The following is a 72,089-nucleotide window of genomic DNA, read 5'->3' as shown; positions in this document are numbered from 1 at the left end:
TCTTTCAGAACGGGTATAAACTTGGCTTTATTGTTGTTCAATTTGAATTTCTTTAAAATATAATCAAGGTATCTTTCTTGACTTAGGCAAAACAATCTAGACTAACTATCTTTTATGATTTAAATTTCAAGTACATATGATCTTCACCCAAGTCTACGGACTCGCGACGGATCATGACATTCGCTAATTTGTCGCGAATTAGCGATGGAAGTAGCGACAGATCAGTTATGTCGCTAATTAGCGACCAAGAAATTGCGATGGATGTTATTCATTGGTAACATTGCAAGAAAATTGCCAATTAGTGACGGATATTTGCGACGAATTTTTTCCATTGCAATGTTACGGCGGATTAACGAGAGAAACTATATCGTCACTAAGATTTGTAATATTTACGAAACTAGCGACGAAAAAACTTCCGTCGCTACCTCGGTCGCTAGTTAGCGATGGCAGGTTTTTGTCGCAACACATGCGAGGGTTAGCGACGGATTTGGCGACGGACATTTTTTTCGTCGCTATGTAGCGATGATGTTAGCGACAAAAATATTCTGTCGCTAACTGGTCATCTAAATTTATGATGGTGTTGCGACGGAATTAGGTTGTCGCTAAATCCGTCGCTAATTTTCCCGTAAATCCCTAATCAGAGCACTTTTTTCTCTTTCTTGTTTCGTCTCTCCCCCCCTCCGACGCACTCCTCCTCCACCCAATGCACTCCTAAGCCCGTCACCCATCGCTCGTCGCTCCCCGGTCCGCCGCCTAACCCGTTGCCCTCCGGTCTGCCGCACGCCTTCTGACGTCTCTCAGGTAAATCCCTCTATTTTTTTCTGATAAAAGGGGCACCTACCCCTTTTATTTTTTCCGGCAGGGGGTCGCCCCCCTGCCTCGTTTGTATTTTTTGGCAGAGGGGCGACCCCCTGCCGCATTTTGTGTTTTCTAGCAGGGGGGCGACCCCCCTGCCTCGTTGTTTTATTCAAGCAGGGGGTCGCCCCCTGCTTTTCCGGCAGGGGGGCTCCCCCCTGCCTCATTCTTTTATTCGGGCAGGGGGTCGCCCCCCTGCTTTTTCGGCAAGGGGTCACCCCCTTGCCACTTTTTTCTGGCAGGGGGGCGACCCCCTGCCTCATTTTTTTTTTCGACAGCGGGTCGCCGCTCTGCCTCATTTTTTTTATTCGGCAAGGGGGTCGCCCCCGTGCCTCTTTTTTCTTCGGCAGGGGGTCAACCCCTGCCTCGTTTGTTTTTTCCGGCAGGGGATCGCCCCCTGCCTCATTTTTTTATTCAAGCAGGGGGTTGCCCCCCTGCTTTTTCGGCAACAAGGGAGGGGTGACCTTGCCTCATTTTTTTTCGGTAGGGGGTCGCCCCTTCTGCCTTGTTTTTTTTTTTGGCAGGGGGGCGACGAGTCAGGTGGCGCCCGGCGATCACCGGGTTCCTGAACCACGGCATCACCCCATGCTTGCCACTCTGGGGACGATCACTGCCTTTGGAGACCTCATGCTGTTGTCGTACATCGCTGGCCTACTAACTGGTCGGCCAAACTCGAGGGCGGTCGGGCCAAACTGAGAGGTGGTCAACGCCCGGGAGGCGTTCTGCCTCGCCGGAATTCCGTCCGACTTCGATATTTATTCTAATTTTTTTCTTTCGGCAGAGGGTGACTTCATTTTAACACAATGTCTTTTGTAGATTTCTCAATGGATCCCGCTTGTGCCCCGCCACCCGTGGTAAGTAAGTGACAAAAACAATGCAAATCGGGTAAATACCTGTGGTGAGTAAGTGATGCAAGCGCATCACATTTTATTTAATTTATTGGATGCAACACTTTATTGTTCACACACTCACTTAGTTGTTGATATCTAGGACTGCTTTGTTGGAGTTTGGAGATCATGCTGAGCATGATTTTAATTTATGAGAATAAAAGTGTTCTTGTTTTTGGAGTACGGATTTCATGCTAGGCATGGTAGTAGTTAGCGGGATATTAGAGTGTGTTTATTGCAGGTACATGTTTGACATATTTTTTATATGAATGTTTGATGTGATTGTATCCATGCTTAGATGTAGTTACTTTCAATTTGATTATGACTTACATGTGAAATTGTATAATGAAAGCATGCTTCAAATGAATGTATCGTGTTATGAATAGTTTGTACATGAAAATATTAAGTTATCAATGCATGCATCATAATTCTTGTGATTATATGACATAATATATTGCATGATAACTTTGATATTTTCTTTATCATAGTATTCTGATGATTCTCTTTTAACTGGTTAGGATACTATTTGTAACATCATACGACAAAATGACTGCAAACCATGAATGAATGTACCGTAGGATAATTGACAATGAGTTATCGCATGAATATATGGATGATGTTGAAAGTTTTATTGAATTTGCAACTGCAAGTGTCAGAACATCTGATCATACAGGTCAGATTAAGTGTCCCTACAAGATTTATAAGAACAATTGATTTGTAAAACCTCATGACATTAGACATCACCTATACAGGAAGGGTTTTGTGAGCGATTATCAGAATTAAACATTTCATGGTGAAGAATTTAGAAACAATTTTGATGCATGGGTGAATGTGGTGCACGATAATCCATATATGGATTTGATATTTGATGTATCAGGAACAGAACTGGGTTCTACTATGGGTCCTAGTGATGTAACAATTGCAGTAGATGAAGAATCATCAAACGATGCAGCTAGTAGATTTTATGATTTACTTAGAGATACTTATGAGCCACTTTGGAACGGTTGTGAGAGTCGCACTATCTTGTCTGCAGTTCTTCAACTAATAAATTTGAAGTCTGAGTATAATTTGAGTCAATCATGTTTTGACAGCTTAGAGTATAATTTGGAACAGATGCGAAAGCTGCACAAAATCGAGCAAAAATGCCTAAAGCCCATCTACACACAGGTGAATCTAGGACTTTTGGGAGCCACCTGAAGAAAATGGTAACTCATCAATATATATATTGTCAATTTTATAAGTATTGTTGCAAACCTGTTAACTAAATCTTTTATTATTTCACTTCGCAGAAAGCAGAGAAAGGAGGCATTCTGTCATACAAAGATGTGTTTGTTGAAACACATAAACGTAAGACCACAGGAGAGTTTGTATCAGAGAATGCAAGAACGACAACAGTATGTATTTATTGTATTAATAATCATTGTAATATATAAGTTATCATAAACATTGTAATTATTAATTATTAATGCATATTGTAAACATTATTTTGTAGGAGGCATATGAGCAATAGATGGTAGAGCGATATGGCGATGACTCTACTCAGCATTCATCATTTGATCCTGCAGCATGGGTGACTGCAACAGGTGAACCCAAAAGGGTCGTGTGTTCGGGTTTGGGAGTAATATGAACACCTCACCAGTCGTTGCTTCCTCCAGTCACGGCTCACAGACTTCTCCCATCAACATCAGCTCCAAGCATCCTATTTTTTTCGGTGATGATGTATGCCAGATCGTTAAGGACACAATGCGTGACTACTTCCATGAAACAATTGTCGACGTTCTCTGAAATGAGTTCAACAGTTTTTTGCAGAACAGGGGAACTTCGATTGCAAGTGTCACTCAGGTATGAAAGTTTCATGTGATATATTGCATGTCGTTAGATTTCATACAACTTTGATTGCCTTAACTTAGGTGCATTGGATATAATTTATTTCACTATATTTTGTTTATCAATACTGACCTTTTATATAATATTTCAGTATAATATTTTTACTGCCCTTGAACATATTTGAGCATGATAGAATTACATATACAGTTTTTTTACTGTCTTAGAACACATATGAGCATGATAGAATCACATATACAGTTTTTGACTACCTTAGAGCACATATGAGCATGATAGAATCACATATACAGTTTTTTTGACTGCCTTAGAACACATATGAGCATGATATAATCACATATACAATTTTTTGCCTGCCTTAAAACACATATGAGCATGATAGTACATATATAAAGTTTTTTTACTGCCTTAGAGCACATATGAGCATGATAAAATCACATATAAAATTTTTTTGACTGCCTTAGAACACATATGAGCATGATATAATCACATATACAGTTTTTTGCCTGCCTTAAAACACATATGAGCATGATAGAATCACACATACAGTTTTTTGACTGCCTTAGAGCACATATGAGCATGGTAGAATCACATATAGAGTTTTTTTAACAGCCTTAGAACACATATGAGTATGATATAATCACATATATAGTTTTTTGTCTGCCTTAGAACACATATGAGCATGATAGAATCACATATATAGTTTTTTTGACAGTCTTACAACACATATGAGCATGATAGAATTACATATACAGTTTTTTGCCTGCTTTAGAACACATATGAGCATGATAGAATCACATATGAAGTTTTTTTACTGTCTTAGAACACATATGAGCATGGTAGAATCACATATAGAGTTTTTTTTACTGCCTTAGAACACATATGAGCATGATATAGTCACATATATAGTTTTTTGTCTATCTTACAACACATATGAGCATGATATAATCACATATACAATTTTTTATTGCCTTAGAACACATATGAGCATGATAGAATCACATTTAAAGTTTTTTTACTGCCTTAGAACACATATGAGCATGAATCACATATATGGTTTTTTGTCTGCCTTAGAACACATATGAGCATGATAGAATCACATATAAAGTTTTTTTACTGCCTTAGAGCACATATGAGCATGATAGAATCACATATACACTTTTTTTTACTACCTTAGAGCACATATGAGCATGATTGAATCACATATAAGTTTTTTTACTACCTTAAGAACACATATGAGCATGATAGAATCACATATACAGTTTTTTTACTGCCTTAGAACACATATGAGCATGATTGAATCACATATAAAGTTTTTTTACTGCCTTAGAACATATATGAGCATGGTAGAATCACATATAAGTTTTTTTTACTACCTTAAGAACACATATGAGCATGATAGAATCACATATACAACTTTTTGACTACCTTAGAACATTTATGAGCATGATAGAATCACATATACAGTTTTTTTACTGCCTTAGAACACATATGAGGATGATAGAATCACATATAGAGTATAATTTATTTCAATATATTTTGTTTATCAATATTGACCTTTCTTTTCTTGTATAGGTTGCTAGCGATAATCAACGTAGTGGAGCTGAAGGGACAAATCAAGACAATGAACAAGAGAACGCACAAAATCTTGGCGATGATTAGATTCATGTGTTGAATTTGTTCTACCTTCTTTTTGTTTCAAAAATGTAAATGTTGAATTGTAAATAATTAGAACTTGCGAATTTTACAGTGGATCGATTAATTATTTTAGTTTCCTTTTATATGTATTTTGATATGTACTTTGTTTTTTATTCACGGGAAATATAAATTGTACAGGAAATATAAATTGTATCACGAGAATTTTTTTCTCGATATTTAATTTTCAAATATTTTTTTTAAAATTTTTTTCTTTATTTGCGACGGATATATCCATCGCTAATTACTATTAACGTTGAATGTAGCGAAGGATTAGCGATGACTATAAATCCGTCGCAAAACCGAAGTCGTCGTATAGTAACGACAACCTTGCGACAGATGTTGTTATTCGTTATTCCGTCGCAACTTAGCGATGGAACTGGCGACAGATACATTCTGTCGCTACTTAGCGACGGAATGGGCGACAGATATATTTCGTCGCTAATTAGCGTCAAAAAAATCGTGATGGAAGTTATTAGTCTCTAATCTAACGCTAATTCATCGCTAAGCTGTTTAGCGACGAATTAGCGATGGATTTAGGTCATCGTTAATCCACAGGTTTCTTGTAGTGTAAGACGTCGTCAATCCATCGCTAAACAGATTTATGATGGATTAGCGTCGGATAGCACCTGTCTCTAATCCGCAGAATTTTTGTAGTGTTATGAACCGGTATAAAAAATAAACAAAAAATCATAAAACCCTATAATCGTAAAACAAAATCCTTGTATCTTCATATATTTATGAAAACAGGGTGTTAACATCTCGAAACCAGTAAAAAATTAGAATGAACCAGTCAAAATAACTCTAAACCAGTCTCAAAAATGGTTGTATCGATGTTTGATCCGGTTCAGTTTCAAATAGTGTCTTGACCCTGCAGAAGCATGGGTTCAACCCGGTTTGAAATGGACCCGGGACTGACCCGGTCCGAAATGGACTCAGTTTGGACCCGGGTTAGACCTGATCTGAACTTGATCTAGGTTGGACCCTGTACAAAATATACTCGGGTTGGACCCGGTCCAAAATGGACTCGGTCCAAAATGGACTCGGGTTAGACCTGGTCTGAACTGGACCTGAGACCGGCCTGGATCAGACCTAGACCCGAAACCATTATGGGTCCGAGTCCGATCCAATGAAAAATAGCATACCCGATCCACTTGAAAAAGGTTTGGATCAGGTCTGTTATCGGGTCATAAAGTCAGACCAAATCCAGCTATCCAGCGTTACAATGCGCTTAGACCTTAGGTCGATGGTGAGCAGGACCTTGAAACCACTGAACCCAAAGTGAACAATTCATTGCCCTCCACTATCATGCCCACTAACCCACTAAGCTTTTAATGTCAAACCTGGTCACTCAATGGGTCGGACCCAATCCATATGTCCAACAAGAGGATCATGGAGCCCTGTACAACATCTTCTTTCTCTGGTAGCAACGTCGGCCACCTCGGGCAGATCTCTGTCAACACGGGTTGATACTTACCTACGTTGGCCGGATCTATCCTCTGATCAGTAGATCTGTGACTTAGATGGTTGGATCTGGCTTGTGATCGAAGATCCCCTCCCTTACATGCTAGATCTGTTTTCTGATCAACAAATATGTGTCTTAGACGGCTGCATCTGTCCTTCGATAAACATATTTGCACCCTAGATGGCTGGATCTGTTTGTGATTGATCCGATATCTGCTGAACCTTTTCATGTTCAAAGAATGGGATATCTCACAGCAGTTGGTTTGATCCCCATATTTGTTTTAAACATCTTGTTGTGTACCTGCGTCAGAGACTAACGCAGACACGCGAGTACAAGGATCATTGAAGGAGCGATAGGTAGCAGCGGCAACCCAGAGCTCTGATACTAATGTTGGGTTCTTCCAAATCGTAGACATGAAAGAGGATGATGAATCAGGGGTAGAGCACATTGTGACGCTTGTGATCTCCAAGAATGGGAGTAGTCACCACCTCTACAGGAATGGTAATGTTTGTCTCTCTATTTTGTATTTCTCTATTTTTGTATATGTTTATCTAGAGAACGAGAGAGACCCTTTTTATCAACCCTGGGGCTGTATTAGTTTTCCTTTCTTGGTACTGATCATGATCTCATTCCTACTGTCATGCATGTAATTGATTTATTTAATTTCTAAACTTACTGTCATGTGTTTCAGTTTCCATATGTGCATGAGAGATGGGCCGACCTCTCATGGGAACATAAGATTCCAATCCCTTGAGATGGCTCCTTCTCAACGGTCCTAGATCTCCTTATTAAGGAGAATTTAATCCTTCGTTAGTAAAGGATCATGTCCTTAATGGCCATATATCCTTAGGTATATGATGTAGATCCAACTCAAGTATTATGATATGAATCCAACAGGTTTCGATGGAATAGATCTGAATTTGACCCGAGAAGATCTGTTTATTGGGTCCAGGTAGAAAATGTTTTCCTAGGTCGAGTTTGAACGGATCGGTAACTGATACAAATAACTTGGAGCTGATAAAAAGAAGAAATCTCCGTTGTGGAGATGTGGCTACATAAGAATGCAGGAAACTTCTTTCCAACCTGATTTGGAGTCGGTCAGCCATTTTCGTTGAAGCGAATCTCGCTTTTTTTTTCCCATTGGATTTGAGACCAAACAAAGGATATAAATAGGTTGGATTTGCTTTACATTCAGGCATTAGTGAATCAATCGTATAGGACTTGGATACTGATGAAACCGAGGTTGCCGAAAAAGTAAACGAAAATGGAAAAACGTCTTTGGGAAACGGAAGCGGGAAACCATGTTTTCAGGCACATGTGAACCGAGGAACGAAAAACGATTTGGGAAACGCATGAAAACGTTTAGAAAAATAATATAATAAAAAATTAAAATATATATCCCGTGAAAGAGAAATGTGAGGAGAAACACATAGGAAAATGTTTCTTATAGTATGGGAAATGTGTTGCACATAGCATGGAAAACACCTTTTTCATGAATTTTTTTGGTGTTTCCCAAAGGCGTTTCTCTCTCTCTCTCTTTAAGTGTTTCTACCTGGTAACCCTGGATGAAAGCTATTGTGAAATTCAGGTCCAATCAGCTATTTAAGCTTAAGCCAATTGGATACACTTGCACGTAGGGATGGCAGTGGACCGGGGGAAAGCGGGGCCCCGCCCCGCCTCGCCCCGTTTGGACCGGGGATGAAGGGTATGAAACGGGGATGGAGGCGGGGATGAAGGTTAAAATCCATCCCCGTCCGGGGGTGGAGGCGGGGATGGACTGGCACGTTCCCCCGCCCCGCCCCGCCCCATCCCCGCCCCGGCCCCGCCCCGGCCCATCCCCGCCCCGCCCCCGGCCCATCCCCGTCCCGGCCCCGCCCCATCCCCGCCCCCAACTCAGATGAACTGTTTACTAACCCTAACTCCCTTCCCTAATTTCCTAACCCTGGAGCCGGGCGACGTACTGTGCACGTAGGACGCCGGGTTCTCGATAGCGTACCGGACTCCGGCCTGGGCGGCGAGGTGCATCACGTGGGTGAAGGCGACGAGGTCGAAGAGCTTGGCCAGGAGTCGGGCGTCGTTGATGTCGCCGGCGATGACGAAGACGCCGTGGTCGCCGAGGATTCGACGGCGGGCCTTCTTGAGCGAGGGGTCGTAGTAGTCGTTGAAGTTGTCGAGGCCGACGACACCGTCACCGCGCTTCCGGAGGGCGAGCGAGACGTGGGTGCCGACAAAGCCAGCGGCGCCGGTGACGAGCACGCTCATCCCGCGGGGTCGGGGACGGGGGCGGGGTCGGGACGGGGACGGGGCGGGGGCGGGGCGGGGACGGGGACGGGGCGGGGACGGGGACGGGGACGGGGCGGGGGTGGAGGACATGAAACGGGGATGAAGGCGGGGGTGGAGGATAAAATCCATCCCCGCCGCAGAGGCGGGGCGGGGGTGGAGGATAAAATTTTGAGGCGGGGCGGGGGTGGAAACCTTGTCCCCCGCCCCGCCCCGCCCCACTGCCATCCCTACTTGCACGTTGGTCGGATCTGGATTTAGGTTTGAGTTCAAATGTATCTAAAACCAAATCCAAACAGTTTAATCGGCGATTTATATAATCTGAATAAATAGCAATGGATCATTCAGCTATCCAATCCAGACCTTATCTTTTGACATCACACAGCAGCCAAAGTAAAAAAAGCAACGACTGGAATGCCAATTCACCTGTCAATTGAATGGCTTGACCTTTAGAGCAGTATGCCTTAATGTGCATGTTTTTTCGCATTTGAAAATGAAGCCCAGTAGATTGATGCCACCTATACAAAAAAAATTAGTCTCTCTCTTGTAGGATGTCAGTGAATCCGATTTGATTCTATATATGACCCGATTGGATTTTGGTTAGTTACATTTGCTAGGCCCAAACTAGATTTGATTGTAATTGGATATGGTTTTGATTATTTTGCTATTGAATTCGATAAATATCTAAATTTGACAGATATGTGAGCTTTTCATTATCCAAATCCAAATCCCAAATTCGAAACCATTTAGCCAACATCGGATTATAGTCAAATATGGCATTTGGTCACATGCGATCTGAATCCGAACCGTTTACATCCCCTATCCTCTTGCAAACACCAGAAATGATAGACATGCTGATAAGGACCTTTTTCATCTTGCATGCCACGAATCGCAACTCAGTAGGTTGATCTTAAAATCCAGCTTTGTGGTTGCTTTATCCTTTAGTAAATTCTATATTAGTAAATAAATATGGTGTTCACATAATATACAGTGGCGCTGCATCATGCATTGCCCACACAGCCACACATCTTGGCATTTTTTCAGATGGGCGTGATCTTCATTTCAAGAAATGTTGAGATGGGTGGCTTGGCATATGTTTGGCTGGTAAAGAGCTCGTTCTAACTTGTGAAATAGGCTCAACAAGCTGAACATGAACAAACCGGTGTTCGACACAGCTCGGCTCATATAACTCGTTATCGGGTTCAAATCCTATTGGTTACAACTTTGAAATAACACAATTATTTTGTAAATGAACCAGTTTGAGCTTCAATGGTTTAGAATGTAAATCCTATTGTTTTATTTTTAAAAATATAAAATTTATTTATAAATGAGTCAGTTCGAGCTCAACTTATTTAACTTAGGCTCACCATGAACTCGAGCTTGGCTTGAGTCGCCACAAGAAATTAACCAAGCTTTAAACACCCTCTGTTCAGTTTTGTTCGGCTCCCTTACGAGTCTTCTTTTTTTTATAGGCAAACTGGGGTTAGGCAGACCCCTCACCAGTTATACAATGTACCATTGGGTTTTGAACTTGCAACGTCCCAATACAAGGTGACGTGCACTAACAGCTTACCAGTATTATTTGTAGGACAAAACTCAAACAAAATGAAGAAAAGGTTTTAAGATCAGATTTTGATTCAAACTATCTTGAGTGCTTTATGGGTTGACTTTATTTTTTTAATAGTCAAGCTGAACTTAGGCAGACTTCTACCAGATATCTCTTAAGCTCCATGTGCCAGAGGGATTCGAACCTGGGCCTTCAGCTTGACACAGGACCCTTACCACATGGGATACCACCTAGCTAGGTGGTACTTTATGGGTTGACTTGATAACAAGGTATTTTCTCCTATAGCAATTTTTTTTTTATTGAAGTGAGTGGAATTTCAATGTGTACAATTTTATCCATTGTTTGTCTTCAATTCTAACTCAAATTTCAGAATGAATATCCCAAGTCCATGTCCGATTTGAGATACTAAATTTTCTGTAACAATAAAATCTATTGCCAATAAGTAAACAAGGTATAATTTACATATATAGAGGCCTCATGTATAGGACCGAGAGCAGCTCATGGCTTGGCTCGGCTCGGCTCGGCTCATGTTCGACTCGTAAAGAACTCATTCAAACTCGTAAAATAGGCTCGGCAAACTGAACATAAACAATCGGTACTCGGCCATGAGCTCACCAAGTAATAAAAATATATATTTTAGATATATATCTAGTATGCCATATACTCAAACTCGTACGAGCTAGCTTATTACTTCTAGCTCTGAAACATTGCATTTTTTGTTGTAATCAGCTTTAAAAAAATGTATTTTTTCTGCACACAAGCTAGCTCAAATCAGTCTAACTTGCCACAACACAAGAATGAGCCAAGCTTGAACACTTTAAACTCGGCTCATTTACCAACCGTACTCATGTATCACTACAAGAAAATTGTTAATTAGCGACGGAAATTAGCGACGGATTTTTTCCGTCGCTAATTAGCGACAGATTAGCTAGAGATAGAATCTGTCGCTAATTCGCGACGGATTAGCGAGGAAACAACTTTTATCGCTAATCTGTCGCTACTTAGCGACGGATTAGCGACTGCATTTTTTTGTCGCTACTTTTTATTACAAGAACACCATTTTAGCGATGGATTTAGAGAGGGAACTCTGTCGTCGCTAATCTGTCGCTAATTAGCGACGGCGTAGCGACAGAATATATTCTGTCGCTTTTTTTGTATTTTGATTTAGCGACGGCTTAGCGACGGAAACATTCCGTCGCTAAGCCGTCGCTAAATGTCGCGTAAATCCCTAATCCCATCCCTCTTTCTCTTTTTCCTGTTTCGCTGTATTGCTCCCGCTCGCCGCCCTCTCCCTCCCGCCGCCCGTCGGCTCTCGCCACCGTCCGGCCGCCGCTCGCCAGCCGCCGCTCCCCGTCCACCGCTCGCCAGCTGCCGCTCGCCAGCTGCCGCTCCCCGTCAACCTCCCGCCACCGCCCGGCGACGCGCAGGTAATCACTTGCATCTTCTTCTTCTTCTTCTTCTTCTTCTTCTTCTTCTTCTTCTTCTTCTTCTTCTTCTTCTTCTTCTTCTTCTTCTTCTTCACGATGTACGCCCCGGCGATGGCCGATGAGGTTGAGCCCGGGCTATCGGCGACGAACCTCGCCTGAGCTTGCCTTGCCTCAAGCTCATGGCCTGAGGTGAGGCTTCGCCTGAGCCGGGCTTGCCTCAGGCTCATAGCCTGAGGTGAGTCCTCGCTTGAGCCAGCCTCATGCTCAAGCCATAAGGTGTGCTCGTTGAGGCCAGGGTCGAGCCCTCGCCTGGGCCAGGTTCACGTCTGAGCCTCCCCTGAGGTGAGCTCACCTCAGCCTAGCCTCCATTCCTCACTTCAGTCAGGCTTGAGGTCTTGCTCATCCATGCAACATCGCCAGCCTGTTCGCTGTCCCTTGTGTGCACATTTTCAAGATCCACAATCCTTCCATCGCCCTCACGTTGGTCCCTCAAACCTTCAAGTTGTGGGTCTTTTGCTTGGTTTGTTATTGGAATCATCAAAATCACATTTCTTCCTTAAGATTCCACATGCTTGTGTTAATTTTTTTTTTCTTTTTTCCACTTTGGTGATGATCATGAATGTGTGCATCAAGCATGAAAGAATCAGATTTCTTTTTTTTTCCTACTTTGGGCGAAAAGTTTTGTAACATTGGTGCAATTTTGAATTATAATGAAAACATGGGAGCAATTTGAAAAATTAGCCTTTAGTTTTTTCATCGAGTTCTCACTACAATTTGATGTTCAAGCTTCAAAAACAAGGTTCAGAGTGCACTTATAATTTTTCTCTCTTTTTTTTAGGGGAAGACGCTAGTTTAAAAAAATATATCATCAATGCTTCTTTTTCACTTTATTTCATCGCATTTCATCATTAGATATATCATCAACAGTTTAGTTGTTTTTTGCATTGCATAAGTGTTTGTGTTTCCCTAATTAGCTTCAATATTCATTTTAACACAGTGTTTTTTGCAGATTTCTCAATGGAACTCGCTTGTGCCCCGCCACCCGTGGTAAGTAAGTGACAAAAACAATGCAAATCAGGTAAATACCCGTGGTGAGTAAGTGATGCAAGCGCATCACATGTTATTTAATTTATTGAATGTAACACTTTATTGTTCACACACTCACTTAGTTGTTGATATCTAGGACTACTTTGTTGGAGTTCGGAGATCATGCTGAGCATGATTTTAATGTATGAGAATATAAGTGTTCTTATTTTTGGAGTACGGAGTCCATGCTATGCATGGTAGTAGTTAGTGGGATATTGAAGTGTGTTTGCTGCAGGTACATGTTTGACATTTGTTTGATATGAATTATTTCGATGTATTGCAATGTTTGATGTGATTGTATTCATGCTTACATGTAGTTACTTTCAATTTGATTATGTCTTCCATGTGAAATTGTATACTGAAAGCATGCTTCAAATGAATGTATCGTGTCATGAATAGTTTGCACATGAAAATATTAAGTTATCAATGCATGCATCATAATTCTTGTGATTGTATGACATCATATATTGCATGATAAATTTGATATTTTCTTCATCATAGCATTCTGATGGTTCTCTTTTAACTGGTTAGGATACTATTCGTAACATCATACGACAGAATGACTGCAAACCGTGAATGGATGTACCGTAGGATAGTGGACAATGAGTTATCGCATGAATATATGGATGGTGTCGATAGTTTTATTGAATTTGCAACGGCAAGTGTCAGTACGGTAGATCCCACAGGTCGGATTAGGTGTCCCTGCAAGATTTGTAAGAATAATCGATTTGTAGAACCTCATGGCGTTAGACATCACCTATACAGGAAGGGTTTTGTGAGTGATTATCAGAACTGAACGTTTCATGGAGAAGAATTTAGAAACGATTTTGATGCACGGGTGAATGTGGTGCACGATAATCCATATACGAATTTGATATTTGATGCTGCAGGAACAGAACTGGGTTCTGCTATGAGTTCTAGTGATGTAAGAACTGCCGTAGATAAAGAATCACCAAACGATGCAGCTAGTAGATTTTATGATTTACTTAAAGATGCTGATGAGCCACTTTGGAACGGTTGTGAGAGTCACACTATCTTGTCTGCAGTTTTTTAGATGCCTTAGAACACATATGAACATGCTATAATCACATATTCAATTTTTTGACTGCCTTAGAGCACATATGAGCATGATAGAATCACATATAGAGTTTTTTTATTGCCTTAGATCACACATGAGCACATGATAGAATCACATATAGTGTGTAATTTATTTCATTATATTTTGTTTATCAATACTGACTGTTCTTTTCTTGTGTAGGCTGCTAGCGATAATCAGGGTAGTGGAGCTGAAGGGACAGATAAAGACAATGAACAAGAAGACGCACAAAATCTTGGCGATGATTAGAGGACTGTGTTGAAGAAGTTCTATTTTTTTATTTTTCCTAATTGTAATTGTTGAATTGTAAATAATTAAACTTCTTAATTTTAAGGTGGAACGATTAATTGTTGTAGATTCTTGTTATATGAATTTTTTTGTGTGGTTTGTTTTTTATTTACAGGAAATATAAATTGTACAGGAAATAGAAATTGTACAGTTCTCGGTAATTAATTTTCAAATAAATTTTTTTTTATTTTTTTTCGTGTTTGCGATGGATTAGTGACAGAACCATCCGTCGCTATTCATATTAATATAGCGACGGAAGTAAATCCGTCGCCAAACGGTGGTCGACATTGAGTACCGGCGGATTGGCGACGGAATATAGCGCTCGTTATTCTGTCGCAATTAGCGACGGACCTGGCGACGGAATAATTAATTCCGGCGCCAGTTAGCATCGAAATATTCGCGACGTAAGCATACTGTCGCCTCGTTGTCGCTAATCCGTCGCTAACCATGTTAGCGACGGATTAGCGACGGAATGTGGTTGTCGCTAATCTACTGCTTTGTTGTAGTGTATGGTAAATTCATTGCTTTTGCTACTTTTACCTTCTGATTTTTGTTTTGCCTTTTACTCTGACTATAAATTAAAGAGCTAGAAAAGTGACATTCAATAAAAAAAATCATCTTAAAGAGTTAACTAGAGTGAGCTGATATAAAAAGTGGCCAACATGGTTCACGAGTAAACTCTTGAAAAGTAGGTGTTTATCTTAAAATAATTGAAAATTCGTGGCTAAATATAAATTTGCGATATATTAGGTGCCTATAAGTAAATAACTCAGGTCAGGGTATACGTTCGGTTGTTCTAACCCAAATCCAACAGTAAATTTTTGCCTAATTTTGACTTGTATCCGGCTATACATGTTCCAAAGGTGGCCCATATTCAAATACCTACTACCATAGTGACAAATCTCGCGAGATTTATGAAAATCTCGTGAAAATGTCGTGAGAAATTACCTGAAATTTTAAAACAGCAATTTCTCATGATTTTTTTATTAGAAGCATAAATATCGTGTTTTAAATATGATATTTAGGTTTTGATCGGCTATTTATCATAAAAAAGTCATGTCTTTAATTTTTAGATATTTTTTATTTTTATTTATTTATAATTTATTTTTATTGCCAAGATTTTGTCAAAAAATGCGAGATTTAAAAAAGATTATTTTTTATGGGTTTTTGGCGGACGAGATTTTGCTGTTTTTTTAGTTCTGTCACTATGCCTACTACCCGAATTTGAAAACAGGTTTAAACTCTGAACCATTGCATCCCAAATGTCAATGATTTCTTCAAATTTCTATAGTTGTTTTCTTATGCAGCGGTGCTCCATGCTTGGCATGTAGCTCCACTACTGCTGACTATCCATATTTCAGCATTTCTAGAGATGGACACTAAACCCATCTTGAGAAATACCAAAATTGATAGCTTTCAGGGAGGTTGCTGCATGCCCATCATGCAGCTGCGCTGCATATAATGTGAAGTTGAGATGTATATATCTGATGTTGGAGTGCACAAATTCCAAAAAAAAAAGTCAGTGGACAGCATCAATGTTTATTTTTTGTAGTGGGGCTGATTAAGGATCACACTACCAAATTGGCTGATTCAGACCTCTCTCTCTCTCTCTCTCTCTCATCTTGCCACTTTTTTTGTTAGGGCAGCATAAACCCTTTAAAAATCTTAATTTTGGGTGATTTATGTATGCTTGATTTGAATTGTTAGATGCTTTTATCATTGCTTATTTATTAAGAAACAAGTTTTGTTTATAATTGACTTGATGTAAAATGTTTATATTTTATCATCAAATTTTAGTACAATATCAACCATCGATTTTTTTTTACTTTTTTAAAACACAGATATACGTGTGTGTGACGATTTGATTTGATTCAACTCAGACCCATTAAACTTTTCTCAAAAAGCCTGAATTAATTCAGAAACCAATTCTGACAACATTTTATGTGTGTTCATGGCCCAAGTTGAATGGTATGGAATGATTGGTACAATAGGCTTCTTGTTCCTGCAATCTAAGCAGATCATTTCTCCCCTTCCTCACAAAAAATAAAAGGCTAGTCATCTCAACAAAAGGAATCTCCTCAAACCACATTAGGTTCTATCCTGCTTTTCATGCAAAAGAAGATTGGGACATTTGTGCATCTCTTCCATTATCAGGTACATGTACAAAATGTATAGCAGCTGCAATAATTGTACTTCCTTTCAGTACATGGTGCAGTGTTTGTCCTGGTACTTTCCCTTCATAAAGACACCCGATTTAGCATAACCACCACAACCACAGCCAACCACAAATATCCCCAACCTTTAGGGCTGTCAAGTGTCACCCAGTCCGGTTTGGTTAGACCCAGTGAAACCAGATTTGGATCAGATTTGTGTGTATGGTATGAGTCTGGACTCATGTCTAATCGAGACTATTATAAAAAAAATCATACCTGGACCCGATAAAAACATATTTTTTATTATTTTTACAATGAAAATTTGGTCTTAATCGAAACTCAGGTCGGGTTCGGGTCTGATGTAAAATTTCATAAACTATACCCCGATCTATGCATTAATCAAAAATTCAGGTCTGAACCCTTGTCTTAATCGGGTCTTCTTATTTATCACCATACCTAGACCCTATTGGATTTGGTTCGGGTCGGGATCCGGTAAACCTGTTGACACCCCTACCAACCTTAGTAGCATGTGGATTACTTTGCATTATGAGAAAATAAACATGCTTATTGCTAAAAGACCAAAGATTAGGCAGTTTCTGATGCAATTAGGCTCAATTGAGTTAGGTTAAGTTACGAAACTTGGTCGGTCCCAAGTTATGCCAATGTATAACTGAACCCGTACATGTTCAGTTTGTAAAGGGCTTGCTCAAACTCATAAAATAAGCTCAGCAAGCTGAACATGTACAATAGGTACTCAGCTCGACTCATAAAAACTCATTAGGTTGCAAAAAGTATATTTTAGACATACTTTACATCACATAGTATATATAAAACATATTATTCAACTATTTAGTTTGCAAAAAAATGGGTTTAGCAGTAAAATCTTATCACTTCTAGCTTTGAAAGAATGTACTTTTTTGCAATTCTATATTTTTGTGAAGTGTGATATCAAAAGATGACACACAAAATAGAGAGAGATGATATTTAGTAGGAAAATATAAGAAAGGAAAATAAAATATGGAAACAACATATCATGATAGATATAAAAAATATAGAAACACCAGATCAGGATAGATATCAAGGATCACTCTCATGATATCATCAAGACAGCTACCCTTCTTTTCTTTACACTCCGAGCATGAAGATCTCAAATGCCTAGTTTGAAAAGAATATTCATAAATTGTTCTTTTCCAACCGCCTTTGTGAACAAGTCTGCAAGCTGGTCCTTTGAACGGACATAGGTGGTTTTAATCACTCCATCAACTATTTTTTCATGCACTATATGACAATCTATATCAATGTGTTTTGTCCTCTCATGATAGATTGGATTTGCAACGATATAGATAGCTTTCTAATTGTCACAAGGCTGATGGTGAGTGACTTGAAGATCAATCAATATATATTTTATCCAGACTATTTCACAAACTGCATTGGCTATCGCCCTATACTCTGCTTCTGCAAAAGATTGGGACATTGTATTTTGTTTCTTGGATTTTCATGAGATTAGACTTTGCCCAAGAAAATATAATAATCAGTCACTAATTTTCAAAAATCAGAGCATCCGACCCAATCTGAATCACAAAAGGCCTTGAGGCATAATGGTGATAATGCATGCAACTGAATTCCATGACTAGGATTCTTCTTGAGGTAGCGAACAACACTCATGGTGGCCTCCATGTGAGGGCATCAGGGATTTTGCATGAATTTGCTTAGGATGTGGAATGCATATTAGGTCAAGTAATGGTGAGATAAATCAAACATCCAACCAAACACCAATATACAGAGGGATTCTCAAGTAGCTCTCCTTTTGATGAGCTTAAGATCTAATGTTGTTCCATGGGAAATTCAGCAGGTTTTGCTCACATTAATCCCATTTCATCAATAATTTTCAAATAAATATTTTCTCTAAGACAAATAAATTCTAGCTTTGGACCTAGCCACCTCAAGACCTAGGAAATATTTGAGTGGACCAAGATATTTCATGTGAAAATGCTGATTTAAATAGACCTTGAGTCTTGTCACCTCCTTTTCATTATTTACTATAATTATTAAGTCATCTACGTATACCAAAATAGTTGTAAATGAATTATCCTAAATGTACATAAATAGAGAGTAATCGGCTTTAGATTGAGAGAACCCATAATCAATGAGAGCGCCTGAGAACTTGGCAAACCGGTTTCTAAGTGTCTGCTTGAGACCATACAAAGACTTGTTTAATTTTCACACAACATTCTTTCTTTGTTGAGAGAACCCTGAATGGCATTTCTATATAAACTTTCTCATGCAGGTCACCATGTAATAAGGCATTATAAACATCCATTTGATGAAGAGTCCAGTTTATGGCTACTGCAACTGTGAGAAGGCATCTTAAAGTGATCAGTTTTGCTATGGGTGCAAATGTCTCATGACAGTGCAATCCTTCATATTAGGAATACCCTTTTGCTACTAACCTTGCCTTGTAGTGTTCTATGGTGTCATCTGACTTGTATTTTATTTTGTATAACCACTTACACCCTATAGGTTTGACACCTTTAGGTAGATCATTAATTATCCAAGTGTTATTCTCTTTTAAAGCATATATTTCAACAGCCATAGCATCTCACCAACACTTTTTGTCCATGGCTTGACTAAATGTCATAGGTTTAGATTCAGAGGAAATGGCTAATAGAAAGGCTTGATGAGAAGGAGAAAATTTTTCAAATGAGATGAAGTTGACTAAAAAAAATCATGTACCTTTACTAACAGCATGCCTTGGCAACGAAGTTGAATGAGATGAGGATTGAGCTATTGAGCAGTAGAAATCTTTTAGCATCACAAATGGTCTGCATTCTCTTGAAGACTGATGTAGAGTATTTTGGTTCTCATTTTGAAGTTCATTCTCAGGTTGATGATTTTTAGGGGTAATTCAGGAGTTAGTTCATTTTTAGGGCAATCATGTCTTTCTTGAGAAATGGGTGGTTCAATTATAGGTACATGTAGCACTATTTTGGCCACCATCCCAATTTTCTCGTGAAACAGAAAAATATTTTCATGAAAAACTACATCACGACTAGAAAAAAGAGTATTTGATTCTAAATCATAAACCTTGTAAACTTTCTAAGCAAAAGGGTACCCAAGAAAGATCCATTTTTTTTGCACGAGAATTAAATTTAGATTTAGTGTGATCAACATTAGTAGCATAACAAAAGCAGCCAAATACATGCAAGTGAGCAAAACTTATTTTTTTGATAAACAATAGCTCAAAGGGAGTTTTACCGTCAAGTTTGGGTGAAGGGGTTCTATTAATCAAATAAATTGCAGTCAGCACACATTCTTTCCAAAATTTGTATGGCAAGTTGGCTTGAAACATCAAGGCCCCAACAACCTCCAAAAGGTGTCGATGTTTGCGCTCAACAACTCTATTTTGCTGGGGTGTTGCAACACAACTATATTGATGCACAATCTCATTATTGGACCAAAAACTTTGCATTTCATGAAAAAAGAACTCAGTCCCATTATCAGATCTTAAACTCTTAACTTGAGTATGATATTGAGTTTGGATCATGCGTAAAAATGATTGAAGTAAGTTTTTTGCTTCATATTTATGTCTCATTAAGTATGCCCAAGTGCATCTCGTAAAATCATCCACAATACTCAAAAAGTAATGAGCTCTCGATAAGGAAGATTGAGAGTAAGAACAAAAAATGTCAACATGAATTAATTCAAAAGTAGCAGTTGTTGAAATAGCACTAGAAACAAAAGGCAAACAAACTTGTTTAGCTCGGGGACAAATCTCACAATGACAAGTATCATTCAAAGTAATGCTGAAATCATATGCATAAAAAAGTTTCATACGAGATGTAGATGAATGTTTCAATCTTCAATACACAAGACAAAAAAAGGATGACATGAGGTCAAAGTTGAAGGTGAAGATGAAATCATGGATAAAGGTAAAGAAAGCTCATGATGAAAGATATATAGCCCATCTCGCTCTTTGCCCGCTCCAATCTTCATCCTCAAAGCAAAGTCCTAAATGACGTACGAGTTATAAAAGAAAGTGACAGAACAATTTAGTGACTTTGTTAACTTGCTAACTAACAAAAGATTGAACTTAAAAGAAGATATGCCTAGGACATCTTTCAAAATGACTTTATCAGAGAACTTGGCTAACCCTTGATCTTGAGTTTGAATAGATGAACCATCAGGAAGTTTAACAAAAATACACAAGTTATTTTGTGATACATCAAAACACAATTTTGAGGAAGAAGCAATATGCTCGCCCCCATAATCAATGATCCAGGAGGAAGAAAGAGAAGAATTAGGGCAAGACAGACCTATAAAATTTGCCAAGGCTACAGACGAGTTGTTTTTTACGAGTGCCATGAGCTGATTGTAAGACTAACACTTGACCCGGGTTCACTTGACGCATTACTTGTTGGAATCATCCCTACTTCAACAGCATTGACAACGATTGTCTCTTGATTAATTTTATAAAATTTGTGTCCTGGAGGATAGCCGTTCAATTTGTAGCATTTTTCTTTAATATGACCGACCCCATTGCAATGAGAACATGTTGGTCATGAGCGACGAACGATAGTGGGCTTGGTTCCTCATCCATCTTGAGAAAGAAACTAAGTACTAACAAGGGCAGCACGATCTGAGGAGGTAGGGTTCATGCAAGCCTCATGCTGCTTCTCCTCCTGTAATACTAATGAATATACTTTTTCAATGGTTGGGGATCCATTAGAAGAATTTGTTCTCTAACGGTATTATTTTTTTTATGTTACTTTCTTTTCTCGATAGATTGCTTATGTTTAAATAAATTAATTAAAAGGAAGCCCAATTTGACGAGAATACCCCTGAGCGTAGTACCGGCGACCCCTATATAAATATAAGGGAGGAAACGCGTCTTTCTTTTCGGGTATCGAAGGGGAGCGTGTTGGTTTCTTGCAGCCTTCGTTTCTCTCGCTATGGCTCAGGCAGGTTTCTTAATTCCCGAAAATTGGGTTTTCTGTGAGACCCAATGTCCTATTTCATGCTTTTTGGTTTGAAATTCTCATGGGCTTTCTGTATTTTTTGTTGTTGGGGACTTGGGATTGGATTTTAGCTCGTCGCGTCCATCCGTTTTTCTTCTTTCGTTTATGTTATTGTGGTTTGATCGGTTTAGCTTGCAGTTTGTCTGATTATGTAGATGCCCATCTTCCCCATATCTTTTGTTTTGGTGTGTTTGAAGAGTTATGATCCGTTTCTTGTATTGGGGTTGGTTGTTTCGCATCAGGCAGTCTTGTCTTCGTGGAGAGTTTTCTATTTTTCTTCTCTCTCTCTCTCTCTCTCTCTCTATCTATATATATATATATATATATATATATATATATATATATATATAAACTGAACATATTAGGTCCCCTTTTCTCGTTCTGCTCCGTTAGTCCCTATGGTTTGAAGTGTTTTATGATCCCTCTGAACCGTTAGATGTGTTTAGCCTGCTAGATTTAGTGGGAATCGACTCTTGGATCATGTTTTTTCTACAAAAAAAGTGTATTTTTATGAGCCTGAAAAAATTGATGCCTTCATAGCCATTATTTTGGATCACCGGAAAAACCTGTATACAGATCAGATTCCGCTGATCTGAAATCTGGTTCCCACTAAACAAAACCTATAGATCACATCTATGGTGTTAGATGTGAGAAAAAATACCAAAAACTAGGATTTTTTAAGGGGCCTAGCGCATATATATATATATATATATATATATATATATATATATATATATATATATATATATATATATATATATATAGAGAGAGAGAGAGAGAGAGAGAGAGAGAGAGAGAGAGAAATCTGGTGGTTCTGAACCATAATACCATGCGGTCTTGTTTGAGTGAATCTAGCTACACGATGTTGGGTCTAACTGTATAGATGTGGTTATCATTATATATTTACAGTGTTAGTTGGTTTAAACACCTCTAACACATTTTTTGTGAAGGATAAACATCTCTAGTATATCATTAGATTCAATTTTCAAGAGTGAAAATCGATAGTTTACAATTCATGAAGATGAGGATGCTCTAAAACTGGTTCAAAATATTATGAGTCAACTTTAACACGTGAGAATAGTAAATACATCATGCTAAGCATGATACAGAGGTTACTTTTTGGTTTTGGAAATTAATTCTAGCTCGTACTGTCATAGGTTGTGGTGGTTCGGGGTTAACATTTGGTCAGGTGGCCATTACATACAAATGAGTTTCTTTTGATGTTTTTCATTTTTTCTTATTGATTTTAATGAAACTAACCTTACAAATGTGACTTGGCAAAAAAAAAATTAAAACTCATCAAAAAAACCTTACAAATATGATCTACATTGTTTGCTTAATGGGAATTGATTCTTTGATCTTCCAATTACGATATGTAGGCATGATTCTATGAGCTTTAAAAGAACGGCCTACACTGTGCAATATTTTCTCAACTCATAAAATCATATTTTTTCATTGAAAAAACACGATGAGGAAGCAAGGTCCTAGCATTTGGACCATGCTGAATCGGTAGGAGGTCCGATTGAGTCGACATGACCTATGCCTATGATTTCTAGCTCATTTGGATGGACATGACCATATGTGTGTGTGTGTGTGTGTCCTCATTAAATGGACTGCTTGTAGTTTGTAGGTATGTTTTCAGTATGTCCCATTCTTCTCATATGGTGTGCCAGTTGATCAACTCTTTTATTCCATCATTTCACTATCCATGTGCCCATATACTTGTGGTGTTATGTTGTTATTAAAGTTAAAGGAGTGGTTGAAAATTTTCTTGCTTCTGAAATTTAGGTGGCAGGATGACTATTATTCAAAATAGACTCAAGTTAAATTTGGTGTAGCTGATTCTCGTACAGAAAGGATTTTAGATTTTGGTTTGTCCTATGATATGATCTTAGCAAACACTTGGTTTAGGAAGCGGGAGTCTCACCTAGTAACATTTAAAAGTGGGGTTAATACGAGTCAGATAGATTTTTTCCTACTTAGAAAGAGAGATAGGAGTTGTTGCATCGATTGTAAGGTTATACCGAGAGAAAGTGTAGCTACACAACATAGTCTTAATTTTAGATCTTAAAATTAGACAATGCTGCAAAAGAGATAGACATAAGATAGATCCTAAAATTAAGTGGTGGGCACTGAAAGAGCTAAACAAAGAATGTTTGTAGAGCAGGTAGTTAAGGAAGCTGATTGGTGTCTGGAGGAGGATTCAGAATCAATGTGAAATAAGATAGCGGGTGGCATGAGAAAGGTGGCTAAGGAGGTATTGGGTGAGTCTAAAGGCGGTGCACCGCTAGGTAAGGATACATCATGGTGGAACGAGGATGTCAAATTAGCTATTAAGGTTAAAAGAGAGTATTATAGAAATCTAAGTAAGAGTCGTGATAATGAGAATTTGGAGAAGTATATGATAGCAAAGAAGGAAGCTAAAAAAGTAGTTCGAAACGCGAGGGATAAGGTATATAAGGAGGTTTATGACAAGTTGGATACCAAAGAGGGCGAGAAGGATATTTATAGGCTTGCAAAGATGAGAGATAGGAAATCGAGGGATCTGGGTATGATTAGATGTATCAAAGATAAAACACAAAGGGTTTTAGTCAAAAATGAGGAGATTAAGGAGAGATGGAAAGATTATTTTGATAAGCTATTTAATAGAAGTCATGCTCAGGATCTTGGAGACTTGTCCATTCCTTTTCATGAGATGAATCGTGACTTCATGCGCAAGATTCAAAAGAAAGAAATTGCAGAGGCTTTGAAGAAAATGAAATCAAGAAGGGCAGTTGGCCAAGATGGTATACCTATCGAGGCTTAGAAATGCTTGGGAGAGAAAGGTTTAGAATGGTTGACAAATATTTTTAACAAGATTTGGCGAACAAATAAGATGCCTAATGAGTGGAGGAAGAGTACTTTGGTGCCTCTATATAAGAATAAGGGTGATATACAAGATTGCACAAACTATCGTGGTATAAAACTCATGAGTCATACTATGAAACTTTGGGAGAGGGTGATTGAGTCTAGGTTGAGGAAGGTTGTCATGATATCGGAGAATCAATTTGGTTTTATGCCTGGAATATCAACTATGGAAGCTATACATCTTCTTAGACAACTTATTGAGAGAAATAGAGAGAGAAACAAAGATTTGCATATGGTTTGTATTGATTTGGAGAAGGCATACGATAGAGTACCTAGGGACGTTCTCTGGTGGACAATGACGAAGAAAGGTGTTTCTCTCAAGTATATTAGTATAATTAAGGATATGTATGAAGGAGTAGTAACCGATGTCCGCACTTGTGGAGCGGTAACAACCAATTTTCCTATAACGGTTGGGTTACATCAAGGATTTGCTTTAAGCCCTTTCCTATTTGCTATAGTGATGGATGAGCTTACGAGATCAATTCAAAAAAATGTGTCGTGGTGTATGTTGTTCGCTGATGATATTGTTTTGATTGATGAGTCTAGAGCTGGGGTTAATGCTAAGTTAGAATTCTGGAGATAGACATTGGAAGCAAGAGATTTTAAGTTGAGTAAGAGTAAGACATAATATATGGAATGTCGGTTTAGTAAGCAACGAAGTAGTGATGAGAGTGTAGTGAAGCTTGGTGAGCAAGAAATACCGATGGATGATTATTTCAAATATTTGGGATCTATTATTCAAAAGTATGGAGAAGTTGATGGAGATGTAAATCATAGGATAAAGGTTGGGTGAATGAAATGGAAAAGTGCAACTGGAGTGTTGTGCGATCGTAGAATGTCATTGCGGTTGAAGGAAAAGTTTTATAGGACGACTATTAGGCCCGCTTTACTATATGATACGGAATGTTGGGCTGCCAAGAGACATCATATTCAAAAAATGAGTGTAGCTGAGATGCGTATGCTTAGATGGATGTGTGGAAATACAATAAAAGATAAGATTCGGAATGACGAGATACGTAAGAAGGTAGGCGTTGCACCCATTGAAAATAAGATGAGAGAGAATCGTTTACGGTGGTTTGGACATATTCGGCGAAGGCCTAATGATGCTCTAGTTAGAAGGATGGAGAAATGGAAAAATATATTAGTTAAAAGAGGTCGGGGTAGGTCTAGGAAGACTTGGATGGAGATGATAGGAAAGGATATGAATGCTTTGAACCTCACCGAGGACATGGCATTGGATAGAAATGATTGGAGGAGAAGGATTCATGTGGAAGACCCAGAATGATTTTCTTTGTTGGTTCATATCGCCGACCCCAATTGTTTTGGGATGAAGGCGTAGTTGTTGTTGTTGATTCTCGTACAGAAAAAACTTTTCCTTTTTTCTTCGAAATAGTGTGTTGTATTTGTGTTGATATGGCATTCATGTAAACTACATCTCCATGTACAAGAGACAGCTTGCTTATAATTATATCATGCCAGAGCCATTATTTCAAGTCACAAGTTATTATGACCTGAAAGCTAGTCTAGTTATCATGAGAGCAATATTTAGTTAGAGCATATAGCTACAGTATCAAAAGTGATGGAGGCAGATGTAAAACTTTTAATTTTTAAACTCTCCTGATCAGTACTTTATATGTTCTTATGGTCTGTTTCTGTTGACTATGCAGACAGTTGTTCTCAAGGTTGGCATGAGCTGTGAGGGCTGTGCTGGGGCTGTGAAGAGGGTACTGGACAAAATGGAAGGTAGGATGTTTGACATGTCGCTTCTGCTGTAACTCTCCTGTTACATTGTGTAATCTTGGCATTCAAATGCAGTAATCCTTGTAGCTCATTAGAAAACAACTTCCCCTTCTGAATTTGGACACATCATTGAGCATCTTGGTGTTGAGGACACCTCTTAGCTCATTAGAAAACAACTTCCCCTTCTGAATTTTGATGGGTCATCTGAGTTGGTAAACTCTGCTTCAAACTTGATTAGTATCTGTTTTCTCAAGTTTCAGTGCTATATGTCTCCCAAATCTCCTTCCAGTAGAATATGGTTAATAACTACCAAGCATAACCACAGAATGAACTCAGAATCAAAGCATGTTACAGAATAGAGACCAGGAACGTAATCTTTGCAGAAAACAATTTTCTCACCATATGCCATTGAATTTTTCTCTCAGGTGTTGAGTCATATGATGTCGATTTGAAGGAACAGAAGGTAACTGTGAAAGGCAATGTTACTCCGGAGGCTGTGCTGCAGACTGTCTCAAAAACTGGGAAGAAGGCATCCTTCTGGGAAGAGGGTGAGAAAGCCCAAGCATGAAGCTCTCGCTGAATTTAGTATCAGAAGAGCGTTTATAGGCTTCCCCCATATGAACTATAACGAATGGTGTTTGTAGTTATTGTGGGTCTTGCCAATTTACTATGTATCTAGTGATTTAAATAATAAAATGTAGTACTTACGGTATAGATTCTGTTAAAACAGAAATCTTTCTTGGTGAATGCTCAGCTTGATGAGAGCTGGGAGTGGCTTAGCTGGAGCTAAGAAGATTTGGTCTGAACTTTTATTTCAGAGTTAGATCCCCCTGACTCATTCATCTTTTGTTTCAGCCACTTGTTTCAGTTTGGATTCGAAGAGGGTGCACATTCTTAAGTTCATGTACATGGTTGAGATCGTATTTTAGGAACATGAATTCTTCTGCCATACAAATATATGAAGATATGGAATATGGAAGGGATAGAGATCAATGTACTGTTTCATGCTCTCTTCCCTATTTGAAGTTGTCATCCTACACCCTCTAAAGTCTGCTGAATCCCAGACTTCCACAGAATGGAATCATACCTGCTAGGTACCAAGCAATAGCAGTATTGGTGAGTCCTAGCAGTCTTGTGCCTGGTCTCTGGTTGTTCACTATTTGACAATGTGTGTAGATCATATAGTCACTAAAGCAAGAACTGGAAGAAAATGATGTGTGAAGCAAGATCCGAAATCAAGTGGTTAAAAGATGTTGTAATGCTTGAGTGCCTAGAATATTTAAGAAATTAGGAAAGGCGAGTATAAAGCAATAGTGGAAGCAACATAGAAACAATAGGGAAGCAAGTACTCTACCAAAAAATGGTTTTTCCAACTCTTTAAAAGAATAACACCTACATTTGCAGGTTTTATTAGGAGAAGCATGACTTTTAAAAAGAAAGTATAATTCAAGCACAATTCATAAATTCAAATTTTCACTCACCACCACCGGGATTTTGTATAGTTTGAGATAGGGTTGTCAACTGGTCAGGTTTACCCGGACTCGACCCAGACCAAACCCTATAAGGTTCAGGTATGGTGACAAATAAAAAGACCTGGGTCCAGACCCGAAGCTCTGATTAATACATGGAATCAGGTATAGTTTGTGAAATTTTATACCAGACCCGGGCCTGGCCCAAGTTCCGATTAAGACCCACAAATTTTCAATGTAAAAATGATAAAAAATATTATTTTACCGGGTATGGTTGGGGTCTGCTTCATGTAGTTTATCAGTCTGGGTATGGTTGGGGTCTGCTTCATGTAGTTCTTATCAGTCTGGGTATGGTTTCTCTTATAGTACCCAATTAGACCGGGGTATGGACCCAATACCATACCCGAAAATCTGGTCCAAGTCTGGTTTCACCTAGGGGTGGCAATCGGGTCGGGTTGGCGGGTCAGCATACCTCAACCCGAACCCGACCCGTTTATTAAACGGGTCGGCTGTGGCAAACACGAACCCGACCCGTTTAATAAACGGGTAACCCGACACGACCCGCCAACCCATTTAATAAATGGGTTGGGTCGGGTAAACGGGTTTTCAGGTTCGCGGGTCAGGTTCGCGGGTCGGGTTGGCGGGTTGACGGATCGGGTTGGCAGGTAGGCAGGTTGGCGGGTCGGGTTCACGGGTTGACGGGTCGGGTTGGCGGGTTGACGGGTTGGCATACCCCCAACCCGAACCCGACCTGTTTAATAAACGGGTTACACGGGTCGACCCGTTTATTAAACGGGTTGGCTTAAGCCCAACCCGAACCCGCCTAAGAGGCGGGTTGGCGGGTTGGCGGGTTGTGTCAGAAATTGCCACCCCTAGTTTCACCTGGATCAGTACCAAACCCGACCCGTTGGGACCCCTAGTTTGAGAGCATGACATGATGAAAACCTGCTATCTTCGCTTTGTTCTGGTCCAAGATATGATTTCTATGGTCCAATTGTCAATGGTTTCAACTCGGTTATTTGACTATAAAAAACTTGGTCTCTGATATGATACGTAAAATCATGTGTACAATCTTGTGTTGCTGTAGGCACATTCATTTACTTGTAAGCCCCCCGGAGTCGTTTAAAGTAGGTTTCTTATTCAGAAGAAAGAAAAGAGCAAATAATTAACATCACAAATAAAAAAAGGTAAATAGCTCCACTGCTCTTTAAGTCAGTAACAACAGCTTAGGGACACGGAAATTACAAACCTCAACCAAGGTCAAACAAGTTATCATAAGATATTTCTGAAGTATAAATTAACATTCCATGAATGTTAAGGACCATTGATGCCCGTCGCTTTGATTTGATGTTGCCATATGGCAGATCTTTTTGCTCCACATATTATTTTTCAAGCAAACTCAATATCAGCTGCAACTACTATCCTGATTCCTATATTTTTCTCTTTTTGGCTACACTAAGGGAAAACTCTCCCATCACTGACCGCACATTGGCTGGCCTCCGGTTGGTGAAACCCTTGAGGTCCCCCATAACCACCGGGGAGTACACCCAACTTCAACCTTGCAGCAAAGGCACCCCTTGTGGATTTCAAACTCATGACGTTGTGTCAACTTGGTGACAATTACAAGTGAACAAATGAGGGGGAAACCTTGTGGACCCAACGCCTATCATTTTACAATACAATAAGCATGAGTGATCACATGGAATAAATTGGGTCGATGAGAACCTATACCGAAGCTAACATAATGCATCCCAATTGAGATATTGTGCAATAAGCTAAACTTCTCTTTTATGTCTTTGGATGCCAAGGTAGCTCTTTTTTTTTGGATAATCCAAAGGGAAAACCTCCAATTACCGACAGCACAATGGCTAGCATCCGTTAAAACTTTTGAGGTCCCCCCTTGCCCGTACACCCAGCTTCGACCTTGCAGCAAGGAACACCACCCGTGGGTTTCGAACTTGTGATGTCCCGTCAACTTGGTGACGTTCACAAGTTTCTCCTACCACATGGGCGGAGCCCTTGAGGGCTGCCAAGGTAGCTCTTGTTACACCTATCAGAGAAACCATATTCATTAGGTAGGTATGACCATGAAAAAGCTGAGTTATAAGAAAAATTCCTGTGGTTAGTACAGTAGCCGCATGTATAAGATCTGGAGTAGGATTGCATCCCTCCATAGCATCAGGTAACCATACAAACATTTCTAATATTGAAAATTCCAGCCTGTGAAGAGCCCAAATCCTATGCAGGACATCATGACCAGTTCAGACAACTCATCAACACAGTGTAAAGTCATAATGGAGGCTGAACGGTATGGAACTTGTCTAAGAAATGTCAAAAAACCTAAATCATTAGTTCAAGGCATTATTGATTTCACCAAAATTTGTCAATAGTTACAAAAGATTTGGAAATCAGTCATGTTCCCCACAACAATGATAGAGATCTTTCAGATGGCCTACTTGCATGTAAATTCAGAGCTCAGGTTTCAAAACCTTAATGACATCTAATTCCAGTAGAAGCAACATCTAGGGTAGTCTTTTATGGATAAGGAAAAAAGGGATCTAAAAGATAAATGAATTTCACAAGGGGCAATCCTCAGCTTGGGAATTGAAAATAAATAAAAAAACAGATGAACAAACTGTTTCAAACAAGTATAAAGTATGCACAAACTGTCTGTTTAATATATAACATAATCAAATGAGAAGGTTTGCACAAAGTAAACACCCACTGGTTTCCAAGATCCTGAGCTTAATCACTCCAATTATCACGATCCGTCAAGGATTCCGGTTCCTGTCCATTAATATCATTCCACATGTTATACAAAATAAAATTCAAGTTTCATACTACAAAGAAACCTAAGCACAGGACTCAGATTTGATTGAGATTATTTTCATGATAGAAAATAAGAACTTGAAAAATCTAATAACCAACCCAAAAATTGGCCCATGTATCCATTTTCAGCGAAGCTACTCTTCCATGTAAAAAAGCCATTTCCCAGTCCTTAGTAAATTCTCATTATTAAAGACTATTTACCTCTTCCACAGGTGCAGAAACAGGTGGGGACCATACGAGAATTTGTCTGTCATTGCTCCCTGTGTATAATTCCTGTATCCAATAACTGAAAAGATTAGCTCATAGAATTATTATATCATAGAGCATAAGCATTTATAATTCCATGAGACAAAAAACAAGCACCTGATCTGATGAACTATAGCAACAACAGTTTACACATTCATAATGACCGTGAAATGTTGAGAATAATTTTCCTGACCATATATCATATGCCTGAAACATATCAAAAGTTATAATTGTGGATTTTCACAGCTTCAGCAGTGGAACTTCATTTGAGATATAAAGAAGATGCATAAAGTTGAGCACACCTTCACAGATGTTATACATGGAACAAACACAAGTGATAAATCTGATGCAACAGCCAATTGTATACTCTTTTTACTTTGGAACCGAAAAGCATCATAGTTTACCAAAGTATTGCAGCCAGATTCAATGTCCCACAATCTTAATCTTGAATCAGTGCCTACAAAAAGAAAGATAGATTGAGTTTCAGCAACCACCAAAAAAAAAGGACCAAAATTTCAACAGAAACAATATCCATATACACTAAAAAAATCACTAAGCACAGCAACAAAATCTGGAACTTCAGTAGGTTGCGGAATGATAAATTTGTTGGTGCATAATAATACGAATATAAGTGAGATATCTTCTCAAATAGTCTCATGCCACGGTTTGGAATGGGATGACTTGACTGCGGCACTAACAAGCCTAACACTTGAACATGTTAAGAATCGTGCTTTATTTGGCCTGAGCTAATAACCAGTATCCAACCTGGTTGGCTTCAAGCTCCTTATATCAGATCTTATAATGCTCTCACATAGCAATCTAGACCTATGTTACTAGGATGTGGGACAGAGTTACAGCAAAACAAGCATACAAGCGAGGCTTAACTTTTAAAAAGTTATAACACAAGGCAACATGTGTTTGCATATCATGCGTAAAATCTATGTAGTTATTAGCATGACAATATACTAAATAACAAAACGAATTAGTGTTCATAACCATAATAAACCACATGCCATGATAATCACTATAAAAGACACATAACTGAGAAGCAGAAGATGAATCAAAATAAAGTTTGTGAACATAACATCTCATATAAGAGGTTAGATTAAAACAAACACCTTAAAGGATGAATCAAGTTGCCATTTTTCCAATCTAAAGTCTAGCTTTGTACTGATGCCAACATGTCTAAAACTTGGAAGCAGACATCAACCCTTTGAAGGACAGAACAATGAGATTATTCAACCTCTAAACAACACGAGTTTCAAGAGTTGCATGCAAACTAAAACATGAACTAATTTCACATTGAATCATTTGAAACTCCTTCGAAGTACTCTAGCAACTCATTCAATGCTCTCTGCTGCTGCATGAAGCATCTATATGTAAGGAAATGAGTTACTTCAAAGATGTTCACTCAATCACCAATAGTGGACACTCAAGAGAGTTCCACCAAAATACCAAAATGAACATTCAAAGAACCACAAATGGGTTCTCTCACAAACACCCACTAAAGGGAAATAAAAACAAGAGATAAAAAATAATGATTTTATTTATCTCAACATATGCAAGGTTCATACATTTGTAGTGGGGCTTTGCCCCATATTTATACACAAGTGAATAGAGAGTCGTTGAGACCCCAACGATTCCCTATGTTGACTAGTCAACATGTGTTGACTAGTTCAAATGCAACAAAAAAAAGGAAAACCTAAAGAGATTATTCTTAGTTACATTACATATGACAATATATATATATATATGTGTGTGTGTGTGTGTACATTTACATTTTTAACACTCTCCCTCAAACTTACGGTTGGATAGCCGAAAGTTTGTCCAAGAGAAAGTGAAATTTAGGAGCAGCGAGAGGTTTGGTAAAGAAATCCGCCAATTTATATTATGAAGTAACATAAGGAAGATCAATAGTGTTGTGTAGGAATTCTTCTCGTACATAGTGACAATCCATCTCAATGTGTTTGGTTCGTTCGTAGAAGGTCCGGTTGCTTGCAATGTATATGTAACTTTTGTTATCACAACATAGTCGTGATGCTCCTTTACTCTGAACACCCATGTCAGCCAGCAATTTCCTTAGCTAAACCACTTCCATAGTGGTTATTGTTAAATTGTAATCTATTATCCTTGTAATGCCCATATATATTTTATATATATATATATATATATCAGCCATAGGGGTATTTTAGTCTTTTTTATTTTTGCGCATATTATCTTTGGAATGTGCATGTAATTCCTTTTTTCTTTTTTCCTTTTTTCCTTTTTCTTTTTTTACTTTTCTTTTATTCATTTTTTGGATTGCCTTGGGAGGGACCCAATATGATCGTTGGGCCCCTCCAACGATCACATTGGGGCCTCTCCAAGGCCCCCCTTTTTGTGTTATATATAGGGGTCTTCTCCCCTTTGTAATTTATTCTTTAAAGCTTATGCTCTCCAATTTCTTCAATACAAATTTGTAATATTTTATGCCGGTGTGCATTTGTGAGATTTAGTGGGTTGTGCTTTTGTGCACAAGTGTTCTAAAGAGTTCTTATTGTGCATGTGTGCACGTGTTTATCATCAAGAATATTAAGGTCTTGATCATAGTATCTTGTTGAAGATATTTTTACATGGTAACAGAGTGAGGTTGGAGAAAGAAAGATCGTGTGGATTCTCACATTTTTTCGTGCCTCAAAAAACGTGCCTTCAAATATTTGGTGATTGGGGTGGATCCTTTCGTTTATCCAATACTTTAGAAGATTCTTCCACCAAGAAAGATCTAAAAATCTCTTGAGGTACATATCTTTTTTCCTCTTCAATGGGCGAAAAAGACTCACATTTCTCTCTCGGCTTTAAACTTAATGGCTCTAACTATCACATTTGGGCTGAAAATATGAAAGCGCATATTAAAAGAAAAGGGTTTTGGGGTTATGTCCAAGGCTCGATTCCTGAACCAGAGCCTAAGATCACCTTAATGAAGAGAGGAGAAATAAAAATTCTTGAAGGAGAAGAAAAAGCCAAAGCTCCTGAAGATTATAACAAAAAACATGAAGAATGGGAGATGAGGAACTTCAAAATCCTCTCGTGGATTTTCTCGTCCGTAGAGACAAGAATTAATACCAACATTATAAAGTTCAAGAAAGCTTCTCAAGCGTGGGAATACCTTGAAAAAATGTACACTTCAAGGGATTTGTCTCACAAATACTATCTTCAAAAAAGGGCCTTGACCCTTCAACAAAACGAAATGACTATTAGAGAGTATTTCGTGGAGTTATCTTCCATTCAGGATGAGCTTGCCATGCTTGAACCCAAATGGAGCGGAGAGGCTATTGAGCTTAGGCACAAGCAATTAGAAGAAGATCATTTCTTCAATTTTTTGAATGGGATTAGACCCGAATTTGAACAAATTTGATCATCTCTTTTATCCGCCTTCACTTCCCCCTCTCTTAAAGATGTAATTACTAAACTAAGTGGGGAAGAGACACGTATGGGTATAAGTAAGAATAAACCAAGTCTTCTAGCAACACCTTCCAATAATGAAGAAAATGAAGGTGTTAATGTTGTTTCAAGACCGGGGAGCAATCTAAGGACCAACAAGCCTCCTCATTTTAAGAATCAAAACCAAGGTTCAAGTGGTCAAGGAGGAAAGAGGGATTATAGCAAACTCGTGTGCCACTTTTGTAAGGAACCGGGGCACATCAAGCCAATATGTTCAAAATGAAAGAAGTTGCTAGCCATGGCTACCACATCCCAACCTCAAAAGGAAGAGTGCTCATCATCTTCAAATGGAGCTCTCTCATTGCAACAAATTGTGGATGCTCTTCAACCTCTTCTCAAAGGGGCTATTTCCGGAGACACCATGTCAACCTCTTCTCCTCCTGGTAAGACATCATAGCTTTTAGATTAGGGTGCTTCATTTCACATGACCCCAAGTATGAGTTCCTTTTTCGATTACTCAAATAATTGTTCCCCATCCTTTGTTTCAACCGCGGATGGAACATCTCCTGAAGTAAAAGGAATTAGAAATTTTGAAAAACAAGGTTTTTTTATTCCAAAAATTAGATTTATACCTAAATTAAACTTAAATTTACTTTTGATTTCTCAACTCTCGAACCATGGGTGTGATATAAAATTTTCATCTAACAAATGTTGGATACAGGATCGCCGGTCCGGAAGGTTGATTGGGGAAGACTCTAGGAATGACAATCTTTACTACGTTGATTCTCTTCAAATTCCAAAGAATCCTTTTTGTAATGTTGTCCAACAAAAGGATATTAATGTGAGGCACAAGAAACTTGGACATCCAAATATTGTAAAAAAAATTCATTTACCTTTTGTTAAAAGTCTATGTAAAAGTGATTTCAATTGTAACAATTGTATACTTGGAAAAATAAAAAAATTACCTTTTTGTCAAACATCTATGTTTACAACAAGACCTTTTGAAATTGTCCATTCGGATGTATGGGGACCGGCACCTGTCTTATCAAAAGGAGGTTTTGCATATTATGTCATTTTTGTTGACGACTACACGAGATATTGTTGGATTTATTTTCTTAAACACAAATATAAAGTTTTTTCGACTTTTAAAACCTATCATATGATGATTAAAAATCAATTCAATGGGGATCTAAAAAAATTTAGAACTGACTCTGGTGGAGAATACCTTTCAAGTGAATTCAAAAATTATCTTGAAAGTCATGGTATTCTTCACCAAAGATCTTGTCCGAAAACCCCTCAATAAAATGGATTAGCCGAAAGAAAGCATAGACACATAATAGAGACCACTCGAACTCTACTTCTCAAAAAATTCCAAAAGGTTTTTCGGCTGAAGCTGCTTTAGCAACTGTCTGTCTAATAAATTGGCTACCTTCGAAAAATTTGAACAATATCTCGCCTTTTGAAATATTGTATACCAAAGAACCCGACTATAGTCGGTTGAGATTTTTTTGTTGTAAATGCTTTGTTCTTACTGACAAGAACGACAAGCTTTCACCGAAAGCCATTGTCTGCGCCTTTCTTGGATATTCTGAAACCCAAAAAGGGTTTCGTTGTTATGATATAAAGAATGATAAATTATATGTTTCCGGAAATGTGAGTTTTCTGAAAAATGTTAATGGTTTTGAAAGAAGTGAACCTTTTAAAGAAAATATGGATTGCTCCTTTTTATTTGAATTATTAGCTCATGATGATGATGATAGTGATGATAAACTCACTCCTAATGAGGCCAATGATAAAGAAAACGAAGAAGATTTTCCCTCTCTTCCTCCTATCACCCAACATAGTGATGAAGGAACATCGAGAGACCCTATAACATATATTCATAGAGACAGAAACAATTTTAGGAGTATCATAGAAAAATATAGTGAACCTAGTGGTTCCAATTCAACAAATGATGAAAATCTACGAAGAACTGAGAGAAATAGAAAAATGCCCTCTAGGTTCATCTCATATGATTCCTTTACTCCTAAACATAGAGTCTATCTTAGTGTCATTCTTTCCTATGTAGAACCCAGGAACTTCGAAGAAGCCAAAAAGAATGATAAGGGATTGAGAGCAATGGAATGTAAGCTTTCAGCTCTCAACAAGGCAAAAACTTGAGAATTTCAAGTTCTTCCTAAGGGTAAGAAAACAATAAGGTGCAGATGGGTATTTAAGGTAAAAACTAAGAGTGATGGATCTCTTGAGAGATATAAAGCTCGGTTAGTTGCAAAGGGATATAGTCAAGAATACGAGATTGACTATGAAGAAATGTTTGCTCTTGTGGCCCGAATAGTCAATGTCCAATGCCTTATCACTGTTGCCTCAATTAACAAATGGAACATCTATCAAATGGATATTAAAAATGTCTTCCTAAATGGCGATTTAAATGAAGAGGTATATATGGATGCTCCACCAGGGATGGAGACTCCCAAAGAGAAAGTGCTTCGACTTCAAAAAACATTTTATGGTTTAAAACACGCCCCCAAGGTTTGGTATGATAGGTTTAACTCCGTAATGTTAGAAAATGGTTCACGGACACTTTTTGTTCATTAGAAAAACCAATGCAGGGATTGTCATTCTGCTTTTGTATGTAGATGATATGCTAATAACCGGAAGTGATACTAAAGGGGTTAAAAGCATAAAATCAATTTTAAATGATAGATTTGAAATGTCTGATTTGGGATTTCTAACTTATTTTTTGGGTATTGAAGTGGCATACTCTCATAGAGGGTATTTTTTGTCTCAAACTAAGCTTGCATCTGAGGTTACTGACAGGTCAGGTATTATGGATGATAAAGTTTGTGAAACTCCTGCTATAGTAGAAGCTAAAATGAAAATTGATGATGACACTCCTCTCTTCGATCTCAACCCCTACAGGCAGCTTGTAGGATCATTGATGTATCTGAGTATTACTAGACCAGATATTTCGCATGCAGTTCATACTGCAAGTCAGTTCCAACATGCACCAACATCACTCCACATGAGTGCCATCTTGCGGATTGTGAGATACATAAAGGGTACACTAAACAAAGGAGTATTCTTATCCTCCTCTTCTGAATTGAAATTAATTGCTTATACTAACTCTGACTGGGGAGGTGACCCAAATAACCATCACTCCACCACTGGTTTTTGTGTGTTTTTAGGAGATTCGTTGATCTCATGGAGGTGCAAGAAGCAACAAAAAGTATCTTTATCTTCTACTGAAGCTGAATATCGAGCCATGACAACTATTACCATGAAAATTGTATGGATTCATCAGTTATTAAAAGATATGGGGATCAATGTTGAAGGGCCCACCAAGCTATATTGTGATAACAAGAGTGCAATTTATATTGTCAAAAATCATATATTTCATAAGCGGAATAAACACATTGAGATGGACTGTCACCATGTTCGAGAAGCATATCTCAAAGGAGTCATAGATCTTCCGTATGTAACTTCAAAATATCAATTGGCAGATTTCTTCACCAAAGCTCTGTGTTCTCCGCGATTCAACTTTCTTCTTGGCAAACTTTCGGTCATCGTGCCCTAAGTTTGAGGGGGGGTGTTAAATTGTAATCTATTATCCTTGTAATGCCCATATATATTTTATATATATAAAGAAAGATACATATACATATATATTTCATATATATGTATATGTATCTATCTAATTATATATATATAAATATATATCAGCTATAGGGGTATTTTAGTCCTTTCCATTTTTGCGCATATTCTCTTTGGAACGTGCATGTAATTCCTTTTTTCTTTTTTACTTTTTTCCTTCTTTTTTTACTTTTCTTTTATTCATTTTTTGGATTGCCTTGGGAGGGATCCAATATGATCGTTGGGCCCCTCCAACGGTCACATTTGTGACCGTTGGAGGGGCTCCAACGATCACATTGGGGCCTCTCCAAGGCCCCCCTTTTTGTGTTATATATAGGGGTCTTCTCCCCTTTGTAATTTTATTCTTTGGAGCTTATGCTCTCCAATTTCTTCAATACAAATTTGTTATATTTTTATGCCGGTGTGCATTTGTGAGATTTAGTGAGTTGTGCTTTTGTGCACAAGTGTTCTAAAGAGTTCTTATTGTGCACAAGTGTTCTAAAGAGTTCTTATTGTGCATGTGTGCACGTGTTTATCATCAAGAATATTAAGGTTTTGATCATAGTATCTTGTTGAAGATACTTTTACAGTTATAACCATGGCTCTATATTCTGCTTCAATTAATGAGAGAAAAACTTTATGTTGCTTCTTTCACCTTTAAGAAATCAACGATTTACTTAAAAATATACAAAAACCAGTGGTTGAGTGTCAGTTATTTGGATTACCTCCACAGTCAGCATCAGTATAAGCAATTAAATCTAAGGATGAAGAAGCAGATAAGAAAAATCCTCAAAAAATAAAAGTTTTAATATATCTAATAATACGCAAAACTGCTCCCCTATGAACAGTGGTAGAAGCATGTTGAAACTAGCTTGTTGTGTGAACTGTATGCACAATGTCAGGTCTTGTAATTGAAAGATATGACAATGCCCCAACAAGTTGTTTGTATGGTGTTGGTGTTAGACAGGGCAGATATCGTGCATTTGTATTTGTATCTAAGTTTGGATCCGGATCCGGATCCAAACTACTTTTGTGTAACATGTCCAGCCAATATTAGGGCATACTTGTAAATACCTGTAACTTATTAGGGTTACTTGTAAAGTACCTGTAACTTATTAGGGTTACTTGTAAAGTACCTTGTATTAGGTTTTGTTATATAAATTAAAAGGTAGAGATCACGATTTTTCCATAAGGGAAAATCGTGAATAGTTGCAACCCCATTCTCGTTCTTCTCTACAGTTTCCTGATCGTTGATTCTGGGGGAAAATTTCATGGTATCAGAGCAAGTCTGATCTGAAGGCTGAAATTCTTTCCAGCAGGTGTGTCCCTAAGAGATCTTATTCCCTTTTCTGTCTCCCCTCTAACCTTTTGTTCTACGTTTTTCATTATGTTCTTCATCTTCAATATTCTGTTTCCAAGTATTTCTTGCTCTCTAGATTGTCGTTCTTATTAATCTTTTCTTTCAGACCTGATACACAAATCAGATCAACCATCTGATTTGCATCAAATCAGGTTCAAATCTTTCCCTTCTTTTTGAAATTAGTTTCACGACAGCCCTTCTATTCCAAATCAGTTTCGTGACATCTTTGGTATCAGATTTGCGTCAAATTGATTTGGGTCGAGTTATTTTTCACACAAATCAGTTTCACGACAAACCCAAACCAGTTTCACGATATTTCTTTTCAGTTTTGCATTAAATTCATTCTCGTTGTTTATCGGATCTGTGTCATAGATCTGACCCCTCATGGTATTTCCCAGATCGATGCATTAAATCTAACTATTGGTTAGAGTCAGTCTGCAGACTTGGTTTCACCTGTTCTCCTCTGTTTTCATTATTGTTGTGTGCAATCTCAAAAAAATATATAATCTTCATTTTGGTCACTTCTTTGATGCAATCAAAATAGATCTGTGTATCAGACCTAACTTTTCTCATTCACGTTGAATATTCGAGCTCTCCTAAAAAAAAACTTAAGTCATGGATTCTTCTTCTCGTTCATTTCTCTCATCTAATTTCCTTGGTCAACTCATTTCTGAAAAGCTTACCAATTCCAATTTTTTTATTTTGAAAAGACAAATTCTTCCATTCATTAAAAGCCAAGGTCTCTCTGGACATCTAAATGGATCAATCTCAGCTCCTCCAGAATTTGTTATACAAGAAACTAATGATGGAAATGAGACTGATTTTATACAACAAATTCCAAATCCCCAATACGAGATTTGGATGAAGTGTGATCAAGCTGCAATTGCCTTTATTATTTCTACCATCTCTCAAGAAGTATTGGTGGGAATTCCAGACGAGTGTTCAGCAAAGGAATTGTGGGACAGGCTGGTCAAGACATACTCTCAGATATCAGAGGCTAGAATTTCTTTTCTTCAGCGTGAATTTCAACTCTTGACTAAGGGCTCCATGTCCGTCATGGAGTACTTGAACAAAGTTAAGAGTATCAGTGATCAACTAGCCGTTGTAGGGTATGAAGTGACAGATAAAGACAAAGTCAGGCAAACCTTGAATGGCTTGGGACCGGAATTTCATGTTCTTTCGACTTCATTGCTATGTCTACCCAACTTACCGTCATTTGAGGACTTGCAAGCAAAACTACTTTAATATGAGATGACTTTGAAGGGGATGTCACATGAGACTGGTGGACAGGTTCTTGCTACTGGGATTTCTTTTGGTCAGGGACGTGGGGATAGTAATTTTGGAGGTGGCAGAGGACGAGGACGAGGTACTCCAGGGGGCGTGGGTTACTCCCTACTCCGAATGTTACATCAATTTATAATATAAAAAATGTACCCACATGTTATCTCTGTAACAAGCGAGGTCACATCAAAGCCAATTATTGGCACAATCCACAGAACAAAGGAAAGTTCCAAAAGGGTGAGAGCTCGTCAAGACGAAACGAGAACTCTTCAAAGTTTGGTGGGGATGTGAAAGAGCTTCTCTTCGCCACGTTGTCTGATCTTGATCTGAAGCGTGATGATAAAGGAGTGTGGTACATTGATTCAGGGGCAGCTACTCATGTCACAGGTAATGCAGGTAAATTCTCTAATTTAATCCCCTATTTTGGAAAAAGTAATATTGTCACTGGAGATGGGTCACACCATCCCATCACTTACATTGGAAATGTTTCTATTCCCTTGTCTAAATCCCTACTTCATCTTTCCAATGTCCTGCATGCTCCAGATATTAAGAAAAATATAGTTTCCGTTTCTAAGCTTGTTGATCATACCAATTCTTTCGTTGAATTTACTCCGTCTTTTGTTTATGTCAAGGATCTACAAACGAAGAAGACGTTCGCTAGAGGGGAACGCTAGAGAAATATGTATGTCTTCCAGGAGGAACCTTCTACTTGTATCCGACCTACCTTGAAGTTTCCTCAATCTATGTCGTCAAAGACTATGTAATAAGCCTAATTTTTGGCATTCTCGTCTTGATCATTGTGGTCGAGTCTTTGTTGAACGACTGGTATCTAATGGACTTATTCCTGAATCTAGCTTGATTCCTAGATCAGATGATAAAATATGTTCCAGTTGTCAACTGTGTAAGAGTCATGTTCTTCCTTTTCATTCAATAAATGAGAGAGCTTCAAGGCCTTTTGAAATCGTCTGTTCTGATGTGTGGGGACCGACCCCTGATTCCTCTAATTCTGGCAGCAGATACTATGTTATTTTCATCGATAATTTCTCTCGTTTCACCTGGATATACTTTATGAAGAATAAATCGTAAGTCTTCTCTATTTTCCGTTGTTTTCATGCGTTTATTAAAACTCATTTTTCTTGTAATATTTTACATTTCCAATGTGATGGTGGGGGTGGGGGGGGGGAATACTCCTCTAGGAAATTTATCAATTACCTCCAAGATAGTGGAATAAATCGTAAAGTATCTTTCCCGCATACACCTCAACAAAATGGAGTTGCAGAACGGGAACACCGTCACATTGTGGAGAGTGCTATGAGCATGATGCACGGAAGTCGTGTTTCCATTAGATTATGGACAGAGGCTTTTCATTCTGCTGTTTACATCATTAATTGTTTGCCCATGAAGATTTTAGAAAATAAATCACCTTATTTCACTTTATTTGGGAAGCATTCTAATTATGATGAACTAAAAAATTTTGGTTGTGTGTGTTATGTTCATATTGACTCTTCTCTGCGAAATAAGTTTCAGGCTAAGGCATCAAAGTGCAGATTTGTTGGATATGCAGATCACCATAAAGGATACAGATGTTATGATCCTGACAACAGGCGAATCAAGATATTTAGAAATATAGTTTTTGATGAAAATGATTTTGGAGATGGAGAATGTGTTTCTGCCCAAACCAATATGAACGCTTTTTTCTATGATCCATGGCTTAGTGCAGAGCTTTTTCTTGAAACAAGCAATGCGTGCTCTTCCTCCTGTGCTCCAGGGATATCCTGTCAAGATGGAAACAACAGAATACAAAAACTTGAAATAGACAATCCTCCAGAGATTGATAAGAGATTGATAAGTTTGTTGGGCAAGTTTATAGGAGAAGAGAAAGGTCCCTTTTCACCCCCAAATAATATTGAACAAGGAGCTCTTACGTCTTATCCACCCAATGACACCGCTACTTCTCCAATTCTGAATACCGTAGCATTCCTGATCAGACGATCAGAAAGAGCCCGACATCCTATTGAAAGGTGGGTTAGTTATAAGAATTTCACCATAGATTTTCAATTATTTTTGTCTCAGATTGAAAAAGAGACCGAGCCTAGACATTTTCATCAAGCTATTAACTCCAAGAAATGGATTCAGGCCATGAATGAAGAGATGAAAGCTTTATACCAATGTCAAAGATGGACAGTTGTCCCTCGACCTTCAGGTAAGAATGTTGTTGGGTTGTGATGGGTTTACAAGATCAAATACAAACCGGATGGGAATGTTGAGCGATACAAAGCTCGTCTCGTAGCAAAGGGATTCACCCAAGAATTTGGACAGGATTATGATGAAACCTTTAGTCCAGTCGTGAAAATAGGCACAATTCGCATTGTTTTTTCATTGGTTGTAGATTATGGTTGGAGAATAAGCCAGCTAGATGTGAAGAATGATTTTCTTCATGGGGATTTGAAGGAAGAAGTATACATGGAACAACCGCCAAGGTACACAGAAGGAGATTCAAAGGAGTATGTCTGCAGATTAAATTGAGCCCTCTATGGCCTGAAACAAGCGTCTCGATCTTGGTTTGAGAGTTTCTCCCTAGAAATTCAAAGACATGGTTTTTATCGATCACAATTGGATCATTCTCTATTTATTCATCGAAGTAAGGAGTCTATTACCTTCTTATTGATATATGTCGATGATATAATTATTACAGGAAGTAGTGAGAACCATGTTCAAGAGACTAAAAATCTTCTGAGCCAAAGATTCAAAATGAAGGACCTTGGAAATCTTCGGTACTTTCTTGGAGTAGAGGTGGATAATCAAGAAAATAAGCTTACTTTGACCCAACATAAATACACTCTCGATCTGTTAGAAAAGGCTGGAATGAAGGATTGCAAACCTCTTGCTACTCCTAGTGTGCTTAACCAGAAATTAAGTACGCAAGACGGAGACTTGTATCATGATTCCACCAAATATCGAAGTTTAGTGGGAATGCTTCAATATCTCACGTTTACCAAGCCTGATATCACATATTCGGTCAATCAAGTTTCTCAATTCATGCATGAGCCAAGAACGGGACACATGGATGCAGTAAAAAGGATACTGAGATACTTGAAGAGTACTGTTGGCGATGGACTTTTGTACACTAAAAGCAGAACCATAAGTACTGCTCATGACATCATTGCTTATTCAGATGCAGATTGCCCCGAAGATCCTGATGATCGAAAGTCAGTTTCAGGATGTGAGGTTTTCATTGGTGCCAATCTTGTTTCCTGGAGTAGTAGAAAACAAAAGGCAGTGGCTAGATCTAGCACGGAAGCCGAATACAGGGCGATGGTTGCTGCTACGGCAGAAGTAACATGTACTAGACATTTGTTAACAGAATTAAAGGAACCGATTGCTAGTTGCTTTCTCCTTTGTGACAACCAAAGTGCTATTCAAATATCTCTTAATCCTATTCATCACAGCAAGACCAAACACATTGAGATTGATCAGCATTTTATCAGGCAGAAGATTGAGGAAAAAGAGATTGAGCCCCATTATGTTAGAACAGAAGACCAAGTGGCTGATTTGTTCACTAAGGGACTCACAAAGTGTCGTTTTTGGTTCCTAAAGAGCAAGTTGTCCATGATTCAAAATCATGCACAACTTGAGGGGGACTGTTAGACAGGGCAAATATCGTGCATTTGTATTTGTATCTAAGTTTGGATCCGGATCCAGATCTGGATCCAAACTACTTTTGTGTAACATGTCCAGCCAATATTGGGGCATACTTGTAAATACCTGTAACCTATTAGGGTTACTTGTAAAGTACCTTGTATTAGGTTTTGTTATATAAATTAAAAGGTAGAGATCACGATTTTTTCATAAGGGAAAATCGTGAATAGTTGCAGCCCCATTCTCTTTCTTCTCTACAGTTTCCTGATCGTTGATTATGGAGAAAACTTTCAGTTGGATTGTCAAGTGGTTCTTCATCGTCAATCTTCATTTTGACATTGACAACTTCAAGAGTGTCAACCTTTTTATCATCTGAGATATCAACCCTGGCAACAATATCTAAAGAAAACTTAGATTGAGTCAGCAGCTAACCTCTAGAAGAATAAGTAACTTCTAAAACAAGAAAAAATTTAAAAAAACCCAAATCAGTCATTTCAAAATGTGTTTTGAGAAGCCTTTTAATGTGTTCAATTCTCTGTTTATCACTGCCAGTGATAATCATATCGTCCACGTAAAGAAGAAGAAGAATAATACCTGCATCAGAAAACAAACAAACTTGTGTCAGTCAAACAAGATTGAAATCCAATATCAAGCATAACTTGACTAAACCTGTTATGCCAAGCCTTTGGTGCTTGTTTAAGGTCATATAAGGCCATGTCTAAGCAAAGAGTTTTTCCTTTAAGGATAAGTATGGCAAGCGGTGTTTTTATATAAACCTTTTCAGCCAAGTTTTCATTAAAAAAAGCATTTTTAATATCCATTTGATATATAGGCCATCTTTTCACAGAGGCAAGGGTTACTAAGGTCCTAACTGCGGTCATTCTAGCAACTAGAGTAAAGGTTTCCTCATAATCTATTATATATTCTTGAGAATATCCCTTTGTAACTAATCTGGCTTTGTACCTTTTAAGAGTTTTATCACTATTGGTTTTAACCTTATACACCCATCAACAACTTATAGGTTTCTTTCCTGGGAGAATGTCTTAGACAGTCCAACTATTCACGTTTTCTAAGGCATCTAATTTCACTCTCATAGCTTCTACCCACTCAGGATATTTCTTTGCTTCAGTATAGTTGGAAGGTTCTATATAGGAATGTATTAATGCAATGTAGGCTTGATACTTAGGTAAAAATAACTTATAGGACACAAATTTTTCAAGGATTTTTTTATACTCTAGACGACCTTCTGGTTTGTATTTCTACCTGTTTTCATCATTGGTATACTTTTTAAGAGCACATGGATGTTCTAAATTACCACGCCTAGAATATTGGATATAATCTTGATCTTTATGAGATTGTTCTTCACTTATCACATCACTTTTAACTTCTTGATCTTCATCAATATCATAATCACCAATCTTTGAAATTAAATCCAACAGAAAAGAATACTTATTTATTTCCTTAGTTTTCTTAATTTAAAAAAAAACTTTCTTTTTCTAAAAATGATACATTTCTTGAAACATATAGCCTTTTAGTTTTAAAGTCAAAACATTTGCAGCTTTTTTTATTATTTGCATATCCTAAAAAGACACAAGGAATAACACAAGAAAAGAGTGTCATTTTTGTCGGTAAAAACAAAACACTTATATTCAAAAACTCTCGATCTAGAGTAATCTGGGACTTGCTTGAAAAGTTTTTCAATAGGAGATGTGTTTTTCAAGGAAGAATATGACATTCTGTTAATAAGATAAACTGCAGTTAATGTGGCTCCAGCTCTAAAATCTTTAGGTACTTGGTTTGTAATAAGTAAAGTTCTTGTTGTTTCTATAATATGCCTATGCTTCATTTCAGCTAAACCATTTTTGTTAAGAGGTATAAAGACAAGATTTTTGATGTGTGATACCGTATAGGTCTAGGTAATCTTTAAATTCTTTTGATAAAAACTCTCCCCCTAAATCAGTGCGAAAGATGAAAATATCATTCTTGAATTGGTGTTTGACTAAATTGTGAAATATTTGAAAATGTGAGAAAACTTCAGACTTATGTTTAAGAAAATAAATCCAAGTGTCTCATAAAATTATCCACAAAAATTACATAATACATAAAACCGCCTGTGTAGTTATACACTGCCGGTCCCAAGCCCGGATAAAGGAGGAGGGTTGCGGTAGGCCTGTGACAGCCAGCATAAAAACTTTGTCATATCCTATGAAAATGAACCAATATGAGAATTTCGTTGGGGCGTTCCCTACTGAGCGACGCGCTGTACTCTCTAGGCCCGGAGGCAGTGATAAATGTGCAAGGGTTGCTAGGTCGTCGCCCAGAAGCGACGCGTCACACCGGCGCCCGGGTGTGGTGTCAAATAGGCAAGGGTTCCCTCACTTTGTTGGACGGGTGGGGGTAAAGAAGTTAGTCCAAGACCATAAAATTAGGTTAGCCACTTGGAACATAGGGTCTTTAACTGGTAAGTTGGTAGAGTTAGTAGATGTTATGTGTAGGAGAAAGATTGATATTTTATGTCTTCAAGAGACCAAATGGGTAGGTGAGAAAGCTAAAGTGATAGAACCTTGGGGATATAAGATTTGGTATACAGGAATAAATAGGAATAGGAATGGAGTAGGGATTGTTATGAGTCGTCAGTTTATAGATAATGTAGTTGAGGTCCGTAGGAAGGGTGATAGAATTTTACTTATTAAATTAGTATTAGGTACGGATATTATTAATATTATTAGTGTTTATGCACCTCAAGTAGGTTTAGATGATTCCATTAAGCATCAATTTTGGGAAGATTTAGATGGAGTAGTACAAGAGACATCTTATGGAGAAAAGCTTTTCATCGGCGGTGACCTTAATGGACATGTAGGCATTACTAGGGATGGATTTGAGAATATCCATGGAGGCTATGGTATAGGAGAAAGAAATGAAAGTGGAGAAAGGATTTTAGATTTTTGTTTGTCCTATGATATGATCTTAGCAAACACTTGGTTTAGGAAGAGGGAGTCTCACCTAGTAACATTTAAAAGTGGGGTTAATACGAGTCAGATAGATTTTTTCCTACTTAGAAAGAGAGATAGGGGTTGTTGCATCGATTGTAAGGTTATACCACGAGAAAGTGTAGCTACACAATTTAGAGTCTTAATTTTAGATCTTAGAATTAGACAATGCCGCAAAAGGGATAGACATAGGATAGATCCTAGAATTAAGTGGTGGGCACTGAAAGGAGCTAAACAAGGAATGTTTGTAGAGCAGATAGTTAAGGAAGTTGATTGGTGTTTCGAGGAGGATTCAGAATCAATGTGGAATAAGATAGCGGGTGGTATGAGAAAAGTAGCTAAGGAGGTATTGGGTGAGTCTAAAGGCGGTGCACCACTAGGTAAGGATACATCATGGTGGAACGAGGATGTCAAATTAGCTATTAAGGTTAAAAGAGAGTGTTATAGAAATGTAAGTAAGAGTCGTGATAATGAGAATTTGGAGAAGTATATGATAGCAAAGAAGGAAGCTAAAAAAGTTGTTCGAAACGCGAGGGCTAAGGTATATAAGGAGGTTTATGACAAGTTGGATACCAAAGAAGGCGAGAAGGATATTTATAGGCTTGCAAAGATGAGAGATAGGAAATCGAAGGATTTGGGTATGGTTAGATGTATCAAAGATGAAACGCAAAGGGTTTTAGTCAAAGATGAGGAGATTAAGGAGAGATGGAAAGATTATTTTGATAAGCTATTTAATGATAGTCATGCTCAAGATCTTGGAGACTTCTCCATTCCTTTTCATGAGATAAATCGTGACTTCATGCGCAAGATTCAAAAGAAAGAAATTGCAGAGGCTTTGAAGAAAATGAAATCAAGAAGGGCAGTTGGCCCAGATGGTATACCTATCGAGGCTTGGAAATGCTTGGGAGAGAAAGGTTTAGAATGGTTGACAAATCTTTTTAACTTGATTTGGCGAACAAATAAGATGCCTAATGAGTGGAGGAAGAGTACTTTGGTGCCTTTATATAAGAATAAGGGTGATATACAAGATTGCACAAACTATCGTGGTATAAAACTCATGAGTCATACTATGAAACTTTGGGAGAGGGTGATTGAGTCTAGGTTGAGGAAGGTTGTCATGATATCGGAGAATCAATTTGGTTTTATGCCTGGAAGATCAACTATGGAAGCTATACATCTTCTTAGACAACTTATTGAAAGATATAGAGAGAGGAACAAAGATTTGCATATGGTTTTTATTGATTTAGAGAAGGCATACGATAGAGTACCTAGGGACGTTCTCTGGTGGACAATGATGAAGAAAGGTGTTTCTCTCAAGTACATTAGTATAATTAAAGATATGTATGAAGGAGTAGTAACCAATGTCCGCACTTGTGGAGGGGTGACAACCAATTTTCCGATAACGGTTGGGTTACATCAAGGATCTGCTTTAAGCCCTTTCCTATTTGCGATAGTGATGGATGAGCTTACGAGATCAATTCAAGAAAATGTACCGTGGTGTATGTTGTTTGCTGATGATATTGTTTTGATTGATGAGTCTAGAGCTGGGGTTAATGCTAAGTTAGAATTATGGAGACAGACATTGGAAGCTAGAGGTTTTAAGTTGAGTAAGAGTAAGACTGAATATATGGAATGTCGGTTTAGTAAGCAACGAAGTAGTGATGGGAGTGTAGTGAAGTTTGGTGAGCAAGATATACCGGTGAATGATTATTTCAAATATTTGGGATCCATCATTCAAAAGTATGGAGAAATTGATGGAGATGTAAATCATAGGATAAAGGTTGGTGGATGAAATGGAAAAGTGCTACTGGAGTGCTGTGCGATCGTAGAATGCCATTGCGGTTGAAGGAAAAGTTTTATAGGACGACTATTAGACCCGCTTTACTATATGGTACGGAATGTTGGGCTGCCAAGAGACATCATATTCAAAAAATGAGTGTAGCTGAGATGCGGATGCTTAGATGGATGTGTGGAAATACAATAAAAGATAAGATTCGGAACGAAGAGATACGTAAGAAGGTAGGTGTTGCACCCATTGAAAATAAGATGCGAGAGAATCGTTTACGGTGGTTTGGACATATTCGGCGAAGGCCTAATGATGCTCCAGTTAGAAGGTTGGAGAAATGGGAAAATATATTAGTTAAAAGAGGTCGGGGTAGGCCTAGGAAGACTTGGATGGAGATGATAGGAAAGGATATGAATGCTTTGAACCTCACCGAGGACATGGCGTTGGATAGAAATGATTGGAGGAAAAGGATTCATGTGGAAGACCCAAAATGAATTTCTTTTTTGGTTCATATCGCTGACCCCAATTGTTTTGGGATGAAGGCGTAGTTGTTGTTGTTGTTGTTGTTTGTATAAAACCACCCTTTGATATAACAGGTGCAGGTCCCCACACATCCAAATGTATTAACTCGAGTGGACAGAAAGAAACAAAGGTTCTTTTTTGAAATGGTAATCTATTCATTTTACCAAGAATACAATTTTTACATGTAAAATTTTTAAAATTACAAAAAAAAATCATCTTTGGAAAAAATTGAATCTTGGATGTACTAGGATGGCCAAGTCTCTTATGTCATAGATCCAAATCCAATTTTTGAACATTGCAATAAAATGTATTCTTGGGTATTTCCAAAAAAACTATGTAGTACAAGTCAACTTCTCTATGGCCTTCTCCAACAAACTTTCTTGACTGACGATCCTGCACTCGACAACTACGAGAGGAGAAGGAAACATTACATCATCAGATAATTGAGAAACAGATAAAAAGTTTAGTTTAGGAATATATCTAATTTTTAGAACACAAAATCTTTTTGAGTTTTGAGAAATGTTTTTAAAATTTTTTATTTATTTTATCTCAAGAGATGTTCCATCAACAGTGAAAACATTTAACCCACTTGAATTATGACATTCGGATAGCATATCACCATTTGGTGTCATATGAAAAGAAGCGCCTGAGTCAAGAAGCCAAATAGATTTATCAGGATCAGAGAGGCTGAAGGAAGATATTGCGGTTCTAGTGGATGAGGATGCTCCTTTAAGTAGACGTTGAATAGCCTCCACTAATTGTGTTAAGGACATGTTTCCAATAGATGGATCACCTAACTCTTGTGAAGGTCCAACAGAGGCAACCTTCTTTTCATAAGGTTTCTTCAATTTATGACAATATGTTTTTACATGTCCTGATTCACGAAAATAGTAGCAAATAACTTTTTTTCTTTCTTTCATACTCATTGCCTTGATTCTCATCATTTGGCCTTACATAGTGTGGTGGTTTGTAGGTATGAACATAGTTTTTTGGTCTAGATACAGCTAGAACCGAGTCATCATCACTCTTAGCGATTCGTTTTTTAAGCCTATTTTACTCCATACTTAATTCTTTTATATTGTCTTCTATCGAAGGGACTTTTCCTCGATGAAGAAGAGTGGATTTTGTGGATTCAAACTCCGATCTCAATCCATTAATAAATTGGTAAAAGTGCCCATCATCTATTTAATTTTGGCGAAGTTCTATGTCTTCCGTACAATGCCACTTTGGTTTAAGAAAAGCTAACTCTTTCCATAGTTCGGACAAACCATTATAATATTCTCTAATGCTTTTGTCTCCTTGAACCATATTATGTAACTTATCTTGCAAGTTGCACACACGTGCAATTTATTTAAGAGATACATTCTCTTAAGATAATCTCATGCATTGTTTGCATATTCGAATTTAGCAAGACTTAAATATTTCTTAATGTCAATGCTACTAATAAACCAAAACATAATCTTGGCATGTCACATTCTTCGTTCCTTCCACCTTTTCTTATAAGTAGTCACTGCCTTATTTTTCTAAACCTCAATAACAGGTACATCTTTTTCACCTTCTACTTTGGTAAGGATTAGTTTGGGTTCCGAATCGGTCTCATCCACTAATCTCCACAACCCTTTTCCCCATATGAGATGTTTCATTATTGAAGCTCATGTTACATAGTTTGAATCATTGAGCTTTATGGGTTTTATGGTGACATTTTCATTGCCATCCATTTTACAAGGATAAAGATAAAGAAAAAAGACTAGAGAGAAGAGAGCATAGAAGAGAGAACTGTAAGAAAGTGAAAAATACGCTACAACAAATGTCTCTCAACAAGTTCTCACAAATACACCATAAGAACCACAAAGGTTCACAAAGAGAACTTAAGAATACACACAACCCGAAACGGGTATAAAAATGAAAAATAAACAATTTTATTTATTTGAGATAAAAACCCAAAACAAAAGTTAGTCTTTACAAGGGGAATAGCCCCATATTTATAGAGAGGTAGAGAGAAGCCTTAAGAGAGCTGTTGGACTCTCCAACGGCTCTAATAGAGCTGTTGGGGAGTCCAACAGCTCTTTTTGGATTTACCTTTTTGACTTGGTCAAAAAGGTACCTTTTTTACTAGTCAAAAAGGTAAAGGCCAAATCAGTCCAATGATGGACTGGTTTGGCTAATTCTAGTTGTATTTTAACTAGAATTAATTAAACGAAAAATCCTAACTAGAAAGGAGATAAAACATTACATGTCTATGAGATTACATATGAGATTACATATTTTAACACTCCCCCTCAAACTTACGGTTGGATAACCGAAAGTTTGCCTAAGAGAAAGTGAAACCATAGGAGCAGCGAGAGGCTTGGTGAAGAAATCGGTCAACTGATATTCTGAAGCAGCATAGGGAAAATTGATGGTGCCACGCAAAAATTCCTCTCGAACATAATGGCAATCCATTTCTATATGCTTGGTGCGTTCATGAAATGTCTGATTGCATGCAATATAGATAGAGCTCTTGTTGTCACAACACAGATTTGATGCTTTTGGACTTTCAACTCCCATATCGGAAAGTAGACGTCGAAGCCAGACTAATTCCATAGTAGTTGTAGCCATTGCCCTATATTCAGCTTCAGTTGATGAGAGAGAGACATTTTGTTGCTTCTTACATCGCCAAGACACCAAGGATTCTCCCAAAAAGACACAAAAACCTCTAGTTGAGTGGCAGTCATTTGGATCACCACCCCAATCTGCATCAGTATAAGCAAGCAATTCTAAGTTAGAGGAAGCGGATAAAAATAATCCTCGAGAAATAGAATTTTTGATATATCTAATAATACGCAAAACTGCTCCCATATGAACAGAAGTTGGAGCATGTTGAAATTGACTGGCTGTATGGACCGCATGTGTAATGTCAGGTCTTGTGATAGATAGATACGATAGAGACCCAACAAGTTGCCTATACGGAGTCGGATTCTCGAGTGGCTCTTCATCATCAATCTTCATTTTGACATTCACAATCTCAGGAGTATCAACATGTCTTTCATCTGAAATACCTGACCGGGCAACAATATCTAATGCAAACTTAGATTGAGTTAGCAAGTAACCTCTAGGTGAGTAGGCAACTTCTATACCAAGAAAATATTTCAAAAAACCCAAATCACTCATTTCAAAATGTGTTTTGAGAAATTTGTTAATATCATAAACTCCATGTTTATCACTTCTAGTGATGATCATGTCGTCAACATAGAGTAGAAGGATGATAATACCTGCATCAGAATTCTTAACAAACAAAGCTGTGTCAGTAAGACAAAATCGAAAACCAAAATCAAGCATAATCTTACTAAACTTATCATACCAAGCTTTTGGAGCTTGCTTGAGACCATATAAAGCCTTGTTTAGGCGAAGTGTTTTCCCTTTAGGTATATTCATTCCTGGTGGTGGGTCCATGTATACTTCTTCAGCTAAAGTTCCATTTAGAAAAGCATTTTTAACATCCATTTGAAAGATATGTCATCCCTTTATTGATGCAAGAGCTATTAGGATTCTAACAGTGGTCATTCTAGCTACTGGGGCAAAGGTCTCTTCATAGTCTATTCCATATTCTTGGGAATAGCCTTTTGCCACCAACCGGGCCTTGAATCTTTCAAGAGTGTCATCACTCTTGGTTTTCACCTTGTACACCCAGCGACAACCAATAGGTTTCTTGTTGTTTGGAGGATGGTCTTGAATGGTCCAAGTATTTGTTTTTTCTAAGGCTTCTAATTCGACTTTCATAGCCTTGACCCATTCTGGTTGATCCTTGGCTATATCATAACTGGAAGGTTCTTCATAGGAATGAATTAGAGCAATAAAGGCTTGATGTTTTGGTGAAAAAGACTGATATGACACAAACTTTGCAGGAACCCTCGAGATCCTAGTGGATTTTCTAGATGAAGAGGCAGATTCATGTTCCCTTGTGTATTTATCCAGGGCACACTGTCTTTCTAAATTTCCTCGTCTAGAGTATTGAATACAATTTTGACTATTTCTATGAGGATCAGAATCAATCACATCCATCTGATCATCTAGATCAATTTCTCTTTCACTATCCTTTGGAACTAGATCCAACAAGAAGGAATACTCATCTATTTCAGTAGAATTTTTGTTTTCAAAAAAACTTTTATTTTCTAGAAAGGATACATTCCTTGAAACGTATAACTTGTTGTTTTTAGGGTCAAAACATATGTATCCTTTTTTATTATTTGCATATCCTAAAAAAGTACAGGGTATAGCACGGGGAGAGAATTTATCATTCTTATCTGTAAAAACAAAGCACTTGCACCCAAACACCCTCAGTCTAGAATAATCAGGTTTTTGTTTATAAAGCTTTTCAGTAGGAGAAATATTCTTTATTGAGGATGAGGGCATCCTATTAATAAGATACACAGCAGTTAAAATAGCTTCGACCCAAAAAACTTTAGGAACTTGATGTGTGATAAGTAGTGTTCTAGTTGTTTCTATAATGTGTTTGTGTTTTCTCTCAGCTAACCCATTTTGTTGAGGGGTATAGGGACAAGATTTTTGGTGTGAAATTTCATGTGAGTTCAAATATTCTTTAAATTCAGTTGATAAAAATTCTCCCCCTGAATCAGTGCGAAATATTGAAATATCATTCTTAAATTGATTTTTGACCATATTATGAAATATTTGAAAAAAAGAGAACACTTCAAATTTGTGTTTGAGAAAGTAAATCCAGGTATATCGTGTAAAGTCATCCACGAAAATTACATAGAATAAAAACCCACCTTTTGACGTAACTGGTGCAGGACCCCAAACATCAGAGTGAATTAATTCAAGTGGTCGAGTGGAGACAAAAGTTCTTTCTTGAAATGCTAGTCGTTTCATTTTTTCAAGAATACATTTTTCACAAGTGAAAGTTTCAAAATTACAAATTTTTTCCATGTTTGGAAAGTACTGAAGCTTGGATATACAAGGGTGACCAAATCTTTGGTGTAAAAGATCCAAGCCTACTTTTTGAACATTGCAGCATAATGTTTTCTTGGGTAATTCCAAAAAATCCATGTAATATAAGCCTCCTTCTCTATGGCCTTCCCCAATCAGCTTCCCTGACTGGTGATCCTGTACTTGACAATCATGAGAAGAGAAGGAAACATTACACCCATGATCAGTTAATTGAGAAACAGATAAGAGATTTAGATTAAGTTTGGGGATATATCTAATCTTTGGAACACAAAATCCTTTTGAGTTTTGAGAGTTATTTTCGAAATTTCCTATTCCTTTTATCTCAAGGGATGTTCCATCCGCAGTAAAAACACTCGATCCACTTGAGTCATAACAATGCGATAGTAATTTTAAATTTGGTGTCATGTGAAAAGAAGCACCAGAGTCAAGAAGCCATAGGGGTTTACCTGGATCGGAGGTGCCAACAGAAGAGATCGCAACTCCAGCTGAGGGAGAAGTTCCTTTAAGAAGAGGTTGTAGAGCCTCCACCAGCTGAGACAGGGACATGTTTCCAATGGATGTCTCATTTGATTCTTTTGATTCAACAACAGCTACCTTCTTCTCATAAGATTTTTTCAACTTTGGACAGTAAGTTTTAACATGTCCGGGTTGATGACAGTAATAACAAATAACTTTTCTCCTTTCAAAATTGTCTCCTTGCCTTTCATTGTTTATTCTCCAAATATGTGGAGGTTTGTATGTGCGAATGTGATTACCTGGTCTAGATACAGCTAAAACTGTATCATCATCGCTTTTGTCGACTCGTTTCTTGAGTCTATTTTCTTCCATACTTAGCTCTTCAATGGTATCTTCAATAGAGGGAACATTTCCCCGATGTAGAAGAGCGGACTTGGTTGATTCAAATTCGGGTCTCAACCCATTTATAAATTGAAAAAAATGCTCCGCATTTACTTGATTTTGGCGAAGCTCAATGTCTTGTGGACAATGCAACTTTGGTTCAAGAAGAGCCAACTCTTCCCATAGTTCGGATAAGCTATTGTAGTATTCTCTAATACTTCTCTCTCCTTTAACCATATTCCGAACATTTTCTTGTAAGTTACATATATGAGCAATATTTTTAAGAGAATACATTCTCTTAAGATATTCCCACGCATCATTAGCATGTTCAAATTTTGCGAGACTTGAACACTTCTTTATGTCTACACTAGAAATTAGCCAAGACATGATCTTGGCGTGACCCATTCTCCATTCTTTCCATTCCTTTTCATATGTGGAGATGGCCTTAGTTTTTTCCACCTCCGAAAGAGGTACTTCTCTTCCACCTTCTTCTTTAGTGAGCGTTAGTTTAGGTTCCTTATCGGTTCCATCAACTAAGCCCCATAGACCCTTTCCCCAAATAAGATGCTTCATGATTGAAGCCCATGTTACATAGTTTGAATCGTTGAGTTTTATGGACTTAATGGTGACATTATCATTGTCATCCATTTTACAAACTTGGGAATGAGAAGGGAAGAAGAAAAGCAAGTGGGAAGAGGAATATTTTAACCACAAAGATCGAAAATAAGTAGCCTTTCACACCCTTCAAGGCTACACACGAGCACTCCTTCAAAGAGACTTCACTTTCTTGAAGAGTAGTTGCATGGCACGCTTCCCAATACACGTCCACCGACCTTGCTCTGATACCATGTAAGAAAGTGAAAAATACACTACAACAAATGTCTCTCAAAAAGTTCTCACAAATACACCATAAGAACCACAAAGGTTCACAAAGAGAACTTAAGAATACACACAACCCGAAACGGGTATAAAAATGAAAAATAAACAATTTTATTTATTTGAGATAAAAACCCAAAACAAGAGTAAGTCTTTACAAGGGGAATAGCCCCATATTTATAGAGAGGTAGAGAGAAGCCTTAAGAGAGTTGTTGGACTCTCCAACGGCTCTAATAGAGCTGTTGGGGAGTCCAACAGCTCTTTTTGGATTTACCTTTTTGACTTGGTCAAAAAGGTACCTTTTTGACTAGTCAAAAAGGTAAAGGCCAAATCATTCCAATGATGGACTGGTTTGGCAAATTCTAATTGTATTTTAACTAGAATTAATTAAACGAAAAATCCTAACTAGAAAAGAGATAAAACATTACATGTCTATGAGATTACATATGAGATATTATATGAGATTACATATTTTAACAAGAACAAGAGCAAGGGTGAAAATCACAAGCACTCCACCACCGTGCAAACGCCACCAATCAAGAGAATCAATATTCCTTTTCCATGCAAGCACCACCAACCTATTTCTTGAAAACAATCACGATTTTACTAGTACTTGAATAAGAATTGCAATAGGACTTCAATACTTTCAAATTTGAAATGGCACATTTCCCAATGTACTAAAAACATTTTCAGCTTGATCACCAAACTCTAATACCATGTAAGGAAATGAGTTCCTTCAAAGATGTTCACTCAATCACCAATAGGAGACACTCAAGAGAGTTTCACCAAAATATCAAAATGAGCATTCAAAGAACCACAAATGGGTTCTCTCAGAAACACCCACTAAAGGGAAATAAAAACAAGAGATAAAAAATAATGATTTTATTTATCTCAACATATGCAAGGTTCATACATTTGTAGTGGGGCTTTGCCCCATATTTATACACAAGTGAAAGAGGCCATAGAGAGTCATTGGGACCCCAAGGGTTCCCTATGTTGACTAGTTCAAATGCTATGTCATATGGGTGCAGGTGCGGGCGCGGGCGCGGGTGCGGGTGCGGGTGCGGGGATTCGGCACTTCCAAAAAACCCGGGTGCGGGGGTGCGGCAGGGGAAAAAATGTATATATATATATAACAGCTGCTGACAGCAGCAGCTGCTGTCAGCAGATTTTTTTTTAAAAAAAAAATTGAGCAGCTGTCTGTCAGCTGCTGTCAGTAGAATTTTTTAAAAAAAAAAAATCGCAGCATAGGGCAAATTTAAAAAAAAAAATCCAAAAAAAAATGAACCTAAATGATCCTGGGTGCGGTCAACGCACCCAGGATTGGGTTGACCGCACCCGCATCGAGTCGCGTCGACGCGGGTGTGGCACCCTGCTAGCCGAATCCCTGTGACATAGTTCAAATGCAACCAAAAAACAGGAAAATCTAAAGAGACTATTCCTAGTTACATTACATATGACAATATATATATATATGTGTGTGTGTGTGTGTGTGTGTGTGTGTGTCTACATTTACATTTTTAACACTAGCTATTGTACTTTAAGCTAATTTTCTACTGTTTCAGTATGAGAGCATAGGGTAACATCAAAAAATTGCTCAAAAAACTGGACCATAAGCATCCATTGAAATAGTCACATATGACACAGACCTAAAAGCACATATAAGCATCCAATTGAGTTAATCTAATGGTTTTTTAAAGTTTGAAAATCATATTGATTATTCTGATTATGAAATACCAATGATGGTAAAGTTGATAAGACTGGTTTACGTAATAATGTTCAGAACAACAAAGAAAAACAGAATAGCAGATCAATAATGTGGCCTTGCCAAGAAAGTTCAATCTATAATATTTATAAATATGCACACAACATGAAACTAAGCACAAATTTATGTCAGTGACTATATCAATGATTTTTCCTAGTTATTGTGAAAGTAAGATGATCACAATCTGAAATTAAATTAGAAGGATTCATCATCGACCTGCACTCAGTAAATACATTCCATCTTCTGTTAACTTTAGTCCTGTCACAGCACCAAAATGAGCTGTTGCACGATTATGAGTGGAAGACATCCCAGGATGTAATCGCTGAATTACAGACCCCTTAGGTTGACCTTTATAGAGGGACCATGACTGTTTTGTTCCATTTGCAATGGTTATTCGTTTTTGTGGTAACCGCGCTGTTACAGAGTAGCTTGAGTCTTGGGGTTGGGGTCCTGACCACTGATATGCAATACAAAGTTAATTAGCTGTAGGCATTCTCAAAGACCCAATCCGGGATGCATAACATTTTATTATGAGCCAACAAGTGATCAGTTAAGCACACAAAAAGCTAAAACCATATAAAGCAAGAGAAACCAGCTACATTCTTCACAGGCCCTAATAAGAAAGCAACATGTTAGCACTTGCCATTCTCATAATATGAAGAAGAAAACCATTTGCACTTTTAAAAATTGTCTCAGCATGCATAAGGCCTAGCCTTTCTGGCTGCAGACCCTCTTAAGTCCAAACATCCATCCTTCTTGTAGACCATTGCATGAGCATAACAATAAGGAAACAGAATACTTTTTCTCTATATGAATACAAATCTTTTCCTTTATATAAAAAACATAAAAACCAATTGGACAAGTTCGTGTTCCTCACCACATTACCATAGTTTAAACTGGAAATTTTTCAGAAAATAAAGAGAAGGTAAGAAAATAGAAAAATCGACATTCATTTCAGATTTTCTTACCATGTCACAACAATTTGTAGAGACTTGGTCTATATGTGATGCTTCATTTTGTGGATGTACAGATATAAAGAACTTATATAGAAGGCAAACTCTAGATATATTCACATAAGGCAAAGGAAGATAAACTCTAAATCATATGCTTTATTACTTCCAGTGGAAACTATTTCAGGCATGCAACTTCATCAGCTTGATCTCTTAAGAACCAATATCAAGAATAGATTAAATATGCACAGATGGCATTGATTGACAATTCAATGATGTCCTGCTTATCAAGAGTTGAGAGTCAGTCTGTCAGCAGCTATGTCTGCATGATGATATCAGCACACTCACATCAAACTACTGCTGCTACAGTGGCCTGAGGATTTTGAATTCCTCTCTTAATCTGTCTAGGATAGTAATCTTGGTCAACCTTGGTGGAAAGGAGAAGTTTCCTTGGTGTTCCAACTACTCATAAGCAGAGGCCATAGAGCAAAAATGGACTATCAGAAAACAACAGGGATTGTGAAAGCATTGACAGGGAAAGATGAATTGACAATGGAACCCCGGAAAAAAAGTCAGAGACGATCATGCATATCGCCAAAGAATTTTGATGAGGCAATTGTGGTATGGGAGAGGTCCCATTGAAATGGATTCTTGAAGTTAAGAAAGACAAAAATCCCCCCTCAAGGATGTATATGTTTAGTAAGGGAAAGAATTTCAATGGGAAACAAACATACAGGGTGAGCTTGTCATATCTTAGAGCAGGGGGGCGTAGAGAATCCTAGCACTAATTGTAAATGTTTTATGTTTAAAAACAAGGAAACAGATGATAGATGAGCCCTAGGCGGAAACAACTGGATGTTAAAATGTAACATATATATATATATATATAATATAATAATATTATATTATATATATTTTTTCTATTTTTATTTTTATTTTTATTTTTATGTATTTTATATTATCTATTTCATATAGAACTAGATAATATAGTTTGGTTTAAGTTCCAACCGGAACTTAACCAAACATCTAGTCGTTGGAACTAGTCCAATGACTAGAAGGGAGAACTCCTTATGAGCTCTCCCTCTTGCTCTTGTATAAATAGGGGTGCGGCACCCTGCTAGCCGAATCCCTGTGACATAGATTATAACATTCACTATTGATGAGGGAAGGCTCATAGTGCACCATTCCTTGAATCAATAACAAATTAGCAACTGCCTTGCCCGACCATTCATCCAAACAATTGACACTATGAGGTAATTCATGAAGGTACCACATTCAGTATTGTTGTATGACATTTAAGTTCCAAACAGAGCGTGTGAGAGCATAGCTAATCCTACTAGCATAATCTAGTTGATGGAGATTTTTCATTTTACAAGTCCATGTGTGGTTTTATACAATATTGTGTAGTTTCTTCCTCTTAGCTTAGGGTTATGCTGTTTCTACACATACAGACATTAATATCTTTTCGAAACTTAAAAAACAAATGCATTCCTCTGACTGGAAAAGCAAAAAAAGAAAAAATTGTTTCTCTAACTAATAGAATTGCCTGCTAATTGCAGAATATTTGATATTATCAAAAGTAAAATCTAACTATATTTCCACAGCAAAATAAGAATCAAATATAAGAAACAGAAATACACCAAAAACAAAACAACAACACACAAGATGCTGCCAGACTAGTTGGCCCCTAGTTAACGCAGCCATCCATAGCCAAGTGCTAGAGGACTTCCCCTATGCTACCATGCAGCATTGAACAACATTAGCACACTGTAAGTGTCTTATTTGCAATGATTATGAATTACTTTACCGTTTGTTATCCTGGGGTATTCTGTAATGACATGCACAAATTTTCACAGTATTGTCTGCATTGTACACAATAAAATAGCAGAAGAATATACTTTTGTTGATATGCTCCCAGAGATAGGTGGTCGTCGTCCAAACTGAGTCTGGAACTGATCCAAAACACGAAAACAGCCTGCTCTTCTGATGTCCCAAAAGCGAATAGCACCATCACATCCTCCAGTCAATAAAACCCATTCATTTGATGTGGACCATTGCACAGAGAAAACACCAGCTGCCATCAACCACATATAATTGAAAATAAGTTACTCAAAAATGCAAGGTGCAACAGATGGTACATGTTATAATAAATGGGGAAAGAAATATATGGAATAACAATTGGCACTGAAAAGTTATGCAACATCTACTCAAACCAAGTATACAAAGGAAAGTCTACAAGTTGCATGGTGTATATCAACCATAAACACTTCTGGTCTAAGCATTTATAAAACAGTTTTAGTTCCATGGCCTGTCTACTACTTATATTGCACCTTCCATATTTTGTAGGTTAAAAGTAATTTAGCCATGTATAAGAGGAAACAAATCAATTGAAACCCCTACGCTAGTCAAGAATTACTAGGAACCTCAATTTTTCTGTCCTAAGGAACAAGTGAGTACACTTTAATGCAGAAAGGTCCCAATCGTCAGGTAACAATCAGTACCTCGGTGTCCAGACAATGTGTGAGTGAATGCTCCAGAAGCAATATCACACAGGCGAACTTGAACATCTTCAGTCCCACTAGCAATTAACATATGAGACGTTGCAATTGAGGACATTGCAACGCCATAAACTTTTCCAGGCATTTTGAAATTCATTTCCACCTACACAACCATGAAAATAACAAAATCACAAACCTATGGATAAAGGGGTAGGTACACAAACATTCTCATTCAGAAAATTGGTCAAGACATGGCCAAACCTGTGTTGTATTTGTGTCCCAAACTTTAACATACTGATCATATGAGCCCGTAACAAACATCCCAGTGTCAACAGGGTACCAAACAGCTGATGATATAGCATAGCTATGACCACATTGAAGATGCTTGTCAACGACAAAAAGTGGTCGATGTTTTGCAACTGTGTTCCCTTCATAGCACGTGGCATGTTGTATGTCATAAACTGCAGCAGATCCATCTGATGCACCTGATAGCAAATAGCGGCCTTCTGTCGAGTCAACCTAACAATGTGATCAAGTGACATTAGTTGTTAACTTGCTATAAAAAAGTTGCATAAAATAAAATAACTAACTAAACAAATTCAAACTCAACCAGAAAATGAATGGAATTGAGAGCATTGGGCTTCTTTAGGTTATTGCAGAAACTCTTATATAACATTTTTTATTATAAAACATCTAAGTGGAAACTCAATGACAAGGTCCTGGTGTTGGTGGACAATAAAGGGCCCGACTAGGTGTGCAAGAAGCCACCTCAGGGCTCCTAAAAACAAGAAAAGGGAGTTAAGTCTAAAAAAATATGTTAGGCCTCAAAGGTACCGCAAGCATTATTGCCAAGTGAAGGTCACAGTATGGTCACACACATGCATCTATGAAGAGCTCATCACACTCCTCCTGAAAGATCATCCAAAACTTAAACAGATGTTCATTCCATAACTATCAGAAGCCTCTACATATCCTAGAAGTTTGCATACCCCAACCGCTTCAAAAAAAACTAAAAGTTAGGCATTTACAAAGTTTGCTTGTATGTTATGTGAATCACTCTTTCAACTACACGAATCTTTTTTTGTTTTTTGGAGGAAAAAACATGATCTTGAACTAAAGAATTATACTTCCACTAAAAAATAACACAACAATGTTATGAGCATTAACACAAAATGGAAACATGACTCGGTCAATGTTAAGGAAATTCAGAATATGGACATGAAAGACTGAGTGCATGTTGAATGCTATCGACACTGTGTTGTTTCGTAACCAAGCATGTCTTGTACCAGTAACAATGTTGCACTGTTGGTCAACATGGGCACAGCAGCCTTCTACAAGTACCATGTTACATAGATTGAGGGATAAATCATAAAGGATTAGTCCATTTTCATAACTTTTCAAACATAAAAAAGATGCATCTATTTTTCATAAACTCAAGTATCTTTAGGCAATTGATTTAAAAGATGAAGTCAAAGCAAAAGTGTTCAGAATTTGTATTTCATTATAAGAGCATGCCTGCTATTGTGTACTATTTTGCATAGAACTCATAGATTCCCCATGCTTAAGTTAATATCTTATTTGCTATTGGTTATTATGCCATTGCTGAAGATCTTTTTCCCTACACTTAAGGATCCATATCAGTTCTCGCTTCCACTTCCCACACCGCTTCCCGATTGTGTTTCCCTCTTTGACAACCTTAGTTTCATCTCATCCATTAGCCACCAAAATCATAAATTCCCAAATTCCCACAAATCATAAACAACGCCATCAATTTGAACTTTATTAAAAGAATTCTTAAACTCGACGTAATCAAATCATCTACCAATAGAACTTAGTTCTTCAGATGATGAGATTTTCCAATGAAACAGTGTTTTTTGGACCAAGATTCAACCATATGAAGCGGAAAAATCCGATTTTTGAAACGAAAAAAGCAACGCAGAGTCAAAATTCCATAAGAAGAAGGGGGTGAGGATAACCTGGAGCGTGTTGACGGCACCCTTATGCAGGCTAACGATTTCCTTGTTGTTAGAGAGATTGAGGGAGGATAGACGAGACGCACGCACCCGATTCGCGAAGGAGGAAGGCCTCGATCGCCCTAGCTCTCTATTCACGACCTCTTTCAACATTTCTCAGGCCAAGGTGCATCTTCGACGTCTCCGCCCTCCCTTCGTTATCCGAAATCCCAGCCGTCTTCCTCCTTCCCGGCGATTCCGGATACGATCCGATGCCTAATTACCGGAGGATTCCCGGCCGGAGTTCTCGACGCGCCTCCTCGATTATTCCGTCAGTCGGTCCTCCTCCGACGGTAAAGTTCCACGATCTGGGCCGAAAAAACTTAGCTTTTTCCAATCCGACGATTTCGAGCGGAAAAATTTTCCTTTCCTTTCCGATTATCACGATTCCTGGTTCGAGTCGGATTTTCACGATTTCCGGCGAGTTGTTCCTCCTTGTTTTTGGAAGGCCAGGTTCTTCCCGGACGGAAAATTATTATAAGGATTGCTTCTCCGAAGATTCTGGCACTGATCTCAATCGGTGAGCCCGGTTTTCGATCGGAATTTCGCCGTAAGTGATCTTCCTTCTTCTCGGCGAACCTGAAATTCGGAAAGAGAGAGAGAGAGAGAGAGAGAGAGAGAGAGCAACAAATATCGGTGATAATATCTGGATATTATCGTATGTGTGCAAACTGCAAAGAATCCATATTTCTAAAATATCCCATACTTGTAAGATACGAGTTTTATAACGTTATTAACGATATCAAAACAAATTTTTCTTCTCTCTCTCTCTCTCTCTCTCTCTCTCTCTCTCTATATATATATATATATATATATATATATATATATATATTGGTTCTTTATTTTCTACAACGCCAATATTTTCTCCGTTTTTTTCTCAAAAACCAGATTTTTTAGATATCGGATATTTTTCTTTGCCGATATTTTGCTTAGAACGAGATTTGTGAGAGAGAGATTGACCCAGTTTGGCCGAACTCCTTGAACGCAAATGTTTGACCCTGAACCTAGCCAGACAGGCTAGCCCAGCTCAAGAAAGCGCGAGCTTGATTAGCTCAGTCAAACCTACACTCTTTCAGTTGGTCTAGCAGCAACTTCCATGAAGTCAATCAGCTCTCGTATTGACACCTTTGACCCATTAGTCAAAGTCGAACTCATAGTCTGAGGCTCGAAACTTGAGGTTCGATTCATTTTTAAACTCAGCCAAGTTTCTAAAGTCCACTCATCTAGACTTTCAAAGAGTCCTCGCCTGTAGTCTTGCTGTATCGCTATCGGCCTAATCCGAATATGAATTTGTAAGTGGTCTACTTTCCTCCGGATGGTCAAGGGTTAGTCTAGGTTGTTTGACTTAGAAGTTCCCACAGTTATGCTAGTTGGTTTCGGTGGGTTCACTTACTTTAGACTAGGATGTGTTAGGTTCATGTTGAACAATCGGGCCTGATGGGCTTGGTCAAGCTAGCCTTGACAGAGAACAAGACCTAAACCCTGACCGATCTAGTCCTTATTTGCGACGCCTTTTCGACTTAACCGGGTTAATCGCAAATTTGTTTTACTTTGCTGAGCAATATGGTCCTGGTGTGCTTTGTGTCACACGGACACGATAATGACACAAGACACGTCATGAATTGTGCAACTTTTCACCAAAATTAGTGTACAAGGAACTACCACACTGAGGTAAAGTTGGAGTATTCTTATAAAATTTTCAATTTTTTATTTTTTAACTTTTTTTTTAAAATATCATGTTGATCTACATGGTATGGTTAGTGGGGATCAACTCTTGAATTATTCGTTTCTCTCAAAAAAAAAACTTAAAGTAGACCGAGGCAGGGGTGGACAACAAGGTTTCCATCCCCGTCCCATCTCAAAATCCTGCCTTCCATCCCTACCTTCATCCCTGCACGGGTTTTGATTTTAACTTTCATCATCGTTTCATGTCCTTCATCCCCGGTCCAAACAGGGCAAGGTAGGGCGGAGCCCTGTTTCCCTTCGATCCATTGCCATCCCTAAAGAAAAATTGGGGACGGGACGAGGACATAGCGGGGCGGGGGAAAGTGTAAGTTCATTCTCACATGGGATTTTGATTTTAACCTCCGTCCTCGCCGCCTCCATCCCGGTTTCATGTCCTTCATCCCTGGTCCAAACAGAGCTAGGCGGGGTGGAGCCCCGTTTCCCCCGGTCAGCTGCCATCCTTGTTACTATATGTTTTTATAAGGTTACAAAGTTCAACGGCTTAAAATTTTCATAAAGTTTTTAGGCTTAACAAATCAATGTTGTCCGTATTGGTCTGAATCGGCCAATTCATAAATCCATATTGTAAAAGTAGGGTGTCAACAGGTTAGGTTTATCAGGACCTGAACTGGACCAAAACCTTATAGGGTCAAGGTATAGTGATAAATAAGAAGACCTGATTAAGACCCGGATCTAGACCCAAAGGTCTTATTAATAGCGGTCTTATTAATACATGGACTCAGGTATAGTCTGTGAAATTTTATACCAGACTCAGGCCTAACACCAGTTTCCATTAAAACCTGCAAATTTTCAATGTAAAAATGATAAAAAAAATATTAATTTACCAGGCCTGGTTCATGTAGTTCTTATTGGTCTGGGTATGGTTTCTCTTATAGTAGACCTGATGAAACTCGGATCCAGACTCAATACCATACCCGAAAATCAAGTCCAATCTGGTTCCACATGGGTCCGAACCAAACATGACCCGTTGACACCCCTAGGTAGAAGGCTGATTCAGCTTTTTTTTTTAATTTCCAAAAAATAGTTAAAAATAGATTTTCATATTTTTAAATATTATTTTAATGGTTTCGTGACATGTGTAACTCCCTGGTTGAATCATAACCGTTTTTACGAAGAGGATCCAAATCCATACTTGATGTGGCAATTTTGTTATTTCCATAAGTCAAACTTGAAGAATTTAGAATTCAAGCTCTTTTCCGTCCTTGACCAATAAAAAAAGTTTGGAACTCGACTGAACACCTAATTTCCCTCCCTTCTTCCGTTCCAACGGAAACCCTGAAGAAATTTACCAAAGTACCCTAAAGTTTGAAAACATTGGGGTTAAGCCCCGGCGGTAGCAAATGGGATCGGATACGGAATTTTCATCGTGGATGATTAGAATCCGAATATGACCTTTGAGCAATAAGCCCAAAATTCATTCAGATCAGAATAAGATCTAACTACGTACAGTTGAATGTGGATCCCAATTTGACATTGTAATACTTGATCCAGTAAAAATGGGTAAAAGAAGCATTTTAATGTAAAAATAAACAGATCGGATTTGTTCCAGATTCAAACAAGATCCAGCAAAAAATTTTATACGGCAACAGTCCTAACTCAAAGCAGTCCAAAAAGATAAATCGGAATCCAGTGTCAGATCTTATCTCATATCTACATATGATAAAATTGTATCTGATCTGGATTGGTGACCGGTCTGGATCTGATCCACTTGCATCCCTCACTGTATCAAAGTCAGAAGAATATTACACATTTTATTGAAAATGAAAATTTCAAAATAAAACGAAAGGTTGATTGAGTTCAAAAATTAAGCCCTGCAGTTCTACAGCCACATTCATAACCAGTAGTATTTACTAATTTTTTTTTCATTAACTCCTGCTGCAACTGGAAGCATGACACCATCTAGTGTGAATTGTTGTTTACGGGTCAAAGATGAGTTTTATCGAGTGGTCTGGATATCGGATCAGGATCATTTTGGATCGACCATGCCCAATCTGTGACTACTGACCAGATTATAAATATGCCCGTGAAGAAGAGTTTCAAAATCACGAGCCAGGTGTGAAGTCTGGATATTGAATCTGGACTAAGCTCTCCGATCCACTCAAAGGTATGGGTCCGGTTGAGTTTCTTACAAGTTACAACTGGGTGTGCAGAAGGACGAAAGTGCCCTTTACTGTACTTTTGTGAATTCTACTTTGAAAAAGCATTTTTAAAAAATATTTTCTTTCCCATGTTCTTTATCGAGGAAAATGTTGGTGGGAAAGTGCCAAAGTGGTTGGGCCGGCCTAAAGTTCACATCATGTTTCCTACTAGAAATGACCAAAGCACCCTTTGTGATGCAATAATGGCTTTTTTATTTTTTATTTCCCATAAAATATTAATAGTGATCTTAGGAAAAACATAATTTTATTTTTGGTCATTGTGAAGTGCTAAGTTGGGGATAACCCTAAGCCATAATACACTTTGTTGCAACTAGGGATACATGAGACGGCTTACTCATGTGAACTGGTTTATAGGCTTAGCTTCAGCCTAAACCACTGGTGTTCAGGCCAGGCTCAACAGGGAGAGAGAGATCTAGAGATAGGGATGGCAATGGACCAGGGTGGGGGACAAGGTCTCCACCCCCATCCCGTCTCAAAATCGGAACCTCCATCCCCTGCTCCATCCCCGCATGGGGATGGATTTTAACCTCCAACCCCCGCCTCCATCCTTGTTTCATGTCCTTCATCCCCAGTCCAAACAGGGGCAAGGTGGGGCGGGGCCCTGTTTCTCCTCGGTCTATTGTCATCCCTTAGAAGGATTGGAGATGGAGCGGGGCGGGGGCAAGGCGGGGATCGGGACAAGGTGAGGCGGGGGGAAGCGTAAGTCCATCCCGGCCTCCATCCCCGCACGAGGATGGATTTTAACCTTCATCCCCGCCTCCATCCCCGTTTCATGCCCTTCATCCCTTATCCAAACGGGGCAACGCGGGGTGGGGCTCCACTTTCCCTCGGTCCACTGCCATCCCTATCTTGAGAGATGGTTGATAGTGGGGATGGTGACCACCAACATCTTCTCTCTCTACCACCTCTCCTCCATCCACAACCCTTCGAACCTGCTTCCCTCTTTCATCCCAAACCAACTCCTCTGAGATCTCACCACCATTTAGGCCATCATCACCCACCTCATCCGCCACAGTTCCTCCTCCACCTTCCCCACCGCCAATGCCACCATTCCCTTGGATCTCATTCGCCCTAACATCTTTCGCTCAGTCGATGGTGAAGCATATGAGACCCGAGGGGATGGTGAAGATATAATATTGACGACGAAAAATATCGTTCATTTTAGATTCATATTGATGATGATAATTATCATCAATTTTAGATTAATAATGACAACGACAATTATCATCAATTTTATATTAATAATGATGAAGATAATTATCATTGGAGATATAATATAGACAATGATAATCAACATATCGATGACGATAAATATTGTTGAAGATATAATATTGACGATGTTTATTATCATCAGTTTTAGATTCATATTGATGATGATAATCATCGTTGGTTATAGATTAATAATGACAATGATAATTATAGTCAGTTTTAAATTAATAATGATGACACTAATTATCATCGATTCTAGATATATTGACGATGATAATTATCATTGATTTTAGATTAAACAAGTTAATCAACATATTAACAATGATAATTATCATCGATTTTAGATTAATATTGATGACAATAATTTTTGTCAATTTTAGATTAAAGGTCGATAATTATCGTCAATTTTAGATTAAACTGGTTAATCATCATATTGAACTTGGTTGTTAGATTTGGATACTCGACGATGATAATTTTGGTTATCAATATGTAAACTGGTATGCATTGAGTTTTTCATAGTTTTTTTTTTCTAAAATTTTACCGTATGGATGCGATCTAGATGCATGGTTTTATAGAAACAGACATTTGGATCATCCAATTTTCATGCATAAAAATGATTTTTTAAGGCTTTAAAATCAATGGCTCAAAACTTTTGTAAACATGCAAGCATAAAAAATCACATTCATTGATCCGATTAGGATGATCCAATAGTTGATTCCAAGCAAATGGATCAAGACAATATAATATTGATGACGATAATTATCATTGTCAATATACTGATTATTTGTAATATATTGATGACAATAATTATTGTCATCAATATGTCTATTATTTGTAATATATTAATGACAATAATTATTGTCATTGACGACAATAATTATCGTCATCAGTAGTTTATAAATAATTAACATATTAATGATGATAATTATCATCTTTAATATGTTGATTATTTGTAATCTAGTAACGATGATAAGTATCATCGTAATAGTTTCAAAAAATTAGCATATTGACGATGATAATTATTATCACTAGATTCAAATATTAGCATAATGATGACAATAATTATCATTATCAATATATTATAAATAATCAGTATATTGATGATGATAATTACCATCGTCAATATGCTGATTATTTGTAATATATTAATGACGTCAATTATCACTGCTAATAGATTCAAATAATCAGCATAATGAAGACGATAATTATCGTTATCAATAAATTCTAAATAATCAACATATTTTTAATGATAAGATTGTTAAGAGATTATAAATAATCAACATATTGATGATGATGATAATTATCATCGAAAATAAGAATATATGTGATGATAATTATCATCGTCTATACTACAAAAAATATAAAAGATAATAGAAAAATGATTAACTATCATCATATTCAAAAGGCGACAATAATATTGTCAGCAATATCTAGTCTTGACCATCTTTTACGTGTTTCTATTCATATTATCGACATGATAGAAGCGATGATATTATATCGTCGGCTATAGCTATTTTTACTACGACATTGTTTATCATCGAGATTAATTTATTATTGATGATGATATTTTATCGTCATCATTTTTATGGTCGATAATGACGTATTTTTTTTGTAGTGAAAGGAATTATGACAAAGAATAAGATGTTGTTATTAGCTAATAATGAAAACTAGAAAACAAAAAACAAAATTCATTTTGAAAATAACAATGTTCTTTTTTTTTATGATGAGTAACCCTCGCCGAAGTGAGGGAAACCCCGGGTGGGCCCCCACGACCAGCCTGCCATACGTGGCCGAACTCTGAAAGCAACAGACACACCTGCACCTTCGTCTCAGCACCTTCACAACCACCCCACTGGCCGCGGACGAACCTACGGTGGTAAAAATAATAATAATAATAATAATAATAACAATGTTGGCTACACCAATCAAAACTAGGTTGGATACATCCTTTACAAATTCACATTGGTTTGCATTTTGAAACTTCTTTTGATTCCCAGGTACGTGATACTTTGGATGCTACTGCGTTTTGTAGCCATATGAAACCACATTGTCCAAGACAATCAACTTTCCGCCATCGTGTGTATAATTGCATTAGAGCATTGTAGAGCACCTTTTCTGCACATGATGTGTAGGGTATGGGTCCCAAAACTAGTACACTGTTGCTTAGGTTGGCCAATAGAGTTGACATAGTTGGCCAGGTATGTGCGTTTTCGTTCGCCCATCAATAGCCAAAGTTTGAAGATAGACTTTGGTGAACTAAAATCCAAAAAGGTGGCCTGCTTTGATCCATGCCTACCGCCAGCTTATCGGGGTTTTTGAAGTTTTTTTTTAATGTTTTTTCAAATCTGACCATACAAATGTATTTTAAATGCTTGATTTTTATAGAAATTGACTCTTGGATCGTCTTATTCCGACACATGGTTAGGTTTTCATAAGGTTTAAATATTGGCGGTTTACAATTTTCATAAATATTCAAGCTGAAAATTTCACATTTCTTCGTAAAAAAACTCAATCCAAGTATCATTTTCTAGCAAATAGACTAGATTTGTGAAAAACACCCTGAAACTCCGCTCTCTGTTGGCTCGTGGTAGGCTCCTAACTTTGCTACCCAAGTGATGGGCATGCTAAAAAAAGAAATAATATTTTCTTGGACAAGATTTCCGATAGTCACAACTTTGAAATATCCAATAATGCGCTCCAAAAATCTCAACTTTGGGCACTTGTAACTGTCAATTGTCTACGGCACCCATATTAGTCAAATGCATACTTGTCTTATAAGGTAGTCAATTATGTCAAAGATAGAAGTGAAATCACCTTGTGTTGGGACATTGCAGGTTCAAAACTCAATGGTATAGTTGTATAACTGGTAGGGGTCACACTAACCTCAGCTTGCCTTTCAAAAAAATACAATCTTATTTCCACCTGACCTGATCAATTTGTAGCTGTAAAAGCCAACGCTTGCTTAGCCTCACTCAAGTGTCCTAATAGAAAAAGTGCAGCCTCAAGAGTAGGCAAGAGGATCACCAAGGAGTATAAAAGCTGGCTTCTAGCTTGGCTTTTCACTTTAGTAGTTTCTTTTTGTTTGAAAATAGGTGAAAACCACCTCCTTCACTCATGAGCTCATTGGTGTAAAAATTTAAATTTTTGATACACCCAACTTTCATCATATGCAGAATAGGCCTAGGCCGCCTGAACTTTTTTTTTTTTATTATTATTATTCGGGTGTAACCGCCTCATAATCAGAGATCTCGTAGCGCTGGCTTTGCCTATCATACTTACTGTTACTGTCCTGACAACAAGAAACTCCAAGGGCTCACACGTAGGGATGGCAGTGGGGCGGGGCGGGGGACAAGGTCTTCACCCCCGCCCTGCCTCAAGATTTTATCCTCCACCCCCGCCTCCATCCCCGGCGGGGAATGGATTTTATCCTCCATCCCCGCATTCATCCCCGGTTCAAACGGGGATCAGGCGGGGCGGGGATATTGCAGGGAAAAGTGGTCGGGGTGGGGATGAGGCGGGGACGGGGTGGGGCGGAGCCCCGCTTTCCCCCGGTCCACTGCCATCCCTACTCACACCCCTTCTCAGAGAGTACCATGCATCCATGAACTTTGAAAG

General features: G+C 38.0%; 2 protein-coding genes across 3 annotated transcripts; one reads left to right on the top strand and one right to left on the bottom strand.

Annotated features, from left to right (window-relative positions):
* The first annotated feature begins 21,536 nt into the window (after positions 1 to 21,536).
* On the top strand, positions 21,537 to 27,015 carry LOC149848514 (copper transport protein ATX1-like). 2 transcript variants are annotated; one of them, XM_089995840.1, is made up of 3 exons: positions 21,537 to 21,603; positions 26,235 to 26,306; positions 26,729 to 27,015. In XM_089995840.1, the coding sequence occupies exons 1-3, from the start codon at positions 21,591 to 21,593 to the stop codon at positions 26,869 to 26,871; spliced, it is 228 nt and encodes a 75-aa protein (XP_089851966.1). In that variant the 5' UTR covers positions 21,537 to 21,590; the 3' UTR covers positions 26,872 to 27,015. The 2 variants fall into 2 exon arrangements, with proteins under 2 accessions (XP_089851966.1, XP_089851975.1); XM_089995849.1 differs by having other exon boundaries at positions 21,592 to 21,633; positions 26,231 to 26,306.
* Positions 27,016 to 30,346: 3,331 nt separating this feature from the next.
* Positions 30,347 to 63,941, bottom strand: LOC149848513 (WD repeat-containing protein ATCSA-1-like). Its single transcript, XM_089995828.1, has 9 exons — positions 63,325 to 63,941; positions 61,610 to 61,867; positions 61,352 to 61,511; positions 60,749 to 60,924; positions 58,117 to 58,357; positions 31,150 to 31,304; positions 30,965 to 31,054; positions 30,803 to 30,874; positions 30,347 to 30,559 (listed from the first exon to the last, which is right to left on the bottom strand). Exons 1-9 carry the CDS (start codon positions 63,472 to 63,474, stop codon positions 30,518 to 30,520), a joined length of 1,344 nt encoding a protein of 447 aa, XP_089851954.1. The 5' UTR covers positions 63,475 to 63,941; the 3' UTR covers positions 30,347 to 30,517.
* Positions 63,942 to 72,089: the final 8,148 nt, after the last annotated feature.

The sequence above is a fragment of the Nuphar pumila genome, chromosome 1 (genome assembly GCF_984573655.1).
Source record: "Nuphar pumila chromosome 1, dmNupPumi1.hap1.1, whole genome shotgun sequence".
In the NCBI taxonomy this organism is placed as follows: domain Eukaryota; kingdom Viridiplantae; phylum Streptophyta; class Magnoliopsida; order Nymphaeales; family Nymphaeaceae; genus Nuphar; species Nuphar pumila.
Note: the sequence above shows the minus strand (reverse complement) of the source record. Positions and strands in the feature narration are given on the sequence as shown.

Excerpts from the sequence above, each read along its gene's own strand:
- LOC149848513 (XM_089995828.1), bottom strand. The coding sequence starts at position 63,474 with ATGTTGAAAGAGGTCGTGAATAGAGAGCTAGGGCGATCGAGGCCTTCC. Across the intron at positions 60,925-61,351 it reads CACATTGTCTGGACACCGAG|CTGGTGTTTTCTCTGTGCAA; the intron begins GTACTGATTGTT and ends GGTTGATGGCAG. Across the intron at positions 31,305-58,116 it reads AATGTATTTACTGAGTGCAG|GCACTGATTCAAGATTAAGA; the intron begins GTCGATGATGAA and ends TTCTTTTTGTAG.
- LOC149848514 (XM_089995840.1), top strand. Across the intron at positions 26,307-26,728 it reads GGTACTGGACAAAATGGAAG|GTGTTGAGTCATATGATGTC; the intron begins GTAGGATGTTTG and ends TTTTTCTCTCAG.